This window comes from Phacochoerus africanus, chromosome 2 (assembly GCF_016906955.1).
Source record: "Phacochoerus africanus isolate WHEZ1 chromosome 2, ROS_Pafr_v1, whole genome shotgun sequence".
Taxonomy (NCBI): Eukaryota; Metazoa; Chordata; class Mammalia; order Artiodactyla; family Suidae; genus Phacochoerus; species Phacochoerus africanus.
Genome location: NC_062545.1, coordinates 24,875,739 through 24,947,827, shown reverse-complemented (window position 1 = coordinate 24,947,827; position 72,089 = coordinate 24,875,739). Strand labels below are relative to the sequence as shown.

At 38.7% G+C, this 72,089-nt stretch overlaps 1 long non-coding RNA gene and 1 other non-coding gene across 2 annotated transcripts; one reads left to right on the top strand and one right to left on the bottom strand.

The window, feature by feature from the left end:
- Positions 1–18,505: 18,505 nt before the first annotated feature.
- LOC125121824 (U6 spliceosomal RNA) lies at positions 18,506–18,612 on the bottom strand. Its single transcript, XR_007133675.1, has one exon. It is a non-coding gene; the product is annotated as a U6 spliceosomal RNA (small nuclear RNA).
- Positions 18,613–22,221: 3,609 nt separating this feature from the next.
- Positions 22,222–36,699, top strand: LOC125120989 (uncharacterized). Its single transcript, XR_007133369.1, has 3 exons — positions 22,222–22,530; positions 24,266–24,313; positions 36,464–36,699. It is a non-coding gene; the product is annotated as an uncharacterized LOC125120989 (long non-coding RNA).
- The last annotated feature ends 35,390 nt before the right edge of the window (positions 36,700–72,089 follow it).

Here is a 72,089-nt window from a genome sequence, read left to right as displayed (position 1 = left end):
TGTTCTGCCATTTATTCCTGATCCTGCAAGGCTTAAACATTCCTTGTGTCTCAAAATGGGCACCTAAAAATCAAAGCCCATAACTATCAATATATGTAAGATGTACTCTCTTTTCCTTGTTATATTAAAAGCACAGAAACATGTCTGACCCAGATTAGTATTTCTCAGGATTAGAATGAATAAGCCTTTAAATTGCTTTGTAACTCTATCAAAGTTAATTGAAATACACTATTAAATTTTTTCTTTTCTCAGTTATATAAGAAAGAATGTGCTTCAGAGTAATATCCCTCATTTGCAATATAAAAAGAGAAATTGTGTGTAGCATTTCAATTCTCCCTCTTCAGCCAGGAAACATGCCTGAAGGTGACATGGGATTTGTCATAGAAACTTAGATTGCAAGTCAGTGGTGGTTGATGCTGGGCAGCACTGGAGACCCATCAATGTGCTGCCATGGAAGTAGAGTCCTGGGGGAGAAGCAAAGACCACCTTCACCATTGGAGCCACACCATTGATTGTGGTGTAGTGGCTCTGGTGTCTACACACAGGAGAAAGCATTTCCAAGCATGCTTTGGTAGGATGTTTATGCCAGCTCTTATGGAATGGGTCTCCTCAAAATTCATATGCTGGAGCCCTACCTCCAAATGTGATGGTGTTTGCAGGTGGGCCTTCAGGAGGTAATTAGGTTTAGATGAGGCTGTAAGGGGGGAGCCCTCTGGTGCCCTAATAAGAAGAGAGAAACTAGAGCTTTCTCTCTCTCTCCACTGCGAGGACACAATGAGAAGGCAGTGTCTGGAAGCCAGGATGAAGACCCTCAGTGGGGAACCAAATCAGCTGACACCTTCATCTTGGACCTCCCAGCCTCCAGAACTAAATTATGTAAATTAACTAAATAAATTCCTGTTATTTATGCTGTCCAGTCTATGGTCTTCTGTAATGGTAGCCTGAGCTGAAAAAACTTGCATACTTTAATGCTACCTGACACTGAATTTTTCGCTTATCATTTTATCTTTTTACTCAGTGCTGTTCTTTGCTTTGATCTGGGCCAGTTCTTGCTTGTAACTTCAAGAGTCTATTAGGTCAAAACTCCTCATGTTGTTCAGTGGAGACAATTGCTTCTCTAACATTTCCAAATTCACAGATGGATGGTAGATTTCTCTAACCAGGATTATTTAGTTTTGTTTGTTACATTTCCTTGATAATTCATTCATAGCACTTAATCTCCAGCACCGTGTAGAAATGATTTCATTTGTTTCCCTTGTCTGTGCTTCTCCACTAGAATCTTAGCTCTGTGAAGGTCAGGATGTGTTCTTTTTGTTCCTCTCTGCATCATCAGCAGATAACACAGTACTGAGCCCCATCAGGTACCAAGTGGATAACTGAGTGAAGAGCATTGCTGGGCATGATGAAGGTCACTAGGTGAGAGCAGCTCTGATTCAGTACTGACTTGGTCCCTGAAAAGAGTTAAGGAATTCCTTGGCTGATGTGTCCTTTCTAGGGTGCATCTTTCCCTGTCTCTCTCTATTCCTTCTCTGGAAACTGTCAAACTCATTTCTTTGCTTTGCTTTAAAATGACCATTCTAAACTGACATGTGGCAAGAAAACTAAATTAGGAAAAGGGATTTTCCAGAGCTTTGAAGGAATTGATGGAGGTAATTGAGAAACTGTTTGGCCAGATCGATAATCTCAAGCAAATTATAATGTATACTCAGAAAAAGGAAGAAATCTAGGATGCACACAGAAGATTATGTTTGCTGTTTCTCCTCCGTTTTAGGCAGACTACAAACTAGGATCATGGAACATTTTATGTAGAGAAAAGAGGGAGAAAAGATTTCTTTGATAGGGAATTATGAGCCCTAAATAATTGCCTTGCATTATGATGTAAATGTGTTTGCAGATCAGAAGAAAATTCTGGGCAGAGTATATGTAGATTTTCATAATGTATTTGATAATTCAATTTTTAATGGAGTATTCCAAAGATTTTCTCAGTGGGAGAAAGAGGACGATTTGTCACAGTTGGGGTACCAACTTACAAACAGGAAATGAAGGGTGTGATAAACAGATAGTTTCACATGGGAAATATAAAGGTTTGAGCCTTTGTTTTAACCAGTTTTTTTATAAATTAATTTTAGTGTCTAAATTTGTGAATGACATAAAATTTGGGTGGTTGGGAAGCAAATTAAAAAGAGAGATAAATACAGAAAGTTCATAAATCTTGTAAGTGGGGATAAAAATGGCAACTAGAACACTTGAGAGGTTTTAGGTAGTAACAAAACTAACATTTATCAAGAGCTTACCATGTACTTGCTCCTGTTCTAAGCACTTCACAGCTGTTACTTTACTGCTTCTCCTAACTGCTGTATGAAGTTGGTTCTGTTATTATCTTCATTTCATTAATGATGGAACTTATTCTAGATCATACAACTAGTAAATGGTGGAGCTGGATTTAACCTAGGGAGCCTGACTCAGAACCTCTGTGCCTTACTACTACTCTAGGGGACCAACAACATCAAATATATAGAAGAAGAAGGGAGTAGAAATGAGGAAAAGACTAAAAGTCCAGAACATTGTTCAAAGCAAAAACTCCTCCTAGAGAAAGAAAGGAAAAAAAAAAAAAAAAAAGCATCACAAAGGTGATGAAAAACCAAACCAAATGTGATCCTACTGGTTTATAATTAGGATACATTTATACCTGCGTTTTTGTGGGCAGTTCTGTTCAAATTAATTTAAGAAGGAACCAACCAATAGAAGATTGGCAATAAAAATGGTAGAATAAATGAAAATAGAAGTTTGGGAGAAAGACTTTAAGAATAAATGTTGAGAAATGGCTAAGATTAATATCTATGAAATCATAACTGACATGACTGAAGTGGACATAAAAACTACTCATGAAATAGTTGGCAAAGTAAATATAGGACCCAAAAAGGATATAACACTGCACAGATTTAATAATAAACCCATGGCATCATTACCCCAGGAGTTAGTGTGGGAAGAATATATAATATCTATTGCTGTGTTTTAAATTACTAAGAATAATTATAAACAACTTCTGAAAGTAGAGGTGGACCCAGCCTATAAATGTGATGCCAGGGAGGGTAGTCATGAGTCCAACCAGCCAAGTATTTCTGTAAGGAAAAGAGAGAGAGAGAAATGGTATGGCAGTGGTGAACCGAGGCTTTGAAGTCAGCCTTAGGTTCGGATTCTGACTTTGCATTTCACTGAGAAGTTATTTAATCCCTCTGAGTCTCAGTTTCCTCACCTGCCATCCACAGATAATCATACTTCACTGGGCAGTTGGGCCTGGCCCATAATTGGCACTGAAAAAATATTGGCTGTTATTATGATTAAGGTGACCTCATATATCTCTGTGTGTTGTGCTCAGAAAAGCTTTTCTCTTCTGTTAGGCTGAAGGTTGTTGAGGGTTTCAATTTTATTCTTCCCTGAGCTGAGGTTCTTAGGCTCAGCTGTGAGTAGAAGTTCATGTCCCTACCTGCATTATGGGAAACTGCTGTGACCTCCATAAATCTTGGGAAAAGATATGCTTGCACAGCATTCTTTTATAAAAGGGCTTATATAATATTCTTTCCTAATTACCTTAAGAGTTTTCAGTTATATAGTTGATCACCTATAGATCTTTTTTGGATTTTGTTTTTTGCTTGCTTGGTTTGTTTCTGGTGATCCTTTTCTAACCATCATTTGAAAGGGGAAGGACATTGTGTATTTGCTTTTCTTGTGAGAATGGATTCCTTTTGTTTATCATTTCTTCTAGATTGAGAATCCCCCAGTCCAGGGACAAAACAAACATGCTCTAAGTAGCTACAAATACTCAAATCAACCTTCTGCACTGAAATGGCAAGCTGAATAAGAGGCAAAGTAGTATGTGCTTGTTATGACTCACATGCTGCCTAGAACTTCAGAGTCTGTGCCCCATTTTGTTTAAATCAAACATATCAGGTGATTTGGCCACAAGGACTGAATATGACACTGATGTGCATTTTGCTGAAACATGGTCAGCAGTCAGAGCTGGAGAGCTACACCCTGGGGAATTCAGCTGTGACCATTGACCAGAGAATTATAATTTAGGAAATTATTTCCTAAATTTCAACATTTCTCATTTCTACGCAATGCCATTAAAAAAAAATTTTTTTTTGGTTGTCTTTGTTTGCCTGGTAAGTAGGTGACTCTTTTTTCAGGAACAACACTGAGGATTGACCTGTAAAAGAGAAACAGGAAGAAAAAAATTGTCTAGAACTTGGAAATTATGTATTTCCTCTTCCATTATGTTTACAATGTCAAAGAAGTAAATAGAAAAATAATTTTAAAAAGGGAGCACCAACCAAAACAAATTTATGAGGGGGAAATAAATAGTTGATTAGAACCTGAGATTGTAACTATTACTTTGTTTTTTTTGGTAAAGAGACATCCACCTTAAAGACATAACTTTGGAAAAATGTATAAAATTGAAAACATATTGACAGTAAAGCATACTCACCCCATCCTCCCTTTATTTTTACCTCAGCTTCAAATTTTCTGGCTACAGTCACAAACAGGAATGAAAGGTCAGTGAAGAACTACAGAGTCTCTTTTAATCTTTAAAGCTCCTTTACATGCTTTAGATGGCATCTACTTGGAGCCTAGAGTCACCACCATAGACTCCTTGGGATTGTTGCCTCAGCATGTCTGTCATCAATGGTTTCTGAGATGTAATCTTTTCAGAAATGTAGTCAACCTTCATGTTTGCTTTAGATTAAAAAAAAAAAACTAATTCGAAAGCGTATGCACCCCCAGTGCTCATAGCAGCACTGTTTACAATAGCCAAGATGTGGAAACAACTCAAGTCCCCATCAACAGATGAATGGATAAAGAAGGTGTGGTACTTATATACAATGAAATATTACTCAGCCACAAAAAAGAATGTATTATGCCCTTTGTAGCAACATGGATGGATCTAGAGATTATCATACTAAGTGAAGTAAGTCAAAGACAAATATTATATGATATCACTTATATGTCAAATCTAAAAAAATCCAAATGAATTTATTTACAAAACAAAAACAGATTCACAGTCATAGGAAACAAACTTATGGTTACCAAAGGAGAAGGGAGCAAGGAGGGATAAACTAGGAGTATGGAATTAATAGATATACACTACTATATATAAAGTAGATAAACAACAAGGATTTACTGTGTAGCACAGGGACTATATATTCACTATCTTGTGATAACCTATAACAGAAAATAAGCTGGAGTTCCTTTCGTGGCTCAGCAGAAATGAATTTGGCCTTGCTCACTGGATTAAGAATGTGGCATTGGGAGTTCCCTTCGTGGTGCAGTGGTTAACGAATCCGTCTAGGAACCATGAGGTTGTGGGTTTGATCCCTGGCCTTGCTCAGTGGGTTAAGGATCCGGCATTGCCGTGAGCTGTGGTGTAGGTTGCAGACACGGCTTGGATCCCGCATTGCTGTGGCTGTGGTGTGGGCCAGCGGCTGCAGCTCCAATTCGACCCCTAGCCTGGGAACCTCCATATGCTGTAGGAAGTGGCCCTAGAAAAGGCAAAAAGACAAAAAAAAAAGAATGTGGCATTGCTGTCAGCTGTGGTGTAGGTCACAAATGCAGCTCGGGTCCTGTGTTGCTGTGGCTGTGGTGTAGGCTGGCAGCTATAGCTCCAATTTGACCCTTAGCCTGGGAACCTCCATATGCTGCAGGTATGGCTCTAAAAAAAAGACAAAAAAAAAAAGGAGCTGAAAGAAATATATAATTGAAATTTTGCTATATACCTGAAACTAACACAATATCGTAAATCCACTAGATTTCAGTTTTTTAAAAAAATATAAAAGAAAACAAACCCTGGATGTTTTTAATCAGTTGGGTAAATATATCACAGAGAATTTCAATGACAAAGTGTATTTACTGAGAGAGCAAGAGAGATTCAAGTTAAGGGAGTAGGTGATTGGGACTGGATATCTGTATTAAATAAGTGTGACAGCAGACAGGGGCACTACCTGACTGTCCTCTCTACATTATCAAATGCACACAACTACTTTTTTCCTTATTCTCCATAATTACAAAACAAAACAAAAAATTACCAAGGTCAGCCTTTTGCTCTTTTTCTCCTGGATTCACCCTTATCCTTTTTAGGCTGGTTTTTTTAGCATACTTGGTACGCTTCCTATCCAACAATGAGAATGGGGACACTGGATGACAAGGAATAAGGACTGGCTCTTCATTCAGAGGTGCTAGGTCCAGTCCTTTGTAAATGATTCGGACACTACCTTATGGCTGAAACCTTTGCACACTTAATTTTTAAAATTAATACGGATTCAGGAGAGAGTAGATAACATCGTTAATGCATTCTCTAGCACTGAAGGAAGGCCCCCCCAAAGGCCTGTGGCTGCTTCCCTCAGAGAGGGTGCCTACTTCGGGATGGTGTGCCAATTCAGTTCAAATTCCGGTTTCCTCGTGCACTTTGAACAACACTCAGAAGTTGACTGCAGAGACCCCTCCCCCCTTTTGTTTTGTTTTTGATCATCTAATTAAAAAATTCTGAGTGTAGATTAACTTCTCTCTCTGTCATCCACCTCCTCCACCCAGCTGTTTAGACTGCCAGGGACTAAGAACCACAGTGCTTTGATGGATTTCCTATTTTGATAGTAAATCTTTGTTTTTCTTACAAAAAGATTGTTCTCTGCTTCTAACAACACTCTAACCATGCCTTTCTGACTCCTCATTCCCTGCATCCCTTCTGTCCGAGTTTCAGGAAGGAGCAATTAAGCAATTCTGTCCTGTTCCTTCTGAAAGTCATAAAAAGAGTGACTTTAAGAGCCTTTATGCTGAGTCATGACATAGACATGTTTTCGACACCATCCAGACCGTTTTGGATTAAGCAGGAGGACTGATTCTGAGCCACTTATTGAACTGAGCCCTGGAAAGATAGAAGTGTGAAAGGAAAGAAGAGAGTTGAAGGAAAACAACCTTATTGAGTAAAAAGTCCAGTCTTTCTTCCAGTGTGTGGTTTAAAAGTGCTGACTCATTGGAATGAATTTGAAGTTTAGGTTACAGTTTTCTTATAACAGATTTTGGGATTAAACCCATTGAACAAACACCTCTAAGTCTGTTAGACGGCGTTTACAGAGGGATTAAATTCTTTACCTTCTCTACTCACTCCCCAGCTTTGCATCCATCAAATCCATCAAAACCATTAGTCTCTCTTCTTTTTTTTTTTTTGGAAAGGGCCCCAGGTCAGTGCTTGACCTGGGGTCTCAAGCACTTGGGCATCTGTGGGAGCCATCATTCCTGAGCCTTTAGGTGACCTGGGACAGGCAGCTCCTGTGTGTCCAGGGAAAGTCACATTCCCTTGAGGGTAAGGCCCACACCCAGGCCTCACCTTCAGAGTCACTGAGGCTAGAGGGAGACAGAGTAAAATGCAAAAGGGAAAAAGAGACCCCCCCCCCACCCCCGCCACCTCTACCCGCATCTCCTTCCTCTCATGGAGAGCCCAGGGCCCTGCCATTATTGTTCCTTTAGATGAAAGGAATGTGGCACTTGACCTACTCCTCTCTTCTTCAAGACTTGGTAAAGGGTTAAGAGCCCTTTCTTCCTTGAGGGGGTTCCTGACACCCACTCTTAGCCACCTCTGACTCCAAAGCTTCCCTCCTCAGTCTGCTGCTTTTTATCCTCTCACCTGCACCTGGCATTTTTCTTGGTCTTTCTCCAGACCAGGAAGTACTTCCACACATTGGACTCCAGGAGTCTTGGTAAATTCTTTGTAGCCTCCTGTCTCCCACTTAGTAGATGCACAACTATTAATTGAGTAAACAAGCTGTGGGAGCCCACAGAGCTCTTCTGACTCCCTGACTGCACAGATAAAGCTGTATCTGTTGAGCCAGGTAGACAAGTGTCTTAAAATGGGAGACACTTTGGAGGAGAGAGAGGAGGAAAACAATGACAGAAGTGTTCTTCTGGTAAACAAAGTAAGAGCTTTCAAAAAGGTCAACAAATAAAAATTAACTGGGAATCTCTGTTTTACTGCAGATTGAGTATTCTAAACCAGATTCAGGGCTGTCTTGCTTTATCAGTCGGGCCATCACAAATCCAGTTGTGTTAGTTTCTGTGTGTATAGCCCCTTCAGTTGGGAAGGGAATTCTCCCACCTCTCCCATCCAGTTTGGACGAAGTCAGAGCTTGTGAGTAAGGGCTCTCATTATGCTTTTCTCTGCTTCACTTTCTATCTCCTGATGATACAACCTTATTTATCTGACAGAAATGTACAGATAATGGATGGTACACTTGACTCTAAGAGTGAGGTCATTTGTTTTGTATATTGTTTATTAATTAATTCCTTCTAACCTCTGCTGTTTCCTGGGAAAATCTTTTCATTTCATTAAATTATGTTGGTTCTTCCACTAAGTTGGGGGTGGGGGAAGTGAGGATAGAGTCACCTTTGTCTTTGGATTGTGAAATTTTAGCAGCTGGCGGAGTCTTAGTTTGACCTCTAGTCTAGTTTTAACCCAGTGATGTGAGGACACTGAGCCAGAGAGAAGACAGAAGACTCCTTGATATGGTAGATAATCACCGTTGCCTGCAAAATTGACCTGTCCTCCTTTCCTCCAATTTTGTTTTCCCTCCTTTGAGTGCCACAGGCTCAAAGGTAGGCTGGGCCTCCTCTTCAGCTGCAGGGAGTGTGTCTTGATTAGGGTAAGTCAGTTATGAAAATTCCATCCATGAGCCTTGCACAGTGGTTGGGTTTATGTTTAGGCATGTGACATGGTCTGACCAAGCTTCTTGGAAAGTTTCTTTCCCTTTGATAAAGGGATACAACAGGCAGACATTCCTTTGCTTCCTCTGGATTTCATCACCTCCATGTGACATAAACACTTCAGCAGCCACCTGAAGGCCATGGAGGAAACTGGCTTACAGGGACAACCTATGCAGGATGTGTGCCAGAGTAGGGAGATGGTCACAGGTCCTGAAGCTTTCAACTTAACCATGCTGGGACCCCATCACTCTGGGCTTTGTGCTATTAAAAATATAAACCCCCTCATTGTTTAAACCACTGTTAGATGCATTTTCTGTTATTCATAGCCAGATGCGTCCTAATCAATACAGTTACACAAGGAACTTGGAGATGGCAGAAATGGACCAAGACCCTTGATCTTTAAAACAGCAAGTGCCATTCTGCTTGGCTTTTGTTTACAAATAATAGCTTAAAAGAATTCATTCATCCTGCACGGTAAGGGCAGTTTGTTCCTTCCTCTTCAGCAACTTTTGTCCCTGTATACTTGGAAGGTTCTAAGAGAATAAAATTGATATAAGAATGCTTTTTTTTTTTAGCTTTCATTGAATGTTCAGCTCTTGGTGACATCTTGATGGGTTTCTTCAAAGCATACATCTTTACTTTTTAACAGTGAGAAATATCCAGTTACACTGTCTGTCTTATCTATTGGCAAATACAATTTTTCTTCAGAGGCCTGGACCTATAGTTTCTCAGTGAATTAGTGGCAAAATGTGAGTGTGGAATCAGGGTCATTATATGTTCAAACTAAAACCCCGTCCGCTGCCAGCCCAAGCTGCCTTTGCTGTTGCTGATTAGTTGGGACACTCAGAAATATCCCAGGAGCATATAAAGGTAATGAGTGGTTTCAAATCACCCATAGACACCCATAGTAAATGGAAAAGCTTTTGTCAACATCTTTAATGGTTTCAGTTGGTAAATTATTAACAGAATATATGTGGAGTCCTCAGCATTTCAAATACATTTACTTTCTGAACAAGAACATTGGAGAACAGTCTCTCCTGCCAAGTTCCCAGCTGTAGGTGCCCACTCTCCTGCTCTCCCTCCCTCTCCCACTCTGCGTGGTGTCTTCCTTCTCGTACAGAAGGGGCTTCTCTTCCCACTGCTGAGGCGCTTAGCTTCTGCAGTGATTGCCCTCGCCCGGGCCTATCACGTGACTGGTTTCATTCCTCTGGACTCCACCTCTCCTGGCCTGTGGGGGAAAGATCACAATTTGAAAAAAATAAACAAAAATGTGAATTCTGGTGAAGGTGCCACCACTTACTAACTTATTAACATTCAGTAAATCATTTAACTTCATTCAGCCTCAAGTTCTTCACCTGTAAGTTGGAGCCAGTCCGACTCTAGGTGTTCTCTACATCCCAGGGATATTGTCAGAATTGAGTGATATAATCCATGTGGATAGTCTGTGAACCTTATGCTTCTCAGTATTTATAAATTATATTATTTATGCTGATATTTTTCCTACCAAGGAGGTTGGCACACATCCACTCAAGTGTTCCAATTCTGACTGACTCAGTAGGCAGGAAGAGCAAGTCCATGTGCCAATGAGTGGAATGACCTATATGACACATTTGCTGGAAAATATAGAGTGTGTTGTTTTTACACAAATGAACACTAGAGAAGTGGATCCTGGTATTTTTCAAGGCAACATTTCCTGACATATACCTGGCATATGGGTAATGTCCATATGCTAGTGGCATTCACTATTCAAGGGAAGAGGGAGAAATTCAGGATAATAGAGGGAGGGCGGTGGGAGAGACAGGTTATACTTTACCGAGTTTTTAAAGAGCAACAGCTATTGCATCTGTGGGACAGGAGACACTGTCCTGAATCAGAAAACAACTAAATGTATAGTCTCTTACTATCACTAAGAGACGCTGGGCAAAATATGTAACTTCTCTGAGCTAAATTTTCTCCATCACTGAAATGGAAATGGGAATGGTACCTACCTTGTAGGATTGCTGTGAGTATTAAATGGAATAACACACAAAGTAACTAGCACACGATAATGACGCTATGTGTATGTGTGGGCATACTTTAATAGTACCCAGTTTCTGCTTTACTGAGAGGCTATGCAGTTGACTGATGACTTACACATCACAGTCCTATGCTACAAGGCAATGAACTCTGAAGGTACTTAGATTCTAGACAAAAAAATGGAGAAGACAAAGGCACAGAAAATAAGAGTACAGATAAAAAAAATAAATGACGATGCTAAATACAAACCATTATTGGCTGTAGATGCTGAGAAGAGTATGTGCTTATTGAGATCTAAAAAATTCACAGAAGTTGTGTTTCATAGAATCATGAGGCTATGTCTTTCTGAAATGGGGAAGAAATTTTGGGTGTAGAAGCCACAAGAGCAATGAATGCCATGCTGAGGAAATGGGAACAAAAAACAAAAACAAAACAAATAAAAAACTGGCTAGCCCAGCCAGTGGGAACTGACTGGATAGCAAGGTGGAGTCAAGCATCTTTTTCATGGATGCCGCCATTGGCTCCAACACCAATGGAGTCTCTCTGGTCATTGCTTGTGAATTCTTGCTTCTTAAGAGAGCAGCTCCTATGAATAATGCCTGAAGACACCTCACGAACACACAAAATACAGTGTGTCCTGACCTTTCTCTTTGTAAAGAATTACTATTGTTCAACAGCATTTACTGGGTGGATTTTGATGTGTTAGGCATCAAGAAAGGTTGTGAAAAAAGTAGAGAGTTTGCAAGATACCTGGCCAGAAGATCCTTCTAATTGTGAGCATAGGAGAAAACACACATATAAGGAGAATGGATCTTTTTAGAATAAGGTAGCTGCGTGTTCTAAGATAGAACACTTTTTCTTAAAAAAGAGCATAATAAAAATAGAAAACTGGGTGGCATTCCCTGTTGTTGACAAAAGTGGGATTGTTGTGAAGTTGCTATGTGTGCAGAGCAGCATTTGGAAAACCTGAAATCATGTTTTGACTGTGTTTGTCTGATGCATCAGAGGCCCACTCAGCACTGGAGGAGCAGTCGGCATGCCACAATATTTCCTGTTTGCCTGGCAGGTTACCCATTGTATTTTGATCTTACTCCATCAAAGCAGTGATGATGTGTTCATTGATTTTTTGTTAATCCTCTTGCTCATTTTCTTTTGTATTTATGGATCACGTATCTCCACTTCTTCCTCTTCAGCCTGATGCTTGGTGTAAATGTAACAATTTCTTCTCTCAGTTGCAGGCAGTTCTTTCTACTTCTCAGAATTTCCGTGAGGTTCTGGAAGAGGACCTCTGAGGGCTCCCTGCTTCCTGCTAAGTGTTAGGGCAAACAAAATCCTAGAGGTGAGTTGGCTGCACCTGCAATTCAGAATTAGAGGGAAAGAAAATATAAATGTGGACCAAAAAGTGGTGTCAGTCTTGGAAAATGAAATTCAGTCATAGCTCTATAAGGTTTTTACAGGATCATAAACATGACCGGTAAAAACACAGGGAGCTACCTGCTTCCAGTGAGTTACCTGCTAAATCTTCAGGAAGGTGAGGTGGTAAAGATGATGAGGGTGGCTAAGAGGTTCTCTACCAGGTTGAGCTCCCTGGGGCAGGGGCTGTCTCTTTGATTCTTTTGTCCTAGTATAGTGCCTGCATGTCATAGATACTCAACAGAGTAGTGTGTGCATGAATAAATGAACACACTCCCAAAAAGTTTCCTGGGTAGGAGGTGGCTTCAAGCAGATCCACAGGCTTCTAAAGGTTCTAAATCCTAACTTCCAGAATTACCAGAGAATCACTGTGGCTCTGTATTGTCCCTGAACCAATCTTAAATTTTTGGAATTTGACCTTTCCTTTGGAATAAAACCACTATTTAAGGCCTGAGACCAGAAGGTACATGTGCAGCTTTTACTCAAGAAATACCATTGGTGGTTGAAGAATCTTTTTATTCTCAGAGTTTTCTTCTCTCAGACCCCTCGCCATAACTATTAGACTTAATTGTAAAACACTTTTAGAATGTCAACAAAATTCAGTTTTATGTATAAAGAGGAAGAGGATATAGGCACCTTCTTTGACCACCAAGAGAATCAGTTTGTGTCATTTTGGCCTTTTTTTCTCTCTCCCGTTTTCACCAGCCAAAGAACAGAACAACACAAAAACTCTGAGAATAAACAACAACTCACAACAGTAGGAGCAGCAACAATAAACAAGACAGTGTAGGTGGGATGATACCACGTCAGCAAATTTGCTGCTAAAGGAGAGTGGGAGATAGAAATTTAAAAAAAAAAAAAAAAAAAAAAGAAGAAAATAAAAGGGAAAAGGGAAAGGTCGAGTTCTATGTCTGGGTCGGTGTTTCTCAGGCAGGGGCACTATTAGCATTTGGGGTAAAGGTGGTCAATCGTGTTTTGCAAATACAGTGAAGAATTTTGATAGGGCTTTAAAAATGGGTTGGACTGCTCTTGATTAATTGTGCATTTTATTCCCACTTCCAAAATTCCTAATGTTTTAAACTTTTTTGAAAGAAGATTTCTTCCTCTTATAGTTTATAAATGTCTCAAAGTGTGGGTGTATGGCAAACCATTCCAAATTTACCCTCAGAGGAATATTCTTTAATTTTGACTGTTCTGGTTCTCCATTTGACTTTTGCTCAAGTATCTTCAGCTTACTCTGCTCATCTATCTTTAAACTCACCTTCTCTAGGTGCACTAATTCATTCTCATGGCTTCGATTGCTATTGATGGGTATAGTTTTTATACCCATCACTGACATTTCAACTATTCTTCAGCCCATGCCTTGAGCAGGGGTAAGAAATCTGCATTAGATATATTTTCCTCATTTAAAAAATGTGATAAAAATCAAACTTAATACTTCTCCTTAGCCCCCTTAATAAAATCGGTGACACCTTCATTGACTGAGTTTTCTTAATTTCACAAATATTTGATCTTATTATGCTAAAGTTCTAATGACCAAACAGGCAGATCCCCAATCTCGTGGTTCACTATATATGTAGAGGTAGAAATGTATTAATAAAGTAATCGCACAAATGTATAAATTTTTTTTGCCTTGTTTTGTACTCTTGATAAATTTGCCCCCACAAGCCCAACTGTTAAATTCTTTTGCTGTCCATGAAGTGTTTTATCTTGGTATAGGGATGAATAAATTGATAAATACATGAATACTCTCTATATGTCTTTCAACTAGTGGAAAATTTCTGTCTGTAGCATAATGTTTTTAATTATTTTCCATTTTTTAGCAATGAAATTGATAAAAATAATATATCCAATGTGATATTCTGTTTGGGTTTTCCTACCGTATGAAGGTGAATCCATGTAGATACTTAAAAAACAGGGGAGAGGATTTATGAGACATGCTGAGAATGTTCTGTCTGAAACCTCTTATTCACTGGGATTGACCTCTGTCGTACCTTGGCCTCTTGGACGCCTCAAGATTGAGTGGGTCTCTGTGACATATAGGTTCCATCTTTGTATTTTACATCTGGAATGGAAATCTCTTTTAGGACCAAGGTCTACTTGGTTAAGTTGTAGTAGCATAAATTTAATTGACTCACAAATCTTGTTAGCACTTATTATTCAAGCCTGTTCCTGAATTAGAAGAGGACCCTGACATATCCCAAAATCCCAGCTGGGAACAAGCAGTGAAGAAAACAAGTCCCTGCAGTGGCTTTTCCACTGAGCCCAAAAAACCACATCTGATAAGCTATGTAATTTGCTGTAGCAATTTGTGCCAAAAATAAAGACACACTTTTGCAGAGTCGCACATTTCTAAGAAAAACTGAACTCCGCCTCACGCTAATCCAGCTCCTTTTCTTTCTTTTGTGAACTCGATATTCATGGAGAGAAAATACCAGGTTGCATCTTAGGTCCAATTGACCCTTGGCCAAATGGCTAAGTCCCTCCTCCTCTAGTCACCTCAGACCTCTCTCACCATCACACAGAAACCCAAACCTGAAGGATAGGCAAAGACACCAACAGTGGTCTGTTTTAGGACAGCCCTATAACAGGATGTTTTTAGCAGCACAGCAGATTCTTGGCCGATTGTCCTGATTTAAGGAAGAGAGGTGCACAGAATCTTCGAAGTCATCAATTTTAATGAGGACTGCAACTATTCCAGTAAACTAGATCCCTTCATTTTTGTTTGCCTGACAAAGAAACCTGATACATCCAAGACATTTATTTCTTTATTTTTTGTCAGCACGAGGACAGGAACTTGCTTTTTCACCACCAGTATTAGGCCGCCAGTGGTGATAAAAATTCCTGTGCAGTCTTTTGGAGGGGAAGAATGAAAGTGACTACAAGGGGAGAAAAACACCAAGGAAATACAAACTTTTGAAAAATTCAGGCATTTCTTGGCTCCAGGGTTAAACAGGAATTGTTAGAGTTCCCTTTAAAAGTTAGAGTCTGCCAAGGTCTCTCATAAGCTTGGATAGTTTTGTGAAAGTTACAACAGAAATAGGGAATTTCATCTGCATTTTCAAAGGCAAGGAATTCTCGGTGGTGTGTGTTTGGGGGAGTAGAGAGAGAAAGAGAGAGACAGATAAGCAAGAAGATGAAAATTCAACTAATTTATTTATAACTTAATGGATTAAAATATTGTGAAGAAACATTTCTGAATTTTCTGGGAAAGTCACACTAAAAGTACCAAGTAATTTCTAAGTTTTGTGGTGAGATAAACAGGTAAATTCCTTAAGAGGTTTGAATATCAGAGAAAACCAGAACCCAGCCTTTGCTTCTTATCTTTTTCATCTTTGTGCAGACTCACTGAACTCTTATTCCACATCTGGAGGCAGTGGGCAGACATTTGTTTCAACTCTTCAAGTAAACTCAAGTTCTAGAATCACTAAGGTTGAAAGTCCTGGTATGGTCTCTAAATTCCACTCTTCATTAGTAAGAGATTCATTGCAAGGGCAAGCTATACCACCTCTTATGAATTTTTCAATCAAAAGAAGTTTCTCCTCTTTTAAAATTTTTTTCCTCCCCTGTTAAAAATTTTTCTTTAAATGGAGAAGAAAAAGAAAGAAAGAAAGATCATGCAAATGGAAAGGCAGTGACAGGGCATCTATCAAAATGGGTCTGGAAATTCCAATTTTTAAAGTGCTATAAAAATATCATTATTAATGATGATTGACTGGGTTTTCAGAGCCAAGATATTTCAAGGCTGCTAAGTTAGTGCCGAGTGCAAGAGTAGGGGTGCTAAAATGGCTTCAGGGTTCCCTCACTGTGTTTCTTCATTGATTTTTAAGTAACATGTGAGCACACTCAAATTGATGATTTTCATTCTGAATTAGTTTGGCCTCTGTCATGGAGAGTCTTCCATCTTTTCCTGACTGTCAGAGTCTAATTCATCTTCATCATGTCCCCAGCAGGAAGATTTGGATCTTATTACTTTCTGTTTTACAGTTTTATCATTTACTGGAAATTGGGAAACAGAGAAAATTAGAGCCGAATCTACCCAAGTTGTCAGTAGAGCTACTCAGGGGGAGAAGACACCTTCACTCGTGGACCTAGTGGAAACTCCTGGATTGTAGCAGTACCATGAGGTAGGAGAGTGATACTGTAATCCAGGAATAATATAATCCAATACTCTCTTCAAGGTCTGTTGGTTTGTTTGTAAGACTCTTGAAAAATTGTAGCTTCCAGTCTGTGTCAGTCAGATACCTTGTAGGTCCTCTCCATTTTACGAAGGAAAAACCAAGGTTAAAGCAAACCATGCACAGGTTTGGCAAAAACCATATTAAATTTCAGTACAGTCAGTTGTTCCTGTGCAAGTCTTATATTTTGCTTTATTTTCACTCACTGCCAAGCCTGGGGAAAATGACCAGTATTTTTTTTTTTTTAAGTGTAACTAAAATGTGCTTGAAAAACACCACAAAAATATTATCCTGTTTAGGTAAGGCCCAGGGCCCAAGTTAGAGGACTTCTTTAAAGGACGCAGGGGGAAAAAAAAAATCAACACCAAAAAAACAGTCATTTATTGAGAAAAAAATCATCTCTTTTCTGTCCCTGAAGCTCCTTAGCTCTCATACCTCTGCTTTGCATAGCAGCATTGCTGGTTTCTCTCTGAAGACTCACTCATTCTCCAGTCCTCTGGGAAGATACCAGTTTGTCTTCTCGACAGTGTGCCAAAAATGGAAAAAAGAATTTAAAGCAACTGTCAACCAGGAAATTTTTTGTTTGTTTGTTTTTTAAAAAAGAAAATTTGCCAACTTAGCCAAGAAATTTTGTCTAAGTTACAGACTGTCAGTCTTTATAATCCCTCTTTGTTCTTTTTCTTTTCTGAAACCTTCATTTTCACCGAGGGTAGATAATCTTTGGCATTATCCTCATTGGCTCAGCTTAGCTTTCAGTCCCTTGGGGTCCTGCTGACTCCATAAACTTTCAACTCCTAAATCCAGGGCTGGCTCACCCAGGAAAGAAAAAAAAAAAAAAAAAAAAAAAGCAAATTGAACAATAAAATTCAAGCTGTAGCTTCCGTTGTGACTCAAGAGCAGAAAATGTTTTTAATGGCCAAAAGCACAGAAATACCATTAATCACCAAGAATTTGTTGTGTCTTATTGGGGGCCCCAAGCAAACACCATTTTGCCCAATTCCATAACTATCTTGGATTTGAAAATTATCTGATTGAATATTCATGTAGGGTTGAGCATTTTGGAAATTCTTTCATAAAAATTATATAGCCCAAAGAGAAAGCAACACTTTTTTTCTCCTTTCTTTTCTTTTTCATTTCCAACCCCCCCCCCCCCCCCCCCCCCCCCCCCCCCCGCCTGCCCCCACCACCGCCTGCCCCATGTTTCTCTTCCTTTCCTTAGGCTCTTTTGCTGTGTCAGCCCTTCTATGCAAGATCGGTTTTCTGTGATCTATGGAAAACTCCCACCTCAGGAATTTGAAGCCTTCTGTTAAGTCTTTTTATTTTGTTGAGTCCAGGCTACAGATTTTGTTTTGAAAAAGTCTTAGAGGCTTATGTTATAGCCACACATTTTCATTTTTTGAGCTGCTCAGATAAAGTAGACCATGTTTTTTAGAAGGGGCTTTGCAGACATACTGTCTGGAACACTCTTCTAGTGTGTCATTGAAATTGTAATATTTGGAGGTTCACACAGTAAGTTGATGGTATGCTTTCTTTTTTTTCTTCTGGTGTTTCTAGAGCAATAAATAAGTGGCTGAAGGGATGTTATAAATTAATTTGTTGGCAATTCTTAGAATAAATTAGAATAAATCATTTGGGGAACCCGAGTAAATATTTATCGCAACAAACACATATTCAGATTTCATGCGGAAGAGAGCTGCATTTTCCTTCATGCGCAGAGATCAGATCAAAAGCTTGCATTGAGCAATAGGGGCTCCACATCTATTCTCTGGTCTTGGAGAACATAACTTCTTTTTTTTTTTATTACTCAATGAATTTATTACATTTATAGTTGTACAATGATCATCATAATCCAATTTTATAGGATTTCCATCCCATACCCCCAGCATGTCCCCCCACCCCCCAAACTGTCTCCTTTGGAAACCGTACATTTTTCAAAGTCTGTGAGTGTATCTGTTCTGCAAAGAAGTTCATTGTGTCCTTTTTTCAGATTCCACATGTCAGTGATAGCATTTAATGTTGGTGTCTCATTTCTGACTGACTTCACTTGGCATGATAATTTCTAGGTCCATCCATGTTACTAAAAATGCTGGCATTTCATTCCTTTTAATGGCTAAGTAATATTCCATTGTGTATATGTACTACATTTTCAAAATATGGAACGCTTCACGAATTTGCATGTCATCCTTGCTCAGGGGCCATGCTAATCTTCTCTGTATCATTCTAATTTTAGTATATGTGCTGCTGAAGCGAGCACAGAACATAACTTCTTGAGAGAGGTAGACTACAGTTTAACTAGAATATTTAGAATGCAAATAACAATTTTAAAGGAGATTCTTCTTCTTCTGGATTGGAATCAACAGCTTTAATAGTTCAGAACATTGTAATTTTGTATGCTCCATTCAAATAGAGAACGAATGGGGGAAGACTGCGCATTTGTTAAAAGCCTGGAATATGCCTGACTCCATATGTATTCTCCCCATATTACGTTTCCCATTTCACAGATTAAAAGACAGAGGTTCAGAGCAGTTAGGGGATCAAACCAGGGTCAAAAATGTAGTAAGTAGCAGTGCTAGGAAGATTTACGTTATTCCAAATCTATGCTCTTTTTCATTATAACCTATTCCTTCTAGTACGTAAGGATGCTAGTTTGATACTTGCCATAACTGCCTACCTAGGCAGGTACATGTCACAATTAGAATACTAATTCTTCCAGTGGTTTACCTACCAGAGATAATGGAGGCCATCACCTTTGGCTAACTAGCCTATTTAGGGATCTTGAGGATGAGCAGAGTGTCTTTTCCTTCTCACTGTGTTGCCCCACCCTCTACCCCAAAATGGGCAACTCAGGCCAGTCCAGAATTTCAGCCAATGTCAAAGTGTTCAGGGTGAGAAGATCAAGACATATAAGGGGGATGACAGTGGTTCTGGCCCTAAGTGCAGTTGTAAAATGGGTCGACATATTTTCTGGGATACCTGCCTCCCTTTCAGAGCTTTTGTCTCTATTCTGAGAATTCCTCTTCTCTCAGGCACCCTGGGTCTTCATACTCTTTCCACTTTCCCCTCAACACAATCTGCTCTGGGAAGCTCTGGCTTGGAAAGAATCTAATCAATTAATCATTACTTGCAGGAATGACTGTAGTGGTGGAATTTCAGGAATCAAGGCAGACAAGTGAAGACGAAATTTCAGAGCAGCAGAGGTTTCTAAACACTCTTCAATATAGGATATAGGTGACCACCTGTACATAGACTGTTTCTGGGTCAGGCCGATCCTGGAGGGAGACAGAAGTGTAATGTAGATGTCTGAAGGGTGCTTGACTAGAGTATGTGTCTGGAAAACACCACGAGTCATTTTGTTGGTGTATTGTCTCTCTGTCATCTTCCAAGTCACTCTACTATGAACTGTGGCATTTAGATTGAGGTGGGTAGGGGTGGGGAGTTGAGCATTTTCTTTCCTGCAGCTAGCCTCTCAGCCTTTTTAGGGGAAGGCCAAGATTCTTTTCACCATTGTAACTTGGTCAAAATATTTTCTATAGAAGAAAAAGTAATTATGAAGCTGGAAAGCTTAGGAAATGCAGCATAAAAATGAAGCACATTTTTTTAAAAAAGTAGTCTGCTGCCTGGCTGTAGTGCCAATAGAATCTGATGAGATTTTTCTAAAGTTGTTTCCATATGTCTTGTTTATTAGAAACTTCTTTGAAAGCCAAAACTTTTGGTTTTGGAGTTGAGAAGTTTCTTGGAGTGTTAGCAGTTTACCTGTCTCCTTACTGTAGATGGTCATCAAGGGCAGAAGGGCATTGCCAGTTTATAACATGATCCATGGTATAAAAAAAACTGAGGGAGTTTTCTTCCACAGCCAGTTCAGAAGCACCACTATTTTATCTAGAGAGCCAAGAAGTATTGGAAGCAAAGGGACTGTTGCAATCTGTGGCAGGGTAGGTAGACAATATATTTCTTCTGTGCTTGAGGGATTGGCCAACAATGCTTGTGATCATTGTTACTTGTTTCTCTCAAAAAGGAGGCGGTGAAAGGACTCAAGGAACACCTCTGTATATTCCACACTGTGAGAGGATGTGTTGCAGAACTAACACAAAATAAACTAGGTGGAAAAAAGACAGAGAAGAAGGAAATCTGCATCAACAAATATATGTCATGAGTGAAATATCTTTTTCTGTTGGTAGAAATTAGGCACATTCACAATTCCTTTTGTTTTTGTTTTCTAATTTGCATCCTTTTATTAGAGCATAACTCAAGTTGTTTTCTAATATTTCTTTTAAGTCCACCTTCCCCCAATAGTTTATGAACTGCACAAGGGGGCATGCATTGTTAAAATTTTTGTTTTTGTTTTTTTCTTTTCAGGGTCGCACCTGTGGCATATGAAAATTCTGGGCTAGAGGTCGAATCAGAGCTGCAGCTGCTGGCCTACGCCACAGCCCCAGCAACAGTAACAACAGATCTGAACTGGATCTGCAACCTACACCACACCTTGTTGCCATGCCCTTAACCCGCTAAGCAAAGCCAGGGATCAAACCCACATCCTTATGGATACAAGTCAGGTTCTTAACCTGCTGAGCAACTATGGGAACTCCAAAATTTTTGTATCCCTGGCATCAATTATGCTTCTGGGCACAGAACAGTTCCCCAACAAGTTATTTTTAAATGACTGAAGTTATTTTTACATTCTAGAATTTTCATTCTAAAATAATCACTTCCCTGGGAATGAGACACCCCTGTGAGTTATTTCAGAGAATTGAGTTTAAGCAACAACCTGACTCGAGTAGGACTAGACAAGTAAGGAGATGTCAGTCTCTCTTACTGTAAATTGACTGAATCTGAAACATGCATGTGGCGAAATTAGTCAGAGAGGATACCTTGAGGCAGGGAAGATCACAAAAGATGATGGGAGCCCAAAGGCCAAGATCAAAGAAGCAACACTCAGATAGTACCTGAGAAAAGCAGGTGAAGATGCAAACATTGAGCATAAGTAAAACTCCTGATATTCTGAAGTACAGAGAAGGAAACTTTAGATATTCCTAATCTTTGTCCCAAAATAGGGTCTCCTTAGCCTCCCACCAGGGGCAAATAATAGGATGTAAAACACTATGGAATAGAAGACACTAAACATTCATAAGATCTCATCCTGGTTTCTGAGTATACTAGATAAAAAGGAAGTCACTCATTTTATGCTGAGGAAAATAATTAGGACAACTCTTAGATATCTTGAGTTTTGTGTTAACTTTTTCACATTTGTTGTCATTATCTCCATCCAGTTTTCCATAGTGAGTAATGACATCTTAACTAGAAAAGGCTTGTGTACTTATTCTGGGTTGTATATGAAAGGCGGGAGGCGAAAGAATCATATGGTACTCTGTCATCTATCTTGGGAGTCTACCTTGGAGAGAAATAAATCATAAGACATGCAGTAGGAGGGGGCAGCCTTTGTGTTTTTTTAAAAGAAGGTTAAATAACTGTGAAGAAGATGTTTGGGACTGTAAAGTGACTCCAAGTTTTTCATTGGGAGTAGCTTGGAGGACTGTGACACAGCTGAGGGTAAGCAAGAGCAAATTAAGCTGTGTGAAGATGCTTTATCCCAGCCTCCAAGAGACACCAAGAGATCCCTAAGCATTCAAAAAATGATGAAACTTTATTATGTCAATCAAAGTAAATCTTATGTCATAACAACTTGACAGTGAACTCTCTGCTGATTGGAAGGAAGTTGCTGTGTATAAACCTGGCATCGTCATGGGTGCACGTGCTATAACTTCTTGGACGGGCCTCTAGATATGACAGAGAGCCTGCCAAGATCACCAAATGCACCAGTAGCCACCACCTGTGGTTCTTGTGGGAACGAAGGTTGCAGTCATAAGGAATCTTCAACACACCTCTAGGAGTAGGTAGGGAAGTGAAAACATTTAGAGATTAGGTGGGACTTTTTTTTCTTTCTCTTCTTCTAGTTTATGGACATGACTGCAAAAAAGAAAAGAGGTAATAACTGGGTACATAGAAGGCATCCAAAAGAAAGAATTTATCTTCTGGATCATGATGGGAATGTCCGGAAGATGGACTACTGAAAGTGGAAAAGGTCACTGGACCAAAGTGGAGAACGGAGAACATACTTAAGAAGGATAAGTGGATGAAGGGGGAGGGAGAAAAATCAAGACCAACTACCAAGAAGGTAATGAAGATAGTGGGCATGACTAGAGAAGGAATCTGTATAGTGGAGGTGGTCCTTAGTAATTATCATCTCTCATTGATTCAACAAATTTTAGAGAAGTTCACTAAGAATAATATTTATGACCTTAGCGAACTATATCCGTCAACCCAAAAGAGGAGGTGACAAAATAAATTTGAAAGCAAAGAAGTAAATATAATGTTATTGAGAGTGCTAAGGTTTGATGGGACGAAACTCAGGCTAAAAATATCAAAAGAAAAAAATATCAAGAGAAAGACTTACTTGATTCAAAAACTTATCTAGCAGAAGAAAAACAGAATAGCACTGTATATAACCAAGGATACATCTATATAAAAACAAAGGTAAAGCCAAAAAGGCATAGGAGAAATGAACCAATTATATTGCCATGAGAATATACTTCAAACCACTTAGGAAGAGGAAAAATATGAATCTTATATTTTTGGTGTTAAGTCTTGGTATGAAGTAACCCCTTGCAGTAATGGGAGAATAATGACTGTCTTTTGGAAGATTAACTTTGATAAAATTAAAGTATTTAATAAGAGTTTGACTTTTAATGTTGACATTTTTAATCTCTAAAAAAGAGGGAGAATACAAGAGGGGTAGATGTCGGTATGGAAATTCTGAGAGATAAAGGTAGTGAGGGAGTAACCAGAATATTGGAGTTCAGACTACTGTGAAAGTGCATGTGTCCCCTTTACCCAAAATGATGTTCCTGGGCACAGCAGTACCGTCAATTTTTAATGGTCTGCAATGGGATTAAAGCAAATATTTGAAAACTTTTATAGCAATTTTTTGACCACATTTTTATTTTTCAAAATTACAACTGATACCTTGCTGTCTTCCACTGGAGGCCTACCTGCCACGTCTCTAGTAACCCCTGAGAAGTTACAGCATATTTTGTGAGTACTCAACACCAACATTGATGGGTGGAAGAAAATTGCCTTTGCCATCACTGCAATTAAGGGTGTGGGGCAAAGACGTGCTCTTGCAGTGTTGAGGAAAACAGACACTGGCCTCACCAAGAGGGCAGGAGAGCTCAACATAACTGTGGAAGCACAAATAGGAGTGATGTGGCCACAGGCAAAGGAATGGCCGGAGCCACTAGAAGCTGGAAGAAGCAAAGAATGGATTCTTCCTAGAGACTTTGGAGCCTGCAGACTCTTGATTTGGTTTCAGGCCTCTAGAAATGTGAGAGGATAAATCTCTGTTCGTCTAAGCTACCCAATTTGTCGTAATTTGTTAAAACAACTTTAGAAATATAATACAGTGACTTAAGATAACTTCTAGAAAATGAAGCAAAAAAATCTGATGTTTAACTTCAGGCTAACTTTAATGCCTTTTACTCTGACCTGTCACTTAGCAGCCTTTTAGACGTTATAATGCTTGGATCAAGTGTTTTAGAAATATATTGAAAGGTAGGGAGGTCACAGAGAAATAGAGAGTACATGGTGTGGTGTCACGTACTAGGTGGGAATCCTGGCTCCTCTATTCACTTTGCCTGTCTTCTCAAAGTCTCAGTTCCCTCAACCAAAAACAAAGTGTCATAAACCAAACTAATTGTGTTAGTGTGAGGACTGAGTACAGTGACGTGTACATTTCTTTGCAAATTTACAGCACTCATCCCATGCTAATTACTGAGACTTATTCTTTTCTCAAGAGAGACTGAAGAGGTGATGTTGGCAGTACCCTTTCCATCCACTCTCTCTCTCTGTTGTAGATGCAGTGGCACTGGGTTGCCCATCTTCCGACCACAGCAAGTGGCAAGGTAAGCATCCTCCTGTCTCTGGATGCACAGTCCTAATATCTGTATCTGTAGGAGCAACAGAAAGTCCCTGGACCTGTTGAGCAGTTTCTACTTGAAAGAAAACCTCAGCAGCTACCAGTCTAAAACAAAATAGCTGTTTTTGGTAAATCTTTTTTTTTTTTTTTTCCACGATTCAGATGGACAATACTAAATAACTCTATTCACCAGGCCAGCTCATTTTTACTTGTTTACTTACACCCCGCCTTGTTCCAGAAAGGATTTAAAGTGGATTACCTATTAATACCACACAAGATAAAATAAAGTGAAAAATAAGTGGTGAGGAAAGTAGGACAACAGGAAAAGGAGACTCAGAAAAATAAATGAAACCAGGAATGAGTTAGACTCATCTGTTGTAAAGTTTTTCCCTCACCAGGCTTGGCCACAAGTGTGTCTCTAAGCTTTCTTGCTATTAATACAAAAAAGGACTCTAAATCAAGGTCCCCAACAAGGTACTCTTTAAGATATACGTTGAGTCTGCCCAGAACACTGGCTATGGGAGATCAAGGCCCTAAAGCTCTTGACACTGTGTAACAATCTTCATTTTAGCCTGGATTAAAAAAATACCAGGGGTTCCCACTGTGGCTCGGTGAGTTATGAACCTGACTGGTATCCATGAAGACTCGGGTTCAATCCTTGGCCTCACCCAGTGGGTTAAGGATCCGGTGTTTCCTCAAGCTGTAGCATAGGTTGCAGATGGGGCCCAGAACTCATGTTGTTGTGGCTGTGACATAGGCGAGCAGCTGCAGCTCTGATTCGACTCCTAGCCTGGGAACTCCCTTATGCAGCGGGTGTGGCTGTTAAAAGAAAAAAAAAAAAAACAGTAAAGCATAAATGATATTTGTGTCTTTGAGGAAGATGATTTCCTGATATCCTGTCTAATATAAATTAGCTATAAAGTTTATATTTGTGAAACCGTTGACTAAGTGTACAGGATGATTAACTATAAATCAGATAAGCAAAAGGAGGCATCTGCCAAAAGGGATCACTTTGGTTTCAGAACCATTCACCTATAGCCCTTCTTTTCAGCACTAATCAGGGCAAGCTTGATTTGTAGCCCTCTCTGTTCATGGAAGTAAACTCAGTGTCTGCTTACAACAGAATGTCTATTTTTCTCTTCTCTAAAGCAGGGGGAAATGCATCCAGCTTATAGAAAAATGTCATTAAATTATTAGATTCAAGTTAAAAGGGAAAGGGCAGTTGGAGCACATGTCTCTGTTTTCACCTCACTGAAATCATGATTAAAGATGAATTCAGCTAGCTTTTGGGGAATGAATTGGGCAGCTAATTCATGGGGGCAGGGACAGAGATCCCTTCATGGTGTTGCAGTGTTTAAAATAAAATAGTTTATAAGGGTTATATCAAATTGTTGTGTAGTGAAAATTGATGATGAGTAAGTAACTATGGCCCTTATGCCTCTTTAAACCTGAATTATCTCTCTCTGTTCTCTGGCAGTGGTTGGTAAATTTTTTCTTTAAAGGGCTAGGTGGTAAATATTTTAATCTTTGTGGGCCATATGTTTTCTGCCCTGCAATTGCAGTGCAAAATCAGCCATAGACAACCCACAAGTTAATGGGTGTAGCTGTGTTCCATTAAAGCTTTATTTAACAAAAGCAGGTGCCAGGGGAATTGGCCATAGTTTGCTGAATCCTATTCAGTGATGTAGAACAGTGGAGTTTTAAGTCTGTGTTTAGTTTTCACCTGTATTCTGAACTATTTTCTGAGGAGAATTTTGGTTTGACAGCCAGCATCCTGAAGATGATGGGAAGGTCTTGTAGGTAATAAGACCTTAATTTTTGAAACAGGTCATTGCCACCTACACACCAGTTTTCTAAAGCATGGAGCTCTCCATTCTATCAATAAGACAGGGAAACTATTCTCAATCTTCAGTATGGCCTCAACCTCTATGTATCAGAGCCGACCTAATTGTCAAGGTCTGACTGAAACACAGATGAGGGAGAAAATTTAATGGGCACAAGCATGATTCATTACTTTTTTTTTTTTGTCTTTTTCTATGGCCACACCTGCAGCATATGGAGGTTCCCAGGCTAGGGGTCTAATCGGAGCTGTAGCCACCGGCCTACGCCAGAGCCACAGAAACGTGGAATCCAAGCCGTGTCTGCAACGTACACCACAACTCACGGCAATGTGGGATCCTTAACCCACTGAGCAAGGGCACGGATGGAACCCGCAACCTCATGGTTCCTAGTTGGATTCGGTAGCTACTGAACCATGACGGGAACACCATGATTCATTACTCTTGATTTTAAAAAGTTTAGCCTTGTATCAAGCCAGTTCATAAGAATATTTGTATTTTACAATGTTACCTTCTCTTTTCTAGAAGTCCCCTCACAGAATGTCAATTTGATAACACTCTTTGATAATCTATTAAGGATTGTATATAAAAGTGACAATTTGGAGGTCATATTTCCCTTTGTAAGATGGCTGCTGAAGACACTTTCCATTAGATTGTTTTCTGTTTTTTTTGTTGTTATTGTTGTTTTTTGCCCTGCACTCATGGTATGTGGAAATCCTCAGGCCAGGGATTGAAATTGCACCACAGCAGTTACCAGAGCCACAGCAGTAACAATGCTGGATCTTTAACCTGCCAAGCCACTGAGCCACCAGGGAACTCCCAGTTGTTTTGTGTTCTTAATGTAAAACTTTGTGATCCCTCTGAGAGTTTAGAGGGATGACAAGAGTGTCTTTCTTGTCATGCTTCCTATCATTAAACCAGATAGTGCAGTGTAACTTCCATATTACCCTCTGGTACTATTTTTTAGCTTTGTTTCCAAAAAGTTAAGCTAAGTATATGCTCCACTGTATAGATTTATACATAGTTGAGGTTTGCTTACTCAGGTGTCTCTTCCTTTTCATTCTTAGTCTCTACATTTTTTTTCTGGTTTTGCTGGATCTGATTGTATTTGTATCTTAATATGGAATACCACAGAAGTATAAATAACAAATACATAATAAAGTTTGGGCTTTTGAAAATGTTAAAGACCACAAAAGGACATTTTCATTACTGTTTGAAACTAGAAAAACAAGGAAGCGATCACCAAGATGCCTGGGGCAGATGGTGTAATGATAACAGATTAACAAAACTATTAAATTTGTGTTTTGCTTTCAAATTCTGCAGCTAGGAAAGTGGTCTGCATGCTGGAAAGATAAGAACAAGTGATACCTTGAACTGTTTTTTTTGAGTTTCTTGTTTTCTTGGAATATATTTTTTATTTTTTCCCTTTTTTTTTTTTAAATCTTATCTCATTGTATTTTTACCCTGGGAGGTAGTCACAGTAGTTATTATTATCCTATTTTACTGAGGAGGAAATTGTGACTCAGCGTTAAATGACTTGTCCACACTCACAGACAATGCAAAGAGGGAGGTGACTGCAACTCTATGTAAATAAATGGACAGTAAGGCAAAGCCTGGTCACTTTAAATAAATTCTAGTTGCCAGCAGTGGATGCAGGTTATGCCAGCCTACTGAAAAAACTGGGGTGCAGAGCAAATGGCAGATATTCAAAATATTCTTTTTGAATGAGTGAATATAAAGTGAGCATTAATCTTAGTAGTCACTGAGTTATTGCAGAGACCAAAAGATGAATGAATAAGGGAAATATTAGTCCATTTTTCAAAAAGAGGGAGAGATTTCACAAGCCATAAACAGGTCCACTCCACTGTTCTCAGAGGTGACCCCTGAAAAAGTCAATAATGGATTTTCAAGCTAATTGTTTGTGAGTGTTAACAAAGGAATGTAGTGGTTACTAGGAGCGAACCTAGATTTATTTATAAGGAATGCCATGTTACGCTTGCTTAATTTCTCTTCTTGCTTTTGAAACAGAGCTACTCTAAGATCAGAGGATTGACTAGGAAAATTTAACTTTCACAATAATATCATAAAAGTAGCAACCACCTGTTGAACACTAACTGTATCAGGCTCCATTTGCCTTATTTCTGTAGTCCTGCAATAGCACATAGGTACATTGCTATTGCCTTTATTTCAGATGAGACAGAAGTTCATTGAGAGCATTGCTAGTGAGTGACTGAGCTGGAGTTGAAGCCAGATTTGTCTGACTCAAAACTGTTGGTGGTAAGTAATTCTGACACCATTTGGTATTGCCACACAGCCAGGCTCATGAGATCTTTGAGGCTAAAGGGAGCCAAGGATGTACAGGTTGGGTCATAATATCTTTACATAGAGTCACAGCAGGCTGAAAACAAATCTAAAGTATGCTGATGAGTATTTTGGTCTTAATTTGCTTTATATTTGGGATCCTTGAGGTGGATAAAGACATAGAAAACATACTTATTCCTTCTACAGTGGACAACATCAAGAAAAAGAGCCATTCTTATCACTGCTATTAGCTAACATTTGTATGGCGTGTTTCATTTTACAGATTACTTTCACTTAGCTTGTCGCACTTGATTCTCACAACCTGTAAAGAAGACTTATTTCTAGCTCCCAAACTCTCCCTCTTGCCCCCTCGCACCCCCTCATTTTTTTTTTTTTTAACAGTGAGCAGAACTGAGGTTCAGGGAAATCAAATGACTCAGTCAGAGTCATATGGTGAATAATCTGGGGACTTCTGTTTTCTGTCACACTGCAACAGATATGGAGTCATGATTAGACATAATATCAAAACATGCAAATACAAGATCAAAACCATTATAACGAAATGTGAAGGTGATATATGTGAAGTCTAACACTGAAGGAAAAACTATGTTTTCCTAAGCCAACATTTCATTTTGATTACTAATAATACTAATTTAATCTTGGCCTAGATTAATGGAAACATAATATTTACATCATCATAAGCAACTGAACGTGTAACTTTTCAAAACATACATGGGATCCATATTTCCTGGACCTATTATTTGTTAAAATCCTCATGACTTCTCTGGTGGTTCAGCAGGTTAAGGATCCAGCGTTGTTACTGGTGTGGCTCTGGGTTACTGCTGTGGCACAGATTCGATCCCTGGCCTGGAAACATGCCTCAGGCATGGCTAAAGGCAAACAAACAAGACCCAACTCAGACTAAGCAGAGGGTACCTAAAGGCAGGTAACCAGTGCAGAGACCATGGGCTACATTTGAGAGTGGAAGGGAATGAGGAATGAAAGTTCTAATTTGTTTCAATGTTTTAAAGTCATCATGAGGAATAGGAAAAATTAAGATTTGCTCTGTGTTGATTGGTCTAGGTCCAGTATGCTATTGGTATATAACAGGACAAAAGCACAATGGTGTAAGCATCAGGAAGTCAGATTTTTGGTCTTTTTTTTTTTTGTCTTTTGTCTTTTTTTTGTTGTTGTTGCTATTTCTTGGGCCGCTCCCTCGGCATATGGGGGTTCCCAGGCTAGGGGTTGAATCGGAGCTGTAGCCACCGGCCTACGCCAGAGCCACAGCAACGCGAGATCCGAGCCGCGTCTGCGACCTACACCACAGCTCACGGCAACGCCGGATCGTTAACCCACTGAGCAAGGGCAGGGACCGAACCCGCAACCTCATGGTTCCTAGTCGGATTCGTTAACCACTGCGCCACGACGGGAACTCCAGAAAGTCAGATTTTTGGCTCAACATAAAAAATAATTCTAACAGTTGAGCAGTTTCTGATGGAATGAGCACTGTTATGAGTTTTTTTTGTCTTTTTTTTAATTTAAATTTTTATTTTTTTTAAGGGCCGTACCCACAGCATATGGAAGTTCCCAGGCTAAGGTTAGAATTGGAGTGGGAGCTGCTGCTGGCCACAGCCACAGTCACAGCCACGCGGGGTCTGAGCCATGTCTGCAACCTACACCACAGCTCACCGCAATGCTGGATCTTTAACCCACTGAGCAGGGCCAGGGATCAAACACCTATTCTCATGGATACTAGTTGGGTTTGTTACCACTGAGCCACAATGGAAACTCTATGAGTTTTTTAAAAAATTAATTTATTTAAACAAAAAAGAAAATCCAGAACAATTCATCCATTTCTCCCACTCTTCACTCCCTACTTCTGGCATCTACTAATCTGTTTTCCATATCTATGAACTTGTTATTGTTTGTATGGTTTTTTAGATTACGTGTATGAAAGAGATCATATGGTGTTTATCTTTCACTGTCTGGCTTATTTTGCTTGCCATAATGGCCTTGAGGTCCATTCATGTTGACATAAGTGACAAGATTTCATTCTTTTTTATGACTGAATAACATTCCATTGCATGAATGCATGTATGCATATATGTATGCATACATATGCACACACATACACACACATCCTCACAATTTCTTCATTCCTCCATTGGTGGAAACTTCCGTATCTTGGCTATTGTAAATAATACTACAATGAACGTGGGGGTGCATATATCTTTTCAAACTAGTGTTTTCATTTTCTTCAAGAAATGAAAGAATTCCACCCAGAAGTGGAATTGCTGGATCCTGTAGTAGTTATATTTTTAATTTGGGGGAGAATGCCCGTAATATTTTCCGTAGTAGTTACGCCAATTTACATTCCTACCAGCAATGCACAAGGGTACCATTATGTCTACATTCTCATCAACACTTGTTAGTTCCAGTCCTTTTGGTAATAGCCATTCTAACAGGTATGAGATGATATCTCATTGTGGTTTTGATTTGTGTTTTCTGATGATTAATGATGTAGAGCATCTTTTCATGTACTTGTTGGCTATCTGTGTATCTTCTTTGGAAAAAATCTCCTATTCAAATCTTCTGTACACTTTTTAGTTGGATTGTTTATCATGTTATTTTTGCTGTTGAGTTCTTTATATATTTGGATATTAGCACTTTGTCAGATATATGATTTGAGAATATTTTATCTCATTCCTTAGTTTGCTTTTTCATTCTGTTGATGGTCCTTTGCTGTGCAGAAGCCTTTAGCTTGATGTTATCTTGCTTTTTGCTTTTGTTGCTTTTGCTTTTAGTGTCAAATTCAAAAAAATTATTGCTGAGACCTATGTCAAGGAGTTTTGGCCTATGTTTTCTTCTAAGAATTTTGTAGTTTCAGGTCTTGCATTCAGTTTTTTTCACCATTTATGATTGGTGTAAGATAGTTGTAAAATGTCATTCTTTTGTGTGTGGCTTTCCAGTTTTTCCAGCATCATTTATTGAAGAGACTATTCTTTCCCCATTATTGAGTCTTGGCTCTTTTATTATAAACTAATTGACTATATATGTGTGAGTTTATTTCTGGGCTTTTTGTTATAGTCTATTGACCTATGTATCTGTTTTAATGTCAGTATCATGCTGTTTTAATTACCATAGCTCTGTAATGTAATTTGAAATCAGGGAGCATGCATCTCTAGCTTTGCTCTTTCTCATGATTGCTTTGGCTAGTTCAGCATCTTTATGGTTCCATACAAATTTGGGAACTGTTTATTCTGTTTCTGTGAAAAATGCTATTGGAACATTGACAAGTATTGCATTGACTCTGTGTATTGTTTTGGATAGTATGGCCATTTTAACAATATTCATTCTTCCACTCCATGAGCATGAGATATTTTGTTTTGTTCTTGCTGTTTATTAATTGAATTTTGTCCTCTCAAAATTTGTGTGTTAAGGTCCCAGTACCCCAGAGTGTGATATTGTTTGAAAAAAGGGTTTTTGAAGATGTAATTAATCAAGATGAGGTCATACTGAAGTAGGATTGGCCCTAATCCAATATGACTGGTTTCTTTTTATTTTTTTATTTGTTTATATTTGATACTTTGTACTACTGCAAGACAGTTGTGATATCAGTTTCAAAACTGACATTTTGATCTTTTATTCTTTTTTAATTTTATCTTTTCTATTTTTCTATTCATTTTATCTTTTTTTTTTTTTTTTGTCTTTTTAGGGCTGCACTCAAGGCATATGGAGGTTTCCAAGCTAGGGATTGAATCAAAGCTGTAGCTGCTGGCCTATTGCCACAGCCACAGCAACACCAGATCTGAGCCGCATCTGCAACCTCCACCACAGCTCATAGCAATGCTGGATTCTTAACCCACTGAGCAAGGCCACAGATCAGACCTATGTCCTCATGGATCCTAGTTAGGTTTATTTCCACTGAGCCGTGATAACTCCAAGGTAGCTTTTTAAAACTGGAAATGTGGGAGTTCCCATTGTGGTTCAGCAGAAACAAATCTGACTAGGAACCATGAGATTTCGGGTTTGATCCCTGGCCTCACTTAGTGGGTTAAGGATCTGGCATTGCTGTGAGCTGTGGTGTAGGTTGCAGATGCAGCTTAGATCCCACGTTGCTGTGGCTGTGTTTTAGGCCAGCAGCTGTAGCTCCAATTAGACCCCTAGCCTGGGAAACTCCATATGTTGTGGGTGTGGCCCTAAAAATAAAATAAAGTAAAATAAAATAAAATAAAATAAAACTGGAAATTTGGACAGGAACATGCACACAAGGTGAACAGCATGTGAAGATGAAGGCAGAGATTTGGGTGATGCTTCTACAAACTAAGGAATGCCAAACACTGCAAACCGCCAGAAGCATAAAGCTTTTCCCTTACAGCTCTCAGGAGGAACCAACACTACTGAATTCTTGCTCTTGGACTTCTAGCTTCCCAAACTGTGAGACATTTCTGCTGTTTAAGCCACAAGGTTCATGGTATTTTGTTATGGTAGCCCTAGTAAACTAATATACTACTGTACCCTGTTTCTAGAACTGTGACTAAATAAAGTAAGCATTCAATAAAATTTTTTTTATGGCCACACCCATGGTATATGGAAGTTCCTGGGCTAGGGACTGAATCCAAGCCTCATCTGCAACTTCTGCTGCAGCTGCAGCAGCACCATATCCTTTGACCGTCTCCACTGGGCTGGGGATTGAACCTGTGCCTCTGCCAAATCTGTCTGATTCTTAAATCTACTGAGCCATAGCAGAAACTCCCAGTAAATATTTTTTTGAGTGACTGTTGAAAATAAATAAATGGATAATGAATGAATATATTTTACCTCAGGAAAGTCATTTATTTTTTTCTAGTCCTCAGTGTTGTCATTTGTAAAATGACATCTGCTACAGTGTAGAAGATTTATCCAGTTCTTGTCTGTTCTACTACATTCATAAAAAAGAACTCTTATGACAGAAAAATTGATCATATATTAGAAGTTATCCAGAGAGCTTATTTAATCAGAATCTCTATTAAAAAAATACAAGCAGACATGAGTTTTAGGGATGATTGAAATTTTAATTTGACCTGAGGCAATACTCTGAAATGAATAATTTCCTGAGTTTGCTTTCAGATTTTGATCCTGTGTTTTTCCTTGACGAATTTATCTATTTATAGCAATCAGGTCAGTGAGACTGTGTGAGTTATAGGCAAAGTGATTTCATCGCACTCCAGGCTCAACTATATTTCAGAATAGAATCTTCCTTATTGAGGACTGAGCCATCAGCAAAATCATGGTACAGGAATTGAATTAGAACAGAATGCAGAAAATTGTCTTCATAGTTGAGAAGTTTGGGCGTGTCATTACCTGAGATGATATTAAATTTATCAGTGTGCCTTCAAATAATAAGCTTTGAAGAAGGAGCTGGATGAACAGTGAGCAGAACTCCAGAGAGTGATCTGGATGTGGAAAGATTCATTAGTCTGGATGCTATCTAGAAAGCTTCAGCTGGCCAGAATGAGCTTATATGTTAAGACTGGCTTAGGTGGGCTCTCCAGGGTTGATTTGCAGAGGTGATTCTTCAGAAACCCAGTTCACTGGACAGAGCTCTGGCTCCATTTCCTTTTTTAGATCCTTTACCTTCCAGTGAAACTACAGGGCCCTGTTCTCCCCAACTCTGTGTTCAGAACCTTTGACCCCTCTAGTGTGGAAGTCTTCCAAGTGTCCTATCATTGAAAGTTAACATTTTCTGCTTTATTCTTTTTCCTTCTACTCTTTAGAAACTCGTATTTCCTGAGGTGGATATTTACGCCAATAAAAGAATCGATTACTCAGTGTGCAAAACTCTTGGATGGATGGGTGAGGAGGGTAAAAAATTTATAGCTCCAATAGATTCATCTTCTCTCATTAGTGGTCTGTTGTGTCCTTTGGGGAAGATATTTTGAGCCAGGATTTTGGTACTTTTCGGCTTCACTAACTCTTGGATTCTCTTAGGTACCCATCACAGTGTTAAATATATGAAATTAAAATCAGCAAAGAGCAGAATATCCTTCTTGCTTTCCCATCTCTACCCCAGTTTTGCAAATGGGTCAATAAAAATAGTGTCCTTGGTGTGGGCAAGGGTGTAAATTCATACAGTGAAAACTCAAATGGAAAACAGATCCCCAGAACACAGGCTATATTTCAAATCCTTGGATTATGGAGAGCAGTTAGAGAAGAAACCTTAAATGTCATCTAATTTAACTCACTTATTTTACAGATTAGGAAAGAGAATGCTCTAAGAGGTTTTCTGACTAGCAGACCTTATATTCTTCATGTAGCTCTATATTTTTATATATTTAGGATTTTTGTTTGTGTGTTTGTTATTCTTCCTTGCATTATCTCTGCCTGATCTAGGGCAATATATATATACATAAAATAGGAGTGTGGGTAAATCAACCAAGATCAAAGAGCTAGCAAACTGAAAGAACTTGGATGAAAGTTCATGTTCCCTGGTTCTTAGTTCCTTGCTCTGTGATTTGAGCATTAAAGCAAATCAAAACTGGGTGAAGATTAGAATTTGTGGTTTCTAGACTCAGATAAAATGGACTGCTGTGTTATTCTCTATAGTCTAATATTTGTTATCAGCCTCTACGGCAATGGTTCTATTTCTTCTGGAGGATGGAGTAATGATTCCCATTTGAGATTCTGAATATCAGGAATCCTCTTCTCAGAAAAATGTACACACACAGTTTGCACATAAGTTCAGCAGATTGAGGGAAGGCCCCTAAGCTCTGAACTAATGTTCTAAATATTAATGTCAACTCATGTTTATTGAGTGTTTTCTATGTTCTAGGCATTATTATTAGGAATTTACATGTACTACATCGTTTAACTCCTGTGACACTTAAAAGCAGGTTTCTTTCTAATTTCCACTCTATAGAAAGAATAGAGACATTTAGAGAACGTCTGTTTATTAAACACTATTTAAAAAATACTGATGATTCCAGGTGCTAAGGACACAATGCTACAAAAAATGGGCCCTTTACAAATCCAACTAGTATCCATGAGGATGTGAGTCTAATCCCTGGCCTTGCTCAGTGGGTTAAAGGATCTGGCATTGCCATGAGCTGTGGTATAGGTTGCGGATGCGGCTTGGATCCCATGTTGCTGTGGCTGTGGTGTAGGCTGGTAGCTGCAGCTCTGATTTGACCTCTAGCCTGGGAACTTCTATATGCCATTGGTGTGGCCCTAAAAAAAAGAGGAGGGGCAACGCCTGCCCCCATCAAACTTGGAATCCAATGAAGCAGGCTGATTGCATGTATACATGGAAATATGCCACAAAGCAAACAGACATGGAGAAGTGTGTCAGGCAGTGGTAACAACACATACAGGTGGAGTGTTGGAGGAATCTAGAGGAGGAGGTCAGGCTTGGATCACCAGGAGAAACAGGTATAAGGGGCACATAACGAGGGGCTGCAGAAGAGGTGACCAAGTGGACGTGGGTGGGACTAAAATCCTTTCCAGAGGTCAGCTCCAGAGGAGAGATCCCAGAATTAAACCAGATCCATCTGTCTCCAAAGTCAGCCTGTGCCCATTGTTGCAGCAGTTGAATTCTAACTATGATGTCTCTTGGCAGTACTTTGTAATATCCTATCCTGATCTTCTCCATGCCTATGGGAAGTACACTTTCCTAAAGTGCCCAAAACAGAGTTTCGTGGACAATCTATGATGAATGACCAAGTTTGTTTGTTTGTTTGTTTTCTTTTTTTTTGGCCACATTGGCAGCATTTGGAAGTTCCTGGGCCAGGGTCAAATTGAAGTTGCAGCTGTGGCCTGTGCCACAGCCATGGCACCGCTGGATCTGAGCCACATCTGTGCCTTACACTGCAGCTTGCAGCAACGCCAGATCCTTAACCCACTGAGCAGGGTCAGAGATCAAATCTGCATCCTCACAGAGACAACGTTGGGAAGGTCCAAGTTTTAAAATACTTAATTTGTCGCACTGTGCTCTGATCTTTTGTCCTTCTTTTCTGTTGCAGGATCAGTATGTCACCCCTTCCATGAAGCCTTGATCCCCAAGCTTGTCCCCATGTCTGGAGGGGCTCTAAGTCGCAACACAGAGAATCTTGGATGATTATAGGTTCACGTCTAGAAATTTCCCACCTCACCCTAAATATCGAGGGATTATGGATCTGGACTGGTGCCTTAATTTGGTGAAAAAAAATAAAATCTATTTCTAAAAAGGTACCTAAAAGTGCTTCAAGCTCTCACTGTTGCCCCCACATCTGCAAAGCCCTGCCCCAAACAATTGGGCTTTATTTATTTAAAAAATTTTCTTCTTTTTTTTGGTTGCCCATGTCATATGGAGTTCCCAGGCCAGGTATCAGATCTGAGCCACAGTTGGGACCTGCCAGATCTTTAACCCAGTGTGCCAGGCCAGGAATTGAATCTGTGTCCCAGCACTCCAGAGAGGTCACCAATCCTGTTGCACCACAGTGAGAACTCCGTTGGCTTTTATTTTTTCTTTCCAGAGCTACAGCTTGCTGACACATGTGATTCTCAGGCCTGAGGCTGAAGTCCTGCTCAGTGACAGGGATAGATACCCAGGTCATGTATGACTTTCAGTCTGTCCTCCAGCTGATGTACTTGGTGTGTCACCACCAATGAGTACGTCACACATGGCAAACAGAAACATAGTGCCAATTTCAAGATCTGTTAGAAACACAAGGCAGTGGAAATGATGGCTGATAGAAAGAAATGGTTGGAATTGGCAGAATGGTTGATAGAATGGTTGGAATAAGAAATTCTCTTCTAAAAGCTTCTAGGGGATGCTGACAAACATTGGGAAATAAATAAATACACTTTATGATAATGAAAATGTACTTGACAGTGGGCTTTTGAATGAGCACGGTGAGAGACTAAATTGGACAAAATGTGGCCATGATGTTTGCCTACCACCATCCAGAGCTACTAGTCAGGTCAGGCTGAGAGCAAGCATCTGAGCATGAATGTAAAGGCTATTGGAATGCAATGTTCCCAACTACTGCATTAATAACTTTCAACAACCTTCACTCCTGGACATGATGTAATTAAGTTTTGGGTTGGGGAAGTAAGATGGCCTGTGGTCTGATATTTTCACTTGAAAGCAAGTGGGAAGACAAAAGCAAACAAGCTTTTTGGCTATGAGAGAATGAATGACCTTCCAAGTAAGGAATTTAAACCAGAGCTTTTGACTTCAGAGGGGAATGAGGCTGCAGAACCTTTTTGTAGCAGAGATTTAAGGTGGAGAAATGGTTGTGGGTTATAATGCCCCCCGACCCCCATCAAAGCCCCCGAGCACGTACATCCTTCTCATTAAACATACCACTCTTGAGGGTTCTGATCGCCCAGAACCCCCTTTGAGCAGAAAAACATTATTATTAACATTTTTTTGCCTTTTTTTTTTAAACACAGGGCTAGCATGCCAGCACATGCTTGAATACTCTCACAGTTACATATAAACTTAAAAAGAGGCCCCTTTCCCCCTCGCCTGACTCATACTCCATGCATCACATAACCAGTGTTTAGAAAGGCTGTGAAGAATGCTTGGGGCAGTTGGACGTATTTTGTCTGATTATGGGAGTGACAAACACAGATGACCTAGAAGGGGTTAGGAGTGTAAATTTGAGGGGTGTGTGTAGGGTAAGAAGGGGTCACAAAAGGTGGAAGGAAAATTTGCTTCTTTTGACTATTCTTTAGGACATTTTAGATAACAGAACTATTGTGTTTTAAATATGGAACAGACCTTAGAAATCTGAAATGTGGATTCAGAGGTTATTCACTGCCAGTGCAAAATCCTACAGCTAGGGAGAAGCTACAGGAACCAGCCTATGAACATTCTGTATAGCACAGTCCCCATTCTGGACCACAAAACCCATTTGAGAATCTAATGTAGCCTGTGGATACTTTCTCTGGAAAAACAAAACTACACATATTTATTTCTTGTACAGTTTCAGAGGATTTATGGACTCCTTAGTTTCATCCACGAACCTGCAGATCTAATGAATTTTCCATTGTACTAGGGTTATCAACTAAGTATGCACATAATGTTCAGACTAGTTTTAAGTTCCTTCTTTGTACTTACTGGATGTTTGAGCATAAGTAAGCAAGCAATATTTCTAAGCCCAAGTTTCCTGGTATATGAAATAGGTGTGATAATAGCACCTATAGGGTTATCATGAATGCTGTAATGAGTTTAAGGAGTTTAGGTTAACGGAAAGCCTGGCAGTAGGAGGAACAAGCCATGTTGTTATGGTTGTGGTTGTTACTGGCTTTATACTCATGGAGCTCCTGGCCTCTGTGGTTGGCTGTTGATGGGCTCCTCCAAACCCAGGTCTCCTGAATTTCTTCCTTGTCCTTTGCCTTTTTCTTGCTTCCAGCATAAATCTGTTTGCTTCCTGGCAGTTCTCCTTTCCTTAAGGGTCTCTCCTTTTCACCACATGAAAGGCAGCCTGTGTTAAAATGTCTTGATAAATTTGTTGTGCGGAAATCCATTAGAAGGAAGTGCTAGGAAAATAAGATTGTTTGCGAAAAGAGTACACCTGTGAAGTGCTTCCTTACTGCAGTGGAGATCAAATAGTAGAACAAGTGGAAATGCCAGGTCTGCAAGAATGGTTTGGAGTCCAAATGATTATTTTAACTTCCTTTTAATAATAGCAGAGAAGAGATGGATTTTTTTTAAAATACAGTTTATTATTTTTTAAATCTAACATTTCATTGTGGAAAACTTCTATTTTTTTTTTAATCAATTTCTCTTACTGAGGTACTTAAATCACTTGTAACTTCTAATGAATTCCACCACCTGACTCCACCCCAATCTCTTTGAATCTGTGCAGAGAAATAGGAAGGTAGTCTCAAGAGGAGGAGGAATGTTAAAATTACTGAGTAGAGAGGGACCTACTCATATCACCCTCCTGATTCAAGGCATCTACTTGCATTGTTGGAAGTCCTCCTAGGGGCTCGTGCAGGGTGAATTACAGGAAATTTTGGAAACCGAGTCTCCAAAGATAGTTTGGTTTAAGCCTCGAAGCTTCCTTTCTACCTGATAAAGGTGGATTAGAGACTGATAACCTCTCTTGCTTTTATGTGTGTGCCAATTCAACTCCCTCCTACTTACACTTACAAGTAGGACTTCAAGGTACTTTACCACAGAAACCAGAAAGTGGCCTTTAAATAGTTCCAGAACAGCAAAAGTCTGCATTCCCATTAGACTAATGACTGAGTTTACCTTCCCTCACATAAGAATTAGATGATGAGAGCCAGGAGAGTGAGTTTCAGTCTTCTCTTCTAAGTTGTCCTTTCACTATTGACCTGGGAAGAATGAGAATGAAGTGCCAGGGTTAATCTTCTGAACCAGGTCTCCTCTTGGTCAGGATAGTGGTCATGCAGTGGTTCCTCCAAGAGCTGCATCTGATGGGAAATGCAACGAGGCTGCTTTGCAGAAAATGTTTTAGGGATAATTCTGTTATTCTCTTTGCTCTTAGATTTGAGTTCAAAGCCTTCCTTTACTGTCTTCTAGCTAAAAAGCCCAAGCAACTTGCTTCTAGATTTGTAAAATTTTGATTCTTTCTCTGAAGACATAGAGCCAGTCAATATATGGTGTCTGGGACCATAGTGTTTATGTTCTCATCTTGGGACAGGGAATTTCATCTTGGATAGTAACTAACTGTACTGGAGGATGAGAACATGCCTTTTGGATAAAGACAATCTCCAGAGTTAGTATAGATGGCAGGTTTGGAATTAGAGTGTGTGTATGTTGGGAGGTAGTGTTTATACTCATTGAAGACAATGACCTTTTCCTCTAACTTGTTAAATATACACTCCTGTCTTTCTTCTCTCTTTTTTTCTTAGTGTCTCATATGAGTATCTACAAAGAAATCAATTAGATTGGTATGGGGATGGCTCATCACCTTTGTCACCTACATGATTCATTAACAGTCAGCATCAGTGTATTTCTAACTTCAGCATTATATGCTGAAAAGAATAGTAAAAAGAGAAACATCTGTTACACAAATACGCATGAACACCTATTTTGTCTCACATGCTGGGCTAGGTACTGTAGATACAAAGATGAGGGAATCCAACATCACATTGCTGAGAGACTCTCAGTGTGGTGTTTCTTAACTGGGATCCAAGGGTTTTTAGGGATTGGAAGTTCAAGAAGACCTCTATTTTTTCTTTTGTTTTCATTTCAGTAATTAATTTTAATAGTCATTTTACTAGTTCAAAGGCAAAACTTTTCAACTTTATTGAGATATAATTGCCATAATACATTATGTAACTTTTAGATATATACTGTCGATTTAATACATTTGTATATTATTGCAATATGATTACCACTGTAGTTTTAGCTAATACATCCATCATGTCACATAATTACCATTTCTTTTTTTGTTGTGACAACAGTTAAGATCTACTTTCTTAGCAACTTTTGAGTATGTAGTACAGCATTCTTATCTATAATACTTTTATCTACTCTTATACTCTTATCTATAATCACAGTGTGTGCATTAGACCCCTAGAAATTATTCATCTTCTAACTGGGGGGTTGTATTCCTTGACCATCTCCTCATTTTCTCTACCTCCTTGGCCCTGGTAACCACTGTTCTGCTCTCTGTTTATTCAAGTTTGGATTTTTTTAGATTCCATATATCACTGATGTGCATTATTTGTTTTTTTGGCTTATTCCACTTAACATAATGTCTTCAAGGTCCATCTCTTTTGCTGCAAATGGCAGTCTTTCTTTCTTTCTCATGAATGAAAAAATATTCCATTGTATATATAGAGCACATCTTTTTTACCCTTTCATCCCTTGATGGACACTTAGGTTTTTCCATATGTTGGTTATTGTAAATTATGCTACAGTGAACATGGGGATACATATATATTTTTGAATTAATGTTTTTGTTTTCCTTGGATAAATACCCAGAAGTGGGATTTCTGGATCATATGGTAGTTCTACTTTTTATTTTTTGAGGAACCTCCATACTGTTTTCCAAAGTGGCTGCACCAATTTATGTTCCCACCAACAGTGTACAAGGTTCCCTTTTCTCCTCATCTTGCCAACATCTGTTAACTATTGCCATTTTGATAATAATAGCTATGTCTAATAGCTATGAAGTGATATTTCATTATGGTTTTGATTTGTATTTCCCTAATGATTAGTAATGTTGAGCATCTTTTCATGTATCAGTTGGCCATATATGTATGTCTTCTTTGGAAAAATGGCTATTCAGGTCCTCTGCCCATTTTAAAATCAGATTGTGCTTTTTTTCCTATTGAGATGTATGACTTCTTTATATATTTTGGATGTTAAGTCATTATCAGATACGTGGTTTGCAAATGTTTTCTCTCATTCTGTAGGTTGCCTTTTCATTTTGCTGGGTGTTTCTTTTGCTGTGCAGAAGATTTTTAGTTTTATGGAGTTTCACTTATTTATTTTTGCACTTGTTGCTTGATTGGTGTTTGATCCCAAAAAAATCACTGCCAAGACCTATGTCAAAGAACTTTCCCCCCATGTTTTCTTCTAGAATTTTATGATTTTAGGTCTTACATTTAAGCCTTTAATTGATTTTGAGTTAATTTTTTGAGTGGTGTTAGATAGGGGTGCAGTTTCATCTTTCTGCATGTTTATCCAGTTTTCCAGGCAAAACATTTTTATAACAATATAGTGAAGTCTAAAAGATATATCCAAAGATTATGGGTTAAATTTCTTAATCTGAAATCTAGGAATAGATATGAGAATAGGCCTATATGTTCTCAGAATCTTCAAGAGGTTTTCTTCCATTTGGGTGTTTATATTTTATCAAAGAAAAACAAAACAAAACAAAAAACGCTGTCATAAGGGACCTGAGTTTTTGTAATCCCCAGTCTCTAACTAGGTGGCATGTGGTCTTAGTCAAGACACTCACTTAAACCCACTGACCTTAGAATCTTCCTCTTAAAATAAGGTGCCTGGATCAGGTGAGCTCTGAGGCTCTTCCTGCTTTAATTATCTATGCTTCTATGACCATACCTCTAACTGAATTTATTATCTATGCTTCTATGACCATACCTCTAACCTGCATTTCTTTGTAATTTCTAGTTCAGAGAAGAGAGCACTAGCCAGACATCAGATCCTAATTGTGCCTTTAGAAATGATTGCTAGGAAAATGCTGATGGAACCACTTTCTTGCTTCAGGTTTTAGGTTTACCATTTGAGACTTGAAAGTGGCAATCTAAAAAAAATACTTGAAAATAAGTGATAAAACATGCTTGAAAGAATATCTAGAATATTTGTGATATTATTATGATACCAAATCTTCATAAATATAGCCTCATGGACATGTTCATTCAGAATATAGCAGCAATGTTATGAAAATGAGCTCTGCAGTGATACTAAGTGATAGGACAGATTACCATCTATAATTTAAATAGTCAGGATGATAAAGGTTATGCTGTGGTAAGAAACAACCCCAAAGATGTACTTGGGCTTCAAGTCAATGCAACTTGTAGGGGGTAAGGGTGAGAGGGAGCTACTCGTCATGATCACAAACTATGCATTGTATTTTAATTATTTCATTGGCTAATATAGGTCATACGGTTTTATCTAAGTTCGTAGTGGTTGGAGGATAGCATTTTTACTTGTGACCAAAAGGGGAATATCTAGAATATTTATGTAAGTATTATGATACCAGATCTTCACAAATATAACATCATGGGCATTTCATATTAAAATTTGGAGACTAAAATCCATTACTATATCCAGGTCATGCTATTCTAAAATGCAAAACAATGTACAAATTCAAGTTGATTTTGCTTTTGACTGGACACATTTCTCAGAAGAGAGCACTTTCCTGGAGAGGGTGAAGGAAGTGAAGGAGGATATTTGTCCGCTGTTGATTGGTGGGTTGCCCATGATAGAAGAACTGGCAGGTAAGAATTCTTAGCAATGAGAATGTGCATAAAGAACAAAGCAAAACTAACTGAGGTTAAAGTTCATGGAGCATGAAAGAACACCAGATGAACTGTGATCAAAGAAACAAGTGGCTTATGACAGAACTTTTTTTATTAAGGATTCTGAAATGGAAGTCATGTTTGTGTTTAATATAGTATAATCCTATATGGGGCATGGGGATGCAGGTTTGAAAGAAATATGCTCACATTGAAAGGGCTGTAACAAACAATCAGAAAGTCTATAGAGGAAGTTACAGTGAATGTTTGAATTTCTATATTGGGTCATACAAATTGGTTTTGTCAGTAGTGTACCTTCACAGTTAGTACCTACCGAGATTGTCACTGTACAGCTTGCTCTAACCCAGCAGAATAAATGAAAATTCTAAGAGAGATCAAAACATGTAATTAGTTGATTGCTTGTTTTGTAGAGGTGATAATATCGCTGCTGTAAGGTGGTCTTCTGTCATTGGTCTAGGGGGCAAGGAGTTCTAAATAGAGTGGCTTTATGATTCCCTTGAAAACAATCATCTTAGAGTGATATCGTAATTTATGGCAAAATATTATTAATTTCCAAGTCACTGAAAACATATATTCAAATATATGTATAAAACATATTCCAAATGCCCGATTCAACTTCAAAAATTAGATAAGCCGTCCACTGCTGGCTGACTAGTGATGTTTATATTTATTCACATTTTAGATTATTTTTCAGCATTATCCTTTATATGGGTATGTCTAGAGAGTTGGCTAGCATGGAAATAAAAGTAAAATAAGCCTGCCACACCACAGTGGGATCAGACCCACAGGTACTACAGCGCTTCCCTGGCAAGAGGGGCCATGAATAGTTGCAACCTCCCCACCCCACAGAAATGTTTTGAAAACAAGTTATATAATAACCTGAATTCTTGTCTAGAACTTGACAGGCAATAACCATAGGCCTGGTTTATATTTATTTTTATAACTATATATATTTATTTATATATATTTTAAAATATATAATTTATATAATTATATATTTTATATATATTTTATATATATATTTAAAACATAAATATAGATGTTTATATTTATTCACATTTTAGATTATTTTTCACTATTATCCTTTAGATGGGTATGTCTAGAGAATTGGCTAGCATAGAAATAAAAGCATAAAATAAAAGCACAGAGGGGAACAAATGGCACATATTGGTGCCCCCCAAATTTAAAAAAGACAAAGGATATAGGCAGAAAGGAGGAGAGCAGATTCCTTAAGTGATATGAATCAGCTGAAATGCCTGTTCATGATTTGGAAGCAGCAAAAATTAGGAAAAAAACCCTTCCTAATAAAAAAAAAAAGATAGTAATGCTTAAATTTCCAATACATATTGCGAATGTAAGTAGAAATGCTGTTGGTGTGGAGAAAAAGCACCTCAAAACCTGACTCACAGGTCCATGCATGTTATTTGCCATGGTGTTTTGTTTCATAAATCACATTTATGCTTGGGAAGTACAATATGTGCGTACGTAATATTAATGCTAATAGCGGCCGTAGTAAGTTCCTGGTGCTGCCTGCACTAATGTTGCTCTTCTCCGAAGGCTGTTATGGGAGGTCACAGCAGTAAAGAACTAGCAGCAAAGATTGAAAAGAATGTTATTTCTCTAAGACGAATCTGGCCTTAAACTTCAGGTCCTGCTTCTGCCCAAGTGTGGAGTCATAGGAGTCAACCAAAACGTAGCTACTAATCAAAATTATGATCAGGATAGCCACATGACATACTGAATGGTAGGAAAGCCAGTTAGGGGAAGGGAAGGCCCTATGATGATAGAGAGGAGGACAAACATTCATTGTTACGCGCTCACTTCTGCACCAAGTTCTGATCTTGAGAGCTTATAATTATTTTATGATGCCTGAAATAGTTATGATACGTGCATTCTTCATGGGCCTGTCTCCGGGAAAGCATTCACATGCTTGATAAACCTATTGTTCTTAGAGAATAGCATTGTCAAGGAAAGGGGTGAAGCACTCGGGGAGCGGCCATTTCTCACCTGGTGTGTACCGTGCCCACCCGTGCTGGCAAACCTTAGCAAGGGCGTGAATGGACTCAGAGTGACACTAGTTCCTGGGACTAGAAGGGCCAGGGCAGTGACTCAGGGATGGGCCTTTCCCTCTTGGAGCCTCAGATGGCCTGTGGTTATTGCCTGTCAAGTTCTAGACAAGAATTCAGGTTATTATATAACTTGTTTTCAAAACATTTCTGTGGGGTGGGGAGGTTGCAACTATTCATGGCCCCTCTTGCCAGGGAAGAGCTGTAGTACCTGTGGGTCTGATCCCACTGTGGTGTGGCAGGCTTATCAGGTTGGCCAACCTTGTAGATCCTGTCATGCATAGAATATTTTCTTCTCTCTCCACTTTTTTTGTTTACTTAGCAAAAGGCACTCCACCCTCACTGCAAGTTTTGACACTCTCCGTGATACACTGTATGGCTATTGTACCTTGACTTTCAATTACATTCAATCCTATTATAATCATTTTCTTATAGCAAATTCTCTTTAACACCTGAAAAGCTCAAGTCCCATGAGTGGAGTGTTATGCTGTCAAAATAAAAACCAGAGGAATCCTCCCGGAATTGCAGTAGCTATTGTATGTTTTTGAAAATAAAATCAGCAGAAGGACTTAACATACTTCACTTTCAATTTTGGTAGCTAAAGAGAGAAAAGTTATTCTGAGCCATTCAGATACGGCTTGATCTGTAGACCAATGGCCTTAATACACTGATTTTAAATCAATGTGATAGCATGTTAAAAGACTTTCTCTGCAAAAGCATTTTTTTTTTCTCGGGTGTGAGGTTCAGAATTTCTAATTATTACTGTTATGTTGATTAATGTAAGCAGAATTCTTCACTAACATAAGAACATACTGCATGGGAAAGTTTCAGTTTGTTTGCCTTATTTCTTTTAATGCTTCTGGTATAATGACTGAACCATGATCAAGTTTCACATTTCATAGGCACATGGACATGACTATTTTTGGCCAACATCTATAAGTATAGCTCAGAAGCCTGTTTTATTATTCTAGTTATTTAGGTTTTATTCCATGTTGTTTGTTGCTACTTTAGGGTAACATCATTTTGAGGAACATTCTCAGGGTCAAAGTAGAGAAGTGGATGTCTGAGGAAGGTAACAGATTTTGTTAGCAGTGTCTTTTTCACTTTTAGTCATGCCTGTTGATTCTACAAACCGTCATTCTGAGTTCCATCCCAGGCAATGAGAGCCCTTCATGGATTAGCTAATGGGAGGATGTCTCTCCAGTTAATCAAATCCCACCTAACAATCCTGAGGAACAAAAATAAGTTTGCTGGTGACTCTCGTACCAGGTGTTTTGCTATAACCTGGGAGAGGTGAGAGTTATCTGCTTTCCTAAAGCAGCTTTGGTTCAGGCCCATCTTTCCAGCCGAGGGTAATGTGAGCTGGAATTAGTCGCAGAGGCTCTGGCAGCTGGCTTAACCTGTTTATATAAAGACAGAACACAGCCACTGATTAAGAGAGCCACCTCCTACTGGTTGGTTTTGGAGAGAAGCCCAGAATTTTCCATGGTGATAGCTTTTAAAAGTTAGGTCAGCATCTCAGTGAAAGATAAGGACACACAAGAAAGCCCTTGTGGGTTTCCCTGTCTTCAGAAACCCCACTGTTCAGCAAGAGTTAGAATAGATATATTTGACCAATTAAATGCCTCTACTAGGTTTATCTCCATGAAAGGATCACTCTTCTTGAAGTGATCCTTTGGACTGAGGATTAAGTGGGTCAGTTTGAGCCAAGCTTTAGCATTTACTCACTTATGTATGGCCTTGGCTCTTCACAGTGGATTGGTCAGTGAAAAGATCATTCTGAAGTTAAGACACTTTCTATGGGGGATGTTTTTAAATGGTAGGGACAGCTTTTTAATAATGAAAGACTATTGTTTCTAGGTTTAAATTAGGGAATAAGGTGAAAGGGAGCAAAGAAACATGGGAAGGAAGCTGAGCAGGGGAACAGAGACCTGTGGAAAAATCCCATGGAGAATCACTGGAGAAACTCTAGGTTTCAGCCTCAGCGGTCGCATGGATTTCAGTGGGACCCACAGTAATATATTTGAAAAACTGAGAAAAATTGTCTCAGGTCTTGGTGTGACTTGTGAATGCAAAGGAATCCTTATACTGGATTGGATTTTGACTCTACATTTTTATTTATTTAGCAGGCACAGACTATTCCTTAAGTTTTCTGTACGCTTAGAAATAAAGATGTGGTCATGCCAAAACACTACGTGAACTGGAGTCTTTAGTAGCTAGAGTGTGTGCAACTAAAAATGGTGATTGGAGGATATTCCTGCCCTCTAGTCTGCAACTTCTAGAGGTTAAAAAAAAAAAGAACATCCCACTTTCAAAAAAGGGAAAAAAGTCCTTTGCATAGATTATTATATAAATAAATCTTCTTAACAAGCACTGCAGTTTTTTTTTTTTTTACAAAGCACAAAGAGTTATTGTGTGATTTATGTGAAAAGGTTATATAACTGTACTCTGTTACTTTAAATAGTGTTTTTTATTTAAACTGCCAACTTCTTCATCACCAGCAAAGAAAAAAATGCATATTTGCAAAGCACAAAGGTAATTTTCAAGGACTGTAATTAGCTCATGATAACTCTATCTTTTGTGATGTCTTTGCTGCGGAACTAGAAAAGAAATGGGTTTTCATTGTTAAATCTAAACCATGGCACCTGCAGTGTGTCATTTCAGTGAGAGCCAAGGAGGGAGGAAGTTAGAAGTATTACACTTGGTCAGGGGAAAATCACCAAAGGACTAAAGTAACAGATCTTGTACTTTTCATTTGGTTTCATGTTTTCTTTTTAAAAACATGCAAGGGGAAACCCTGTCCCTGTTCCCCAACTGATCCTTTGTCCCCAGGATACTATAAGATCTATTTAAAAATCAAACTGAATACATGATGTGATAGATGGAAACAAGAGTGGAAATTATAGTAAAAGAAGATAGGAGAGCAAAAAAAAGAAAAAGTCTTTGTGTCATAAAAATGGATAATAGGACTGAATGTTGGCAAGAAAAAGAAAAGTTAAAAAAAGGAAACAACATTTGAGGAAGAGGATGCTAATTAATTTAATTCATTCCAGGAAAATTGATTACTAAGAGAAGTTTTTTTCCCCATGAAAAATTCTTCTGTCTTTGGGGAAGTCTGAATAGATGTGCAAACAAGGTGTGTGTGTGTGTGTGTGTGTGTGTGTGTGGTGTCACCAAGTTTTTTCTAGGATTGGTTGAGACAACACAGAAAAATCCAAGAGGGCAGAGTCACAAAATTTCCCCCAATGAAGAGTATATTCAAAGAAAATCTAGGAAATTTCCTTCTTAGGAAAACAGGCTATTGTAGGCACAGTAACCCCCTGGAGGTCACACCTATACAACGTACCAGGATTTGAAGGAGGGGTTTCTTCGGAGAAGTGAGCCCTACCTTCGTAGTCTGCGAGCTGGTATTCTAGAGCTTGTTTTCCTCACAGTGGACTCTGACCACGTGAACAACAGGAAAATCCATAAAGCACTTGAAGTCAAGGAATTGCAGTGTGGCAGTCTGAGTGCTGGGTGTGTTTTCTGTGGGACTGTGAGAACATTATCACCTGTTTGGTCACCGACCTGGTTGCACAGGTGGCAGTTTGGCAAACAACCAGCACGAACAACAACAGCCTCTTGCAGTGGACTGTGAAATATTCAGGCAGAGTTCTGAGACATCAACGATGCTTTTCAGTTCAAACAGTAGATTTCACTGTTAATGGAAATAAGAACAACTGATATGAGGCTGAAAATAAACACCTTGGAGTTTGGGTGTTAGATACCCACCTCTAGCAGCTCTGCATAAGGAGAGGGCAGTTGATTTTTAAAGCATGCCTTGCAGCTGGCAGGGAGAACTGAGACAGTAGCCGACTCAATATATTATGGACACTCATGTCAGTCAATATGCTTTGCAGCTAGAACTCAGTTGTAAATTTGATTGTTTTGTCTTTAAAAGTTATGTGGGAATGTGGAGCTTCTATCTGGTGAAGTGTATGGCATTTAGGGTCTCATGAAATCTTGTTGTCTGGAAAGGTGTCACATAACGTGCTTAACAGATCAAATAAAAGAGGACTGAAAGTTAATTTCCTAGCCAGGAAGAAGGAAGTCAATTAAAAACATACACTTGAAGAGTGATCAATTTCCTTCACACTAGAACCCAAAGGAAGTGTTTTGAAATGTATATTTAAACTAAGGAGTACATCTCAAAGGAGAAAAGTTAAACTGTGAAAGGTAAGACCAAGGTAGCAGCAATGGTTTGTACACCCACAGGTGCAGCCTTTTCTAAATCTACACCCACCCTCTCTGGCCTTGACATGTGGCTCTTCTTCAAACAGGAGATAGTAACTTCTCCAAGACATAAGGGCTTCTAGCAAAGGTTGATGAGCAATGTAAATTCCTCTGTGTGCTTCAAATGAGAATGAGAGTAAAATTAACCCAATTTATAGAAAGAAAGTAGCTAAGATGATACTATTGTCCATTGTGCTGAACATAAGATGTTTCTCTTTAAACATAGAGAAAAAATGCAGAGACAAAAAGTCTTTCAAATGAATTGTGTGTCTAGTTTTATGCAGGCTAGGTCACTTGGAGGGACACCTCTTTGTTCTGTCTTCTGTGGACTACAGTTAGACCTTAAACAATTAGCCCTCTTTAAGTTTCTTTCCCCCTCCAAGTCACCTGCTTTAGAAATTCCAGCATTTTGTATTTTTAGATGCTGAGGTCAGAGCAAGTGCAAAACGATGACATTTTCTGCCTTTACAAGCAATTCTTTTTGACTTTAGCAGGACCTAACAAAATGAAAAAAGTTGCCACATTCCATTTTAACCCCTTAGGGTCAGAAGCACCAAGCATCAACACTAGTAGGTTCTTGAGAGGCTAACCTCATTAGAGTGAATTCCATTTAGGAAGACAAGTGCTCCCTGTCATGAAAGCCCTGCAAGCGATACAATTAGGCACATTTATTTTGTTGATCTTCTGTGATTCAATTGTAACCATGAAAGTAAAGCGAAGAAGCTACTTTCTGATTTGATTCTTTTTTTTCCCTGACAATTCTAAATCGAGTGTTCTCTGAACAGTTTAGCTTTCTAAAGCATTTTTCTCTTTTAAGGAGAGGAAGTGTGTGTTCTGTTGGAGGACAGAACCTCCTGTCTTCTCAATTACACTCAAATTCAGTCCAAGCCTCTTAGAATAAATCACATATGAAAGGAAAGGAGAATGGCTTGAGAGAAAGAATGGAAAAACATACTGACTTGCATAAACATTTTAACTTTCCAATGAAGACAGGCCATTCCTCACTCGTAGTCACCCTTATTTATGAACAGTTGGGTGTCCAGATAAACATCACCCCTCTTTTCGCTTTCCTCCATCATCAGGGATGGCTAACCCTTAAAGTCCCTCATCTAAAGTCTGAGAACCAGCCTTTTTCATTGCATTGCATTCATTTATTCATGCATTCACTGAATACATATTTAGTGAGTATTATGTGCCGTGCACTAGACAAGGCATTAAGAACATGGTGGCGAGAGAAATAGATCCTGGAAATAGCCTTTCTGGAGCTCACAGTCTAGACTCAAGAGGGAAAAATAGCCTTTAATCAAACAATTACACGAATAGATGTAAAATTACAGCTCTGATAAATGCAGTGAGGGAAAAGTACATGATGCTACAAGTATAGGGAATAGGGGAAATTGAACCTCACCCAGGGGTTCAAGGAGGATTTTCTTGTGGAAGAGATAAAAGCTGAAATATGAAGGTTGAATAAGTAATAATTCACCCCAGAAGGAAATGAAGAAACTTTCAGCATGTTTGAAAATCTGAGGTGGGATGGGGTGTGAGATTGATAGAGAGAGGGCCAGGGTGGTTGGGAAGAAGAGGTCAAGAGCAGCCCTGTGACAGCTGAGACAAGAGAGGAACCAAATGAGTCTTGAGGTCAAAGTAGGATTCTTTATCTTAAAAGAACTGAGTTTTATCACAGTGCAGGTGGTGGTGAGGAAGGGGGGGGGGGTCATGTCAGTTTGATAGGCATTAAGGGGGGAAATCATGTTCCCTCTCATTCCTCCCTTACTGCTTTTTTCCCCACCCTGTACCTTGACCTTAGCATCTCCCAGATGCCCCTTTTCTGCTTTTCACCTGCCCTCTGTTGACCCTACTCTTTACTTTAGAGCTCCTGCTACCTCTTCTCTCTGGGGTCTCTGTTTCTCCCCATCTGGGTTCCTGCCCTACTGGGCATTTTGCCCTCTTGGCCAAAGGCTACACCTATACCCCCCCCCCGTCCCCCCAGATAAGGCAGCAAGGATAGATAAGGTAGGCATCTACTCAGGTACTCAGATGAGAACTTTGAATGTACTTCCCCACAGAATCAGAGACATATGCAGTCCTAAGAGTCTGTGTCCTCTCTGGGATAGATGAAATTGGTTTTGGAAGACTGCTCTTGGAGCCTCACATCATGGGATGCTGTTGCAATGGGAAATATTATTTTAAAAAACAACTTATGTGTAAACTCCTAAAGTCAAATGCATTTTCTCATTAGGGACTACCTTAATATAAAGAAGTTTTTGTGTGTAGGTACCTTGTGTTTCATCTTTGCATATTGAACTCAGTCAAGTATTGAATTAAGGAACAACTGGGGAGAACTCTTTAGTCCCAGTAATAGGCTGTTTTGTTACAGCTCTGGCTAGGAGCTGGTTAGATCAGTGATTTGAATGCTGTCTTTGATAAAGAAGCCAGATTTGAAAAAAAAATTTAAATCCAATTGTGAAAGGATATTAAATTTCTGTGAACAATTAATTTTTTTTGCAGTCATTGCTTGTGTTTGTATTATGGCTGTTCTTCCTGCCCATATTTCATGTTTATCATTTGTCATTTTAGCTAGGCTCTCACTTTTTTTTTTTCCCTCAATGAGAGCTTCATTTTAAAGCTCCATTCTCTGTCTTCCCACATTGGGAATAGAGAGGGATCTTCCCAGATAGATTTTGTTGTTGTGTTATACGCTCAAACTCAAGGCCTTTGTGCTGCCTTCAGGAAGATAGATTTAGTCCCTGTTCTTATGAGGCATACAAACTACAGCAGTGCTGTCCAGTAGAATTTTCTGTGATGATGGAAGTGTCCCCATATAGCATCAGCTAGTCACGTGTGGCCAGTATAACTGAAGATCTCAATTTTTACTTCGATTTTACTTTAATTAATTGAAATTGAAATAGTCACATGTGGCTCCTGGTTGGCTAGTACTGGTCTAGGGGTGCAGAGAGATGGGTCTAGTAAGGTATCAAGAAGTTGGATCTGGGAAAATAATGAACAACTTGTACGTCGTAGAACTAAAAAAATAATTGAATTCCAGATAATTGCCATTTTAAATAGGAGAAAAGTAGGGTAGATGACATTCACACAATCTTCCAAGGAAATAAGTTAAAAAGCCTTAATAAAGCTAAAATCCACTACAGAAGGTGTTTGACCATTCACTGGCTCTTATGTGTACCTACCAACTACCTTCCCCTTAAAAAAGAACCCTGTGAGGATTTCTAAATGCACACGCACTTTAAACTTTTTGGAAGTTATAGGAGACCCTTACACTATCATTGTGCTAGAAATTATTACTTAGCTGAGCTGCTTCATAGGAAAGAAGTTGAGCTTTTAAGGATAAATGGGTCATGCAGTGATTTCAATCACTGTTGAAAAAAATCTATCATAAAATGTTATGTTCTGGAAGAATATCACCCATTCTAGAAGTCAGTTCTGAGGAACTCTTTGGCTAGAACAGTTTGTATCAGACAGAGTTGTTTAAAGTTGTATTTTGTGTTACTGGTAGCAACAGGCTTCAGAAATGTTTTGTAGTTGAAAGTTGTCATACCTATTCGTAGCTGCTAATCAAAGATGAAATTAAGAAAAGAAGGGGAGAATTTCCCTTATAATCTGAAAGGAATGACGCCAGGAGAAAGCACTCTTGGATTGGAAATAGTCGGTTAAGGGTGGGGGTAGGGAGAGACTGCAGAAATAGAGGGACTTTGTGAATGTCACTGATCAACTCTGCTTCATTTACATGGGGAAAGACAGTACAAGCAGAGCAGAGCCCTGCAGCTTGGGCACAAGGGCTGAAAAGGAGATGAAAGCTCTGCATTTAATTATTTCTAGAAAGCTAAAAAGAGAAAAGAGACCACTTACAGATAGAGAGGTGCACCTGGGGTTAGGGCTAGGTAGAATCTGGCTTTAAGGCATTGTATACAGCATGGATTAAAAAAGCAGCCTAATTAAATTGGGGACGGGGAGGGGGAAGACTAAGGTTAGATTAAATGGTGATAAATAGATACAGATTTCTAAGTACTTATGAAAAATTTAACTTTATGCTATTTATTTGTTTTATTATATTTTTAGGGCCACACCCATGGCATATGGAAGTTCCCAGGCTAGGGGTCAAATCAGAGCTGCAGCTGCTGACCTTTGCCACAGCCACAGCAACTCGGGATCCCAGCCACATCTGTGACCTACACTGCAGCTCATGGCAATGCTAGATTTGTAACCCACTGAGTGAACCCAGGGATCAAACCTCCATCCTCATGGATACTAGCAGAGTTTGTTACCACTGAGCCACAATGGGAACTCCCAACTTTATGCTATTTAAAAATTGTTCAAAATGCACTTTACCTGAAATCATCTATATCTATCTATCTATCGATTATATATTTTAAGTTTCATTGACCTTGGCCCATTTGTGTCCATCATAGGAATCTCAGTTAAAAGAACATCATCTCTTTGCCTTTCATCACCTGGCTCAAATGTATTTCCCTGAGAAATTTTTTTTCACCTCTGTATCAGTCTTCTTATCGCTAGAGTAAGGGTGATAACATCTATCTCCACCTGGTCCACAGACGTGACAGTTCAACAAGATAACAAGTGCAAAGCACTTGGGAAACTAGAACATATGCAAATAATAAGCAATTTCATTTATTATTTGAATGGCAAATGGTTGCCTTGAAAGTTAAATCTGTGCACTTAAATACAGAGAATGATTACAATAAACATGGAGATGTGATTAACTGTCCCCAGTGGGGAGGTGAAGAGAAGTGGGTAGTGGGGAAACCAAAGAATGTGTGTCCTCAGGGGTTTAAGTTTGCTCTGTAACTGGATTTCTAAGTATCTCAGGCCTTGTGCCTGAGGATAGGAAAGGCTGGAGTAGCAACATTAAATAAAACCCCATTTTTTTTCTGTCCATTTTATTGGAAATCTAAAATATGTATGTGTTTTTGATTATGGCTCAACCTTCTATGTGTGCATCTTGTTAGTTTAAGACACATATATAATATATTGTCTGTTCACCAAGTACCTCTAACCACCGTAGAAAGTGAGCTAACCAAAAAACTACCCCTGCTCTCTGAGTCATAAGATAAGAGCCAAGCAGGCCTCTAGCTATATGCCCTTGAAGCATTTACTTACCTTTTTGGAGAATAGTATTTTCAGCTTTAGAATAATATCTATCTGAAGGCTTGGATTTGAGGATCCTGAGATTCAGGATACAGACAGTTTTTTTTAAGAAGGTTTACTCAAACTGGAACTAGAACTGGGATAGATTCATCCTCTGTTTCAGATTATTCCTCTTTCTCTTAGTCAGGAAAGAAGGCACTTAAGGAAGAAGCCCTGCAGAACTCCAGTGAACATTGTACCCAGTTAAGGGGTTCTGGACCCAGGGATCTCAAAGGAAATTTGCCTGACTGGAGAGGAACAAACTCACATTTATTAAGTGCCAGTGATGTGCAGGAACTCTCTCAGTCCCTTTATATTTTATCATTTTGTCTAATTAATAGGAATTAGGAAGAGTTAAATACTGTCTTTGCTTATGCAGTTTGGCTATAAAGTGAAGTAAAATTTTGCCAGTAAATCCAATTTCCCATTGACTTTCACATTGATTAGACACCATCCCCATGGCAGTGGCTGCTCCAGTGATCTCTCTCTCCCAAAAGTTTCACTTTTCACATGCTCAATTATCATAGCAAATTTGTGTCATCTCAGTCATAATCAGGCTTACTTCAAGGGGTATTGTCATTATCAGTTTTGTTCTAAATATATATTTCTCCTCTACATATGTTGGAATTAAGACAGTGCCATTGTTTCCAGGGCCAAATCCAAGATGGCCACATTTGTGTTTTAAGTCTTCAGATCCTAATTTCTTAATTCCAAACATGGGATCCTTGCTGTCTGAGTTTCTATAGGCAGGGAGGCTCAGGGCCTGGGGAAGAAAAAGGAACCCAGCAAGAAATCAGGCTGTGTCTCTGCATCCACTGAAATGCAAAGGAACATGCAGGCTCTCCTTGTGGGCCTGTTTTTTTGTAGTCACTAGAATACTTGATTTTTTTTTTTTTTAACTATTTCAGCCACTCCCTCTATGAAGACAGGTTCTTCTCATCCATAAGAGCCTTTTTCAAACATTACTGAGAAGACTGATAAGAAGAAAAGGCATCCACTGATGGGTTCTCAGAAAGAAAGCATTCAATTTAACTACAGGGCAGTACTGCTCTGATTACCACAGGCCCAGCTGACAGCAAGGTTGCCAGGCAGCACTGGATCTGCCAAGAATGGTGGTGAAACGAGGCAGCCATGTGGTTTGTATTACCATTTTTCAGCTTTTTTAAGGTTTAGAGAGGAGAACGTCACCAGTGATGATAATTCGGTTTGGAATGAATACATTTTCAATGCAGTGTTCAGTAACTGCTGATTTGTTTTAAATTTTAAAGTTCATAGTCACGTTTTACAATGTGGACAAGATAAAGCACAGGATATGTCAAGATCCTGCTCTATGCAAATAACAATTTTCTGGCCAAACCCTCTTAAAAAAAAGAAAGATGGAAAAAAAAAATTTCTAAGCTGCTGCTTACAGCCTTTTTAAAGATAGCACAGGAAAAAGAAACCAAAGCCAAACAATGAGCTAAATTTTGCCTTCCGTTTACTTGCACCATCTTCTTCAAAGTCAGAGTTGATTTTTTTTTTAAATGTCTCAAGTCAGAACTTGCCACAAACTAATCAATTTGTGTAAGCTTACGTTAAATCATAAAATGCAACTGTTTTAATTTAGCATTTAGAAGCTAAATCTTTTAGTTTAAAAGGAGAGAGAACGATCTTGGATTATTCACTCTTTCAGTTCTCCTGGGTATTCTTGGAAATATTCTTCTCAGAAAGTCTGAACACTAAATTGGAACAAATGATTCAATTCATAGACAAATTTGCGAAGTCATAGGTTTGCTTGCATTGAGTTTAGTAAAACACTGTGAATTAAGTCCTTCCTTGAAGAAGCACATCCTCCGCCCTCTCAGTGGAACACCTGCCAGGTCCCCATAGCATTGCTGCCAGTTTTGTACCTTAAAGAAATACATTTGGAAAAAAAAAAAAGAAAAACTCATATTCTTCAAAATCATTTTAGCAGAATTCTGGTGCCTTAGAATGCTATTGCCTTCTTAGAGCATTTTAAGAATTATGAGAAACCCAGAAAAATATGACACTACTGGAAGCAAGACCTTCCTGTCAGAGGTTATAAAGCAGCAGAAACCAGGAAGAATCTATAGCTAGTGCAGTTACACATTTCTTCAAAGATTTTCAAACAAAGAAAACATAACTTGTCAGTCATGATGCCTTGGCCTAAACAAAACGCAGTTTTGCTTAAAGAGACATTGTCAAATACAGTCATTTGGCCTCCAAAATTATGCTTTGCCAAACACTAAATTAGTATTGTCAAAATGTAACTTTGATTCTCAAAACATTGTCAGAACTTTCAGAGTTCAATAAAAGAAGGCAGTATTTGTGGTTTAGATGGACATTGTCCTCTGTATTTATTCTGCATAGCAGCCATCAAAGCGCCCATCTATCTGTCATCCATTCATCCAAATAAGCATTACTGATTTCTTATTATGTGCCAAGCAGTGTGCTGGACCCTGGACATGAGGATATCCTCAAGGCCAGTAGTCCTAATGAGGACACAGACATGAATAAATAAATCTGTTGTAGTCAAAATAACCACTGTAATGGACAGGCAAAGCAGACAGGAAGCAAGGGTTGTAACATTGTATGAATTCAGAAAAGTCTGGGAGCTAATCTGAAGACAAGACTATTCTTTTCAGATCCTATTCATGGAAGACCTAGCTCTCAGATCACCTAATTTTTTCCTCATTAGATGCAACTACTGATGACATGATCTCCAGGAACATGCCACCATAGGGATATACAGATAAAGTGTTCCAACCCAAAACACTCAGAGAGGGTAACTTCCTAGAGAGGGGGAAGGAAAAAAAGGAGGTAATTTGGCAATTTCTGATTGGTGGGTTGTCTCTACTTACTGTATCTACATGTTTTTCTTTCCTTTCAAGAAAACATGTAACAATTGGAAATATATATGCACCAACATTGGAGCACCTCAATATATAAGGCAAATATTAATAGCCACAAAAGGAGAAATATACAGTAATATAATAATAGTGGGGGACTTTAGTACCACACTTACATCAATGGACAGATCATCCAGAAGAAAAATCAATGTGGAAATATAAGCCTTAAATGACACATTAGACCAGATGGACTTACATGATATTTATAGAATATTCCATCTGAAAGCATCAGAATACATATTTTTCTAAGTGCATGTGGATCATTCTCTAGGATCACATCTTGGGCCACAAATTAATCCTCGGTAAATTTAAGAAAATTGAAGTTGCATTAAGCATCTTTTCCAACCACAGCACTCTGAGACCAGAAATCAACAATAAGAAGACAAAACAAAATAAAAGAAAAAAAAAACAGCAAAAAATACAAACACGTGGAGACTAAATGATGTTCTACTAAACAACCAGTGGAACACTGAAAAAGTCAAAGAAGAAATTAAAATATACCAAGAGACAAATGACAATGAAAATACTATGATCCAAAATCTGTGGGATACGACAAAAGCAGTTCTAAGAGGGAAGTTTATAGCAATACAAGAAACAAGAAAAATCTCAAACAACCAAGGCTTTCCTGCTATGGTGCAGTGGAATTGGCAGCATCTCTGGGGTACTGGGACACAGGTTCAATCCCTGGCACAGCACAGTGAATTAAAGATCTGGTGTTGCCACAGCTGCAGCATAGGTTGGGACTGCAGTTCAGATCTGATCGCTGGCCTAGGAATTCCATGTGCTATGGGGTGGCCAAAAAAGAAAATAAATAAACAAACAGCATAACCTTACACCTAAAGCAACTAGAGAGTGAAGAACAAACAAAACCCTAACTTAGTAAAAGGAAAGAAACCATAAAGATGAGAGTAGAAGTAAATGAAATAGAGACAAAACAATAGAGAAGGTCAATGAAACTAAAATCTGGCTCTTTGAAAAGATCAACAAAATTGATAAACCTTTAGCCAGATTCATCAAGAAAAAAGGGAGAGTGCTCAAATTAATAAGAAATGAAAAAGAGAAGCACAACTGACACCACAGATATACAAAGTATTATAAGAGACTACTACAGCAAACATTTGCCAATAAAATTGACAAACTAGAAGAAATGGAGAAGTTCTTAGAAAAGTACAGTCTTCTAAGATTGAACCAGGAAGAAATAGAAAATATGGACAGAATAATCAGAAGTACTGAAATTGAAACTATGATTAAAAAACTTCCAATAAACAAGGACCAAGTGGCTTCATAGGTGCGTTCTATCAGACATTTAGGGGAGAGTTAACACCTCTCCTTCTGAAAATATTCCAAAAAAATCACAGAGGAAGGAACACTCTCAAACTCATTCTATGAGGCCACCATCACCCTAATACCAAAACCAGTCAAGATACCACAAAAAAGAAAATTATGGGCCAATATCACTGATGAACATAGATGCAAAAATTCTCAACAAAATACTAGCAAACCCAATCTAAAAATACATTAAAAGGGTCATACACCATGATCAAGTGGGATTTATCCCAGGGAATGAAAGAATTTTTCAATATCCACAAATCAATCAGTGTGATATACCACATTAACAAATTAAAGAATAAAAATAATATGATCATCTCAATAGATGCAGGTAAGGCTTTTGACAAAATTCAAGACCCATTTATGATAAACAACTCTAGAAAGTAGGCACAGAGGCAGCCTGCCTCAACATAATAAAGGCCATATATGAGAAACCCACTGCTAACCTCATACTCAACAGTGAAAAGCTGAAAGCATTTCCTCTAAGATCAGGAGTAAGACAAAGATGTCCACCCTCGCCAGTTTTATTCAACATAGTTTTGGAGATCCAAGCCACGACAATGAAAGAAAAAAAAGAAATGAATTCAAATTGGAAAAAAAGTAAAACCGTCTCTGTTTGCAGATGACATGATGCTATGTATAGAAAACCCTAAAGATGCTACCAGAAAAACTGCTAGAGCTCATCAATGAATATGGTAGAGTTGCAGCATACAAAATTAATATGCAGAAATCTCTCACTTTTTTATACACTAACAATGAAAGATCAGAGAAATTAAAGAAACAATCCCATTCACCATTGCATCAAAAATGATAAATTACCTTGGAATACACCTACCTGAGGAGGCAAAAAGCCTGTACTCTGAAAGCTGTAGGATGCTAATGAAAAAAAAAAAATCAAAGATGATACAAACAGATGGAAAGATATACCATGTTCTTGGATTGGAAGAATCAGTATCGTCAAAATTACTATACTACACAATGCAATCTACAGATTCAATGAAACCCCTATCAAGTTACCAATAATATTTTTCATAGTAGAACAAAATTTTTTAACATTTGTATGGAAACACAAAAGATTCTTAATAGCTAAAGCAATCCTGAGAAAGAAAAATGGAGCTGGAGGCTCCCTGACTTCATACTATACTACAGAGCTACAGTATGGTACTGGCACAAAAACAGACATGTAAATCAATGGAACAGGATGTAAAGCCTAAACACCTATGGTTAATTAATCTATGACAAAGGAAGTATGAATATGCAATGGCGAAGACAGTCTCTTCAATAAGTGGTGCTGGGAAAACTGGACAGTTATGTTTAAAAGAATGAAATTAGAACATTGCCTAACACTACACACAAAAATAACTCAAAATGGATTGAAGACCAAATGTAAGACTGGATACTCTAAAACTCCTTAGGGAAAACATAGGCAGAACACTCTTTGATATAAATTGCAACAATATTTTTTGGACCCACTTCCTAAAGTAATGAAAATAAAAACAAAATAAACAAATGGGACCTACTTAAACTGAAAAGCTTTTGCATAGCAAAGGAAGCCATAAACAAAATGAAAAGACGGCCCACAGAACGGGGGAAAATATTTGCCAACATAGTGACTGACAATGGATTAATCTCCAAAATATACAAACAGCTCAATAAAGAAAACAAACAACCCAATCAAAAAATGGTCAGAAGATCTAAGCAGAGGTTTCTGTAATGAAGACATACAGATGGCCCAAAATTACATGAGGAGTTGCTCAACATCACTGATTATTAGAGAAATGCAAATCAAAAACTACAATGAAGTATCACCTCACACCTATGCGAATGGTCATCATCAAAAAGTCTACAAACAATAGATCCTGGAGAGGGTATGCAGAAAGGGACCCTCCTACACTGTTGGTGGGAAAGTAAATTGGTATAACCACTGTGGAGAACAGTAGGGAAGTTCCTTATAAAACTAGAAATAGAACTACCTTATGATCCAGCAGTCGCACTCCTGGGCATATATCTGGAGAAAACCATAATTTGAAAAGGTACCTGCGCTCCAGTGTTCCATTGCAATAATGCCAAGACATGGGAACAACCTAAATGTCCATCAACAGAGGAATGGATAAAGAAGATGTTGTGTGTGTATGCAGTGGACTATTACTCAGCCATAAAAGAGAATGAAATAATACCATTTGCAGCAATATAGATGGACCCAGAGATGATCATACTAAGTGAAGTAAATTGGATAAAGACATATCATATATCACTTGTACGTGGAATCTAAAAAATTGAGAAAACAAATGAACTTATATAGCAGAAACGGATACTTTGAAAGCAACTTAGTTACAAAAGGGAAAGGTGGGGGGGATAAATTAGGAGTTTGGGATTAATGTATATAGGCTACTACATATAAAATAGATAATCAACAAGGACCCACTGTATAGCACAGGGAAGTCTACTCAATATTCTGCAATAACCTATATGGGAATAGACTCTGAAAAGAATGCACACACACACACACACACACAACTGAATCACTTTGCTTTACACCTGAAACTAAGACAACATTGTAAATCAACTACACTCCAGTATAAAATAAAATAAAAATAAATAGTTTAAAGTCATTTTAGAGCTTACATTGAGAGATGGTAGGAAAAATACAGAAAAAAAGAATGATAAAGTGTGTTTGGGCTCAAGTTTATATATGGCTGGGGAAGTGCCCTCTCTGCCACAGAGCACTTTAGTAGAGCCCCAAAGGGAAATTCAGAAGGCAAACCTGATGCTCCTAGGGCAATTCTTCTGAAGACCTTTGAGTTCCAACAGAACATTTCAAAAGAGTGTAGCTGAGTAATCTGTCCATTAAGCAGGGCTGGTGATGGTTGAAGTGGGATATTGCTTATTCTGGAACCTGTAAGACTAGGTGACATAAAAACTAGAGGATATACTGGACAAGGCAGTATTTCCTTTATGTCATAGGTTAAAAGGTTGTGCCTGTATACACAACAGAAAAACAAATTGTTGCAAAACCAGCTAATGATTTAGAATTTTTCATTTTTATCTTTGCACAACCCACTTGATGACAATCAATTAAAAGGCTAGTTTACTGATCTTTTTCAGCTGCTAAAGACTGCAAATTAAAAATCCTAGATCAGTGTTACTTTGGTTCACTCCTTTTAGTCACTGTAATGCCACTGATTTTCATTCTAAACAGATAAACTAAAAGTACTGTACTAAGGCTTAATAGTTTACTAAATTAAAGGCAGGGAATGAATTTATTGTGAATGTCTTTAAATGTGATTGTTGAATCTATCTGCCATCTATCTCAGACTTTTCACGGAGTGTCGTTTGATGTTGGCTATAGTCTCCTTGATAGCAGCTGTCAGGGAGTGCTCAGTGGCTCTGCCCATGATGACCCTCAGAGCTGTGGAAGGAAGATACCTGCTTCCTGGACAGTGTCAGCAAGTATTTTGAGTTTTAATGCATGCTGCAGTACTCTTCTCTACTTTATATTGTGAAGTCTCTAATCAGTGTCTGTTCATCTAACTTAAATATATTTTTCAAGTTAAAAGAACAGCTAACAAACTGAATCTTCTTAGTTGTTTAAGTTCATATACCTATGAGCATTAGTCTACCAGTGGACGGTGAACTTACCTATTTTCGCTCCTGTGGAGCCCAGTGAAGACATCTGGACACTGGATCCTACATCTTGTTCCCTTGTTCCTTAGCTCATGCACCTCATGGAATCTAGCTTTACTATGGGCACTTCGATTTTGCCCTGTGGCTTGGAAGCTGTGTCCCTTTTTTGTTTCTTAGCTCGAATCCATTCACAATAGGAATGCTGCCAAGCTTTGATCTGAGTTAGCCCGCATGCCCTCTCCTTTGTTCTCACCTCTCCTCCAGCCATAGATTTAGTCCGGGCTCTTACCTGGCCTTTCTTCTGTCTTGGGATCTGCCCCTTGTTCTCTTCAGTGCCTTCCAGCACAGTGGGATTTATTGCTGACAATAAGCACCTTGGTGTGAATTATTTTACTTTACCCTTTGTTGACTTCTAATGCAGACAAACAGGGAAAACAGAGATAGGGATTTTAAAAACTTAAGGTGAAGCAGGGAGAAAGGGGAAAGCAACCTCCAAAGGAGAGGTGGAAAGGCAGAAGGCAGCAGAACTTGTGGGGGTAAAGGGTAAAGTTATCAATCTATCTTTAACTGATTCCCACAACCTTCTAGCTCTGGTCATTCTAAAACTGCTAGTTTTTGCCTTATAGTGTTGTTGTTCCTTCACACATCGATGTTCATTCATCTGTTCATTCAACAAATTCTCCTTGATCATCAACCCTGCCATTCAGATAATTGTACTAGAGCTACACTGGTGAGCAAGCTGAACTCTCATGAAGCCTGATGGAAAAGAGATATGACTCAAATTATCAGATGATAACTATGTATATGAGGAGATATATGCTATATAGAGAGATTATCATAGGGAAATTTGACCATATCAATGAGGTCTGGATAAAGACACCTGGGGAAGTGACAAGGTTGCTGAGATTTAATGGAAATGGATGTAACTCAGTGAATGTAGAAAGAAATACTTTCTCTGCAAAAAAAAAAAAAAAATTATGAACAAAAGCCCTGTGGTAGAAAAGAGCATGATTTATTCAAAGAACTGAAAGAAGACCTGAATGTCAGGAGGCAAAGAGAGGTAGGGTATGTTATGGATGGGGCTGGAGAGCTGGGTAGAGGCTCTTATAAGCATTTTGGTCTTTGTCCTAAGAGCAGGTAAAGTTATCATTGTGTAACAATTTGCTACAAACTTAGTGGCTTAAAAAATTAATAACCTCATGGTATTTCACAGTGTCAGTGCATCAGGAATGCTAGAGAGTTCTGGCTTGAGTTCTCTCATGAGGTTGCACCCAAGATGTCAGACAAAGCTCTGCTGTCATCTGGAGTCTTGGCTGGAGCTGAAGGTCACTTCCAAAATGGCTCAGCTACATAGCTGGCAAACTGGTATCGGTTGTTGATGATGTGTCTCAGTTCCTTTTCATGTCAGCTTCTCTACAGAGCTCCTTCAGTATCCAAATGCCATGACAGCTGTCTTCCCCCAGAGCAAGTGATGAGAGAGAGAGCAAGTGAGCTATCCTTTTTTAAGCCCTCGCCTCAAAAGTCACATAGCGCTTCCATCACATTCCATTTGTTAGAAATGCCACTAATTCCTATAAACATGCAAAGGGAGGGGAATTAGTCTCTACCTTTCTTTTTTCAAGGTGCTGCTCATGACATAGTTCTTCAACTTTTGAAAGGAGTAGTTTCAAAGAGTTTGGGACAAATTGTAAAACCATCAAATCATGGAAGAGTGTTAAACAGGAATAGTGACATGATCATATTTGCTTTTCAAAAATGTGACTCTGAATGGAAAACAAATTAAATAGGGCCATTATCAGTTAGTAGATGTTAGAGGATCCAGGTGTGAATTTCTGATAATGGTGGACTGAAATGCTGGTGAAGATGAAGAGAAGTGAAAGGATCAAGAAACATTTAGAAGGTAAAAAAATGAATTGTCAGATCAATAGAATTTGGCAGTTGAAGGTGAGGGGATATAGACTCCTAGATTTCTGGTGTGCATAGACAGTTGCAGTGACGTAGAGAATGAAAAGACAATACCAGTTTTGGTTTGTCAGATGTAGTGGGGTTGATCATGAATTTTATTAAAACATATTATATTCATAAGAACTAAGATGAGAGTTTTGAGCTAGAGATAATAAATAGATGAATTATCTGTATATAGATAAGAAGGAAATCTCTGGGTTTGGTGAGCTCTCTTAGAGAAAGAAAGAATGGTATGAAAAGAGACAGGAAGGTTGGGTTTTTGTCCAAGAAGTATTCAATCTCTCCTCTCTCTTCTTTCTTCCCCCAGCCTCTCTCTCTCTTCCCTCCTTTTCTTTTTTTGGTCTTTTCTAGGGCTGCACCCACAGCATATGGAGGTTCCCAGGCTAGGGGTCTAATCAGAGCTGTAGCCGCCGCGACCTATACCACAGCTCACGGCAATGTCGGATCCTTAACTCACCGAGCAAGGCCAGCGATCGAACCTGCAACCTCGTGGTTCCTAGTCAGATTCGTTAACTACTGAGCAACAGTGGGAACTCCGTTTCTTCTTTTCTTTTCTTTTTTCTTTCTTCTTTTCTTTTTCTTTCCTCCTTTTTCTTCTCTTTTTCCTGTGGAAGGAGTGTACTTCTCTGTTCTATCTGCTGGGCTAGGTCGTGTGATTTGCATTGGTTGATGAGGTGTCAGCAGGTGGGCCAGTGGTAGGTGCTTGAAATGTGTGCTGTAGCTTTTTTTGTGCACTTTGACTTTAAAAAGAACATGCTTTAGTTAGCAACTGGTTCATGGAAGGATTGGCAGATGTGCACCTAACTGCCAGTTTGAGGCTAAGTCCAGTTGATCCTGGCCTACCTCAGCTGAGCCCAATTTATGGATACATGAACAAGAAAAAAAACCGCTTATTTTTGTAAGGCACTAAAATGTCAAGATTTCTAGTTGTTGTGACACAGCATTGTTTCGGTATTAGCTGACTGATAAAAGGGCTTAGGATCTAGCAGCAAGGGACATTATTCTCTAAAGTCCTTATTGGACTATATGCCTTTTAAGAGCAGTATTTATGTCTATACATGATTATTTTAGTAAAACCTAGCATAAAGTCTTGGTTAAATATCTGGTGGCTGCATGCATGGATCACAATCTAATTTAAGCATGGCTGTTTATCTATCTCAAATGTCTATGTCACGCACATATAATCTTATAATAGCTCTTGTAAGCAGTGTTTGCTGAAATAACAAGAGGGTTCACCAGACCTAGATACAACAGTCCCATGAAGATCAACAAATGCATCCCTTCCCTTTCCCTGAGTACATTTTTATTGCACATTGTAAAAAAAAGCTTAAGAAAATGGACTCTATGTACATACTAATTAATATTTTAGACTACATGTTGTTTTTAAAAGAGATTTCAAGAGAACAAATTTTAAAAGAAAAAAAAGTTATTAGTGGCCATGAACAGGCCTGTAAATAGTGTGCCAGTGCAGTGACAGCAATCAAAATGGCTCTTTGGCTACTACCATTTTCATTTAAACTTTGATTAGTTATGAGGTAATTGAGAGAGGAGGAGTTAGACTCAAAGAAAGAAAAACAGTTCCTCCAGTTTAACAGCTGTGGAATCTTTTGGTAACTGCTGGAATATTCCTTTTCAGTAAACTTAAAGCTTGCTCTTTTATGTCAATATAGAATGCTTGCTCTAAAACACATAGTTTTAACTTTATCTTATTTAAAACTTTCTTCTTCAGTGTAACTCTAAATTATAGTTGAGAAAAACAGCACTTGGATTTATGTTACTTCTGTTAAAAAGGTAGGAATACTCTAAAGCCAAAAAGAGCCTGCGTTTAAAGTATTCGGCAGTCACAGTTTTGGTTATTAAAATGTGATTCCTCTCCACCCACAGGTACCCATCTTAAATGTCCATAAAAATCGTGTGCATACAGGACAAGTGTAGTTGTCCAGTGTTTACAGGGACATGTAAAATTATACCTTGCCTAGTTTGACCACAGTGTGAAATTTTAAAGTATAAACATGATCAAAAAGAAGAGTGGCTTCAAAAACAGAGTAACAACAACATTCCATTCTCCCAGAACCTTTTCACTCTCTCCGTCAGACAGCTACCCCCGACTTGTTTCTCCCAGCAGTCACTAGAAACAATATCCCATTCCCCACACCATCCCCCGCCTGAAAGTAAAGGGCACCATCAATTCTGAGAAAGAAATTGCCACAATAACAAAACTTATTGGAGTGAATAATTTCTCACAGAAACTGCCAATCAGCCACAGACACAAATCTGTCTTCCTTATCCCTCACCCCACCCTTCAGCTAGGGAAAACAACCTAAACCCTCAGGAAAAACTTCTCAGCCAAAACTTTCAGCCAAAGGATAAAAGTAATGACACTGCCATCTTGGAATATTTTGCTTGTACTGCTCTTCTGCCCTCTCTGTTACAGCTGTGTGTGTACGTGTTGTCGTTTTGCCTTTTCATTTTGTTCAGGGTTCAAAAAGGTTGTTATTTTAACTGAAAATATACCACGAACATGATTAGAAAAGCAAACAGCATAGGAATGAATGAAATAAAAATTAAAAGACTCCCATGCCACATCCCCCACCCTTTTCCCAATTCTCTTAGACTTCCAAACAACAGAAGTTCTGCGAGGAGAGGATGGGCTGTATGTGCCTGTGTGAAGGGCATGGGGGGTGGGGGTGGGGGTTGGCATATGGGAGGAAAGGAGAGTCTTGATAGCTCCTTATTTTTAATACCAGAAAAAAAGTACATCACGCACATACACACACCTCCTTTCATCTACCCTCTACTGGGAAAAACCCAAGAAGACCCCAAAACCCAAGCTGTAAAAAATAAAAAATACACAAACAAATGAAAAACCCAAACCTCTGCTGTTTAGAAGTCCAAAAGAATTGCTTGTTAAAGGTCTTTCAGATTAAGCTCATTCCGAAGACATTTCCAGTATAACCAAACAATGAGAAACACTGGTATTCAGCCAGCCACAGCCCTGCCATCTCTGATTTAGTGCAATTTGATGATGATTAACTTAAAGAGAAGATGGAGATGGGTTCATGGAATAGGAAAACAAACAACCCTCAATTCCCTTCCATTTGTTTATATTTAAACTATCTTATTTTTATATCTGTTATTTTACATAATAAAGTCATGTGCACTTAGGATAATTTTTGTGGGTAGGGAAAAGTCTCTTAGGCCTTGCATTTTCTCCTTAATTATAAAGGTTGGTGGAATGTTTCCTAAGAAGAGAAATCCTAATGAAGTTATTTTTTTGCAGAATCTCTGGAGGGTCTCTACTAGGTAAGCAATGATGTCAGTGCAAATGTTTTAGTACTCTCCTTTTCCATCCAAGTTGGCTTGATACATTTTAGTTCTACTACTATCTGTTTTTAAAACAGGTTGAAAACTTTGCTCACCAAGAGAACAATGATTAACTAAATCTGTAAAGTGCCATTTCACTTGCTATCAATAGCTTAAAGGGAAATCTAAATCCGTGACTAATGGCCCAGGAGTTTTACTACTTGCTTCAAGGAACCTTTTAGACCAAAGTGTTACTATGAAATTTTTAGTTCTTTTTCTTTCTTTCCCCATGGAATTCTGCATTTAAAAACAAACAAACCAAAAAAAAAAAAAATCCTTATACATTTCCTATTAATAATAAGGAAATACATTCCCAGGCTTTATTTTTTTTTTTTTTGACTACGTAAATACTTGAGTTTCTGTAGTCAGATTGTCCTCTGAATATCAATTCTTGGACTTGCCATGAGACAGCATAGAGTATTGGATAAGAGCGTGAGCCCTGGGAACAGCCCATCCTGACTCAAGGTACAGCTTAGATAATTTTCCTAATATCTCTATAGCTCAGTTTTCTCAACTGTAAAATGGGGGTAAAATTTACAGTTATCATGTGAACTTTATAGTGTTGTAAAATTGAATGAGTAAATGTATGTGAAGCTCTTAATGTATTTCTATCGCATATGCCTCTGTGAAGGGTTTAAAAAATAAAATACAAAATGAAAGCTTTGAACTTTGCCAAAGGAAAAAAAAAGAAAAAAGAGGAGTTCCCAGCATGGCATAGCAGTTAATGAACCTAAGATCCATGAGGATGTGGGTTTGATCCCTGGCCTCGCTCAGTGGTTTAAGGATCCGGCATTGCTGTGAGCTGTGGTGTAGGTAGGTCACAGATGTGGCTTGGATCTGGCCTTGCTGTGGCTGTGGCCTAGGCAGCAGCTGTAGCTCTGATTGCACCACTAGCCTGGGAACCTCCATATGCTGTGAGTGCAGCCCCAAAAAGCCAAAAAAAAAAAAAAAAGGCAGAGAAACTGTCAAACTATGTGATGTTGGATGAATAAAGTGGAAATTATTTCTCCATATCATCCTCTGTCTCAAATCTGTGATAGGCAGTATGAAAGTGTATATTACCACAATCCATTCTATGACAGCCAGGAAGTAACTGGCATGTGAGGATTCCCTTGACAGTATGCTTGTCTATGAATGTGAAAGAAAAAGTGAAGAGGAGTTATGTAGATGGTAGAGAGACTGGCCTAGGGAAAGATATGCATTCACTATTGTATTACTGATTGGATGACACCCCAAAAATGGCTGGTATTAACACATTGGAGCTTACACCATTGTTGCATATAGAGGTAGAACACATCACCAAAGGTATTATTGACTACTTACCCTATCATTTTGCAAAACTGTAAAACTTCAGTGACCGTGTGTACATATCATGGTTATAGATTATATCCACATGGATTCCTTTTCATATGAATTTTGTCCAGAATGGAGGCATTCACTCATTCCATAAAAAGGTCAGTGTAGGACTTCCTGTCATGGCTCAGTGGTAATGAACCCTACTAGGATCAACGAGGATGAGGGTTTGAGTCCTGACCTTGCTTAGTGGATTAAGGATCTGATGTTGCCTTGTGTTATGGTATAGTTCACAGATGTGGCTCGGATCTGGCGTTGCTGTAGCTCTGATTAAAACCCTAGCCTCGAAACCCATATGCCACACACGCAACCCTAAAAAGCGGGGGGAAAAAAAAAGTCAGTGTATATCTCTTATTTGCTATGGGCTAAGACTAGTAAGTAGCCCAACTCTCAAGGCCATTGAGGTAAACTGATAATTCTAATAGAGTACTTTGGGGTATTATGCAAACCCTTGAGGGACGTCTACCACTCTTGGTGGGGTATTGATGGTTGGCTGGTATCACAGCTAGGAAATGGCATCTGAGGTAATTTTAATAAGAGGAGTAAGGGTCAGCAAAGACAAAGGGGAGAGGAGAGAGGTGGGGAAGGGAAGAGAAATGGTACAGAGGACTAGATGAGCAAAGATGCAGAAGTGATTGTTTGGTAGCTAGAAAACAATCTAAGGTCAAAGGAAGGGTTTTAGTGAATGTGAAGAATGGAGGAATAGATGAAGGTTGAGGGAAGAAAGTCAGAATGGAGACAAAAAAATACAGGTAGAAGAAAAGGAGGGCGAATTCTCAGAGGAGGTGACAGTGAATTTTATTTTTAAATTTAGCAAAGCGGGAGTTCCTGTCGTGGTGCAGTGGAAATGAATCTGACTAGGAACCACGAGGTTGTGGATTTGATCTCTGGCCTTGCTCAGTGGGTTAAGGATCCGGCGTTGCCATGAGCTGTGGTGTAGTTCACAGATGTGGCTCAGATTTGGCATTGCTGTGGCTCTGGCATAGGCTAGCAGCAACAGCTTGGATTAGACCCCAGCCTGGGAACCTCCATATGCCGCCGGTACAGCCCTAAAAAGACAAAAGACAAAAAAATAAAAAAAATAAAATAATAAATTTAGCAAAGTGGTTCAGTTTTATATATATTTGTGTGTGTGTGCATACATACATATATTCAACATTCTTTTTTTTTTTTTTTTGTCTTTTTGCCATTTCTTGGGCCGCTCCCTCGGCATATGGAGGTTCCCAGGCTAGGGGTCTAATCGGAGCTGTAGCCACCGGCCTACGCCAGAGCCACAGCAACATGGGATCCGAGCTGCGTCTGCAACCTACACCACAGCTCACAGCAACGCCGGATTGTTAACCCACTGAGCAAGGGCAGGGACCGAACCAGCAACCTCATGGTTCCTAGTCGGATTCGTTAACCACTGCGCCACGACAGGAACTCCCAACATTCTTTTCCATTATAGTTTATTATAAGATATGGAATCAAGTTCCCTGCACTGTACAGTAGGACGTTGTTCTCTAATCTATTTTATATTTAGTAGTGTGTGTCATGGTAGACTATTAAAGGAAGGACTGAAGGAATAACACCCCATATTCTGAGAGAAAAGGTCAGATGTGGGGGCAAACTCTGATAAATATTAGTAACTTCACTTTGATTAGATGATGGATTTTTCTTTCAACAAAAGGATTAAAAAAGTATTTGTTTACTTAGAATTTTCCTTAATGCAAAGGAAGTAAGAAAGAAAGAAAACAGGTAAATGAATTTTATAGTGAAAATTATTAACTGTGTTATTTCTCTATTTGGAAGGTATTAACTTAAAATTAGTTTTCCTGTTTCATCCATTTTGCAGAAAGGTTTGTTTTGTGTGGGTGTCAGTAGGCCGAAAACATTTTGCATTTTTATACAATTCTAAGTGGTTTAAAAACTGTTATACACAAAGCAGGGTCATTCTTGATATTATCAAATATTTGATTTCTATGAGGTTAATATTTTTCATATTTTTATTTCCCTCTTTTATGAATTGTTAATTTTGTCATCTGAAAGAAGGCTTTTTGTGAAACACCTTCAAGCTAAGAAAAAAAGTCTAGGATCAAGAGAATTCAAGATGGTCTGATCTAGGGTGGGTGAATTGGGGAAACAAACAAAAAAAAAAAACAAGACAGAAAAAAATGCATGAACATAGACACTTATATATGAAGGAAGCTGCAGTGTTTCCTAGTCTAGTCAACATCAAATGAATTAAACTGTTGTTTACTTTCCCTTTGGAGTACTCATCTAACATTGGTGTGGTCACTTCCAGAGATAGGAAATTGTTGCCTCTTTAGGCTATTCATTCATTTGAATTCTCTAGTGATGCCATGTGGGCACGGAATTTTCTGTGTGTGATTTTGAATTACAAGTTCATTTTCTTTAATAAATAAATATAGTATTATTCAGATTACTTACTTCTGATGTTTCCTGGTGGTGTAGTGGTTAGGATTTGGTGGTCTCGGATTACCTACTTCTCAGTGAGCTTTAGTCATTTTTGTCTTTCAAGAAATTAGCCAATTTCATCGGTTATTGAGAAGTTCATAAAGTTCATAATATTTTCTTATTTTCCTCTTATTATTCATAGAATCTGTAATGATGTCACTTCTAGCATTCCT